The 60,660-nt window shown below is 53.0% G+C and overlaps 2 protein-coding genes across 3 annotated transcripts; one reads left to right on the top strand and one right to left on the bottom strand.

Moving 5' to 3' along the window:
- Positions 1-1,202: 1,202 nt before the first annotated feature.
- SLC43A1 (solute carrier family 43 member 1) lies at positions 1,203-30,182 on the top strand. Its single transcript, XM_057729139.1, has 15 exons — positions 1,203-1,507; positions 2,822-2,988; positions 15,704-15,881; positions 15,984-16,039; positions 16,166-16,242; positions 18,579-18,671; positions 20,343-20,476; positions 21,660-21,838; positions 23,079-23,225; positions 23,322-23,357; positions 23,604-23,721; positions 25,620-25,761; positions 26,020-26,093; positions 27,897-28,020; positions 29,100-30,182. Exons 2-15 carry the CDS (start codon positions 2,835-2,837, stop codon positions 29,244-29,246), a joined length of 1,659 nt encoding a protein of 552 aa, XP_057585122.1. The 5' UTR covers positions 1,203-1,507; positions 2,822-2,834; the 3' UTR covers positions 29,247-30,182.
- A 5,888-nt stretch (positions 30,183-36,070) lies between these two features.
- Positions 36,071-50,828, bottom strand: RTN4RL2 (reticulon 4 receptor like 2). 2 transcript variants are annotated; one of them, XM_057728637.1, is made up of 4 exons: positions 50,798-50,828; positions 44,720-45,201; positions 37,015-37,790; positions 36,071-36,160 (listed from the first exon to the last, which is right to left on the bottom strand). In XM_057728637.1, the coding sequence occupies exons 1-3, from the start codon at positions 50,826-50,828 to the stop codon at positions 37,041-37,043; spliced, it is 1,263 nt and encodes a 420-aa protein (XP_057584620.1). In that variant the 3' UTR covers positions 36,071-36,160; positions 37,015-37,040. The 2 variants fall into 2 exon arrangements, with proteins under 2 accessions (XP_057584620.1, XP_057584619.1); XM_057728636.1 differs by lacking the exon at positions 36,071-36,160 and having other exon boundaries at positions 36,505-37,790.
- Between the last annotated feature and the right edge of the window lie 9,832 nt (positions 50,829-60,660).

Below are 60,660 nucleotides of genomic sequence, written 5' to 3'. Positions count from 1 at the left end.
AAGTGAAACCATCAGAGCCTGACACTGTCTTCCTGCCAGAGAGAACTCCTTGTGCCTTTTCTGCTGCTAAGCATTTGCTCTTGCTGTTTCCTCCCCACCTGGAGGAATGGAAAGGACCACACTTTCAAAGCCAGACAGTCCTGAATCTGCATCCTGTTTCTACACCATTTTCCAGCTGCCAGCCCCTAGTCTTCTCCCTCTGTGAAAAGCTCTGAGGTTTAAACAAGCCTGTGATGTTTTGAGGACTTTAATAATAATTTTCGTTTGGAAAGTGCCCAGCATATAGTAGCTACTCAGCAAATGTGAGTTCCTCTTGTGGAACTCACAAGTGGGAGTTCAGCCGTTCAAAGAGTCACTCTTGTCTGGGTTCTGGAACTTCCTGGGCAGCTGCTCACATGCCCACGGAGCTTTGTGAGTATCACCAATATCACTCTCAACACACTGTAATAAACTCACATCTGTATTTGTTTGCCCTTGTTCTCATCCCATTAATCCACACCACAGTTCACCCTCTACTTTACAGATGCAGAAACTGAGGCTCTGGGAGGTTGAGAGGTTTACCAGGAATCAGTAAGTGTCTGGAAGCATCCCATCACCACATCTTCTACAATAATAATAACGACAGCAGGAACAATAACAGTGAATATTTATTATGCTTACTTTGTGCCAAGTGCTCTGATGAGCATGTTACCTGTCTCATAACCCCCAATTCCAGCCCCCACCTCTCCGCAGTACTATTGTAAGGTAGGTACTATTGCCATGAGAACTTACGGGAGGAAACCGAGGCTCAGAGAGGTTAAGCAACTTGCTCAAGGTAACCCAGGACAGTTTTCAAGTCCACTCTCAGACCTCTATCTGACTGACTCCATAAAGAAATCCGTGTCATTCTGCCTCTCAGAAAACTCTACTCCCAACTGCACAGTTCAAAACCCCACCCAAGCCTGCCCTGCATCGCGGTCAGTCGGCTCCAGCCAAGTTGTTCTTTGTTTTGACCAAGGATACAGAGGGCGCTGCCCTGATTCGTCTGGGGGGCCCAGGGAGAGGGTAGGGGGAGGGAGTAAGGGTGGACATTTTAGGTGCAGAGGGGCTTATGCCGGGGACAGTATCTGGGGACCGGAGGGCGAGTCACGTGGGCGTGACACTCGACCTAGGGGCAGGGTTAGGGAAGGGAGCCCCTGCCCCCACCTCGGGGCACAGCCCCGGACGGGTGTGAGTACAACTAGTAACTCTGGCGGTCCACTTCGTCCTAGCCTCATTTTGCGGATTGGTGGCGGCCGGCGAGTTCCCATTCCCGGACTTCTTCCAATGGGACCTAGGCGGTGAGAACACCAGGTGGTCTGGCAGAAACCTCCGAGGCTGCCCGGACCCGGCGCGCAGAGAAGCCCCGAGCGCCGGTGCGGTTCCGAGCTGGGCCTGCGGGACACCGGACACCGGACGCTGAGATTGTGCACGCGCCGCTCCCCGACGGGTCCGCGGCTACGGGAGGCGCTTTCGCCCGGGATCAGAGGTGAGCAGCGGGTGTGGCTGGGGTGGGGGTCTCCGGCTGCACGTCCTCTGAGAGCCACCCAGCTGGCTCCCACCGACACTTCCAGGCTCCCCAAGAAAAACCCATTACCTGCGACCGTGGGTCCCGCCTCTCCAAGCGCGTCCCTCCTTCCCCTTTGATCTGGCCCCTCCGCGCCCCCTTTTGCAGCTCTTCCCCTGTTTGGAGCTACACTCTGGCCGGAGTTCGAAGGGACCTTGCATTCGGGAGGTGCAAAGCCCCATTTCACAGATGAGAGTACTGAGGCCCTCGGGCGAAGGCATTCCTGCTTTCCTCCACTGCCTCTCGCCCTTTCTCTCTTGCCCTTCCTGTCCCTCTCCTCTCTGCTTTTCTCGGTCTCACCGCACCCCACCCCCCGCCGCTCTCAGCCCCCGCGCCGCCCGTGTCCAGTCTCCTCCCGCGGTGGCAGCCGTGGCCGAGGCGGGGCGGGGGCGGGGGCGGGGATGGGGCCGGGAGGAGAGCTGGGGCTCCTTCTCTCCCTTTGGTAAACACAGCCGCCCGCCAGGCCTCCGCCGCCACTGCCCTTATAAAGTCAGCGGCCACCGAACTTCCTGCGGGAGCCCGAGCCCGCTCCCCGGGCAAGAGAGGGCGGGCTGGCTCCCAGGCGCGCAGCTGGGCGCCCCGCGTGAGTGGGTGGCGCCGGGGGCGCTGGAGGGCCCGTCTGGGTCTCCTTCCACGTGGCAGCTGTCGGCTTGGACCGAGAGACTGTAGGGACTTGGGTCGCCTAGTGTGGAAAGGGGGAGGACTTGCCGAAGCCCGGCCCCAGAGGAGAGGAGTGGTCTTACTGGGGCAACAGGAAGGGGGGGATGGTGTCCCTGGGCTAACATCAGACTTCCCCTTCCTCCTCCTGCTTGCTTCAGGGGGTCCTTCCTGGAGCCGGAGGCCGGATACTGGCCCGCGGTGGCTTCAGAGCGCGCTCTGCCCCTTGCTGACCTTTGGGGACTTGGGGAAGTGCGGGTTTGGTCCCCGGGAGCCGGGATCTGCGTGCCTTGGCCTCGGTGAAAGAGCCCGGCAGCGCGCCAAGAAGCTGTTGCGCACAGACAGGACCTTCCTTGTCTCTGATAGTGACACGGCGGGAGCCCAGCGCCGCGTGCGCCCCTGGCGCTGCCAGTGCGCCCAGAGCCAGCTCGGTGGCACCCGCTGGGAAGCCCAGGGCTCTATGGGGCCTCCATGAAGGCCCCCTCGCGGGCAGGCTCGGGGGGTCTCAGGAACTACCATGTTACAGGATGCTTCCCTGGGTCCTGTGGGCCCTTCGCTCAGTGCTCTGCTCCTGTGCAGGCTTGCGACCAGTATGGCCCCCACGCTGGAGGAGGCGTACCGGAGGCGCTGGTGGATGGCGTGCACGGCGGTGCTGGAGAACCTCTTCTTTTCTGCCGTGCTCCTGGGCTGGAGCTCCCTGCTGATCATGCTCAAGAATGAGGGCTTCTATTCCAGCATGTGCCCAGGTATGCCCAAAAAGGAGCCAGTGGGGCTCGGAGGGGCAGCAGAGGGGGAAGGTGGACGCCGGCAGAAGACAGGGGGCCGAGTAGACAGAAAGCCGGGCAGCTCAGGACGAAGCACTCCGCAGGGGGTTGGGCAGCCTCACTTCTTGACCTCTTCAAACTTCCTCTAGAGAGTGGCCGCCTCTGCCTCACTCATGGAATTCAGTTTTCATTGAATGCCAGGTGTCCCTCGGGCATCCAGGTCTTGGGACTGAGCCTTTAGCAGCCTCGGGTCTAGAGCAAGGTGGAGACTCCCAGAAGCGCCGCTGCGACTAGCTGGGTGAGGGATTTCTTACTAGGGCTGTCATAAGGCTGAATGAGGCAGAGGAGAGCCTACAAGCTGGATTTGATTGTAAAGACGGGGAGGCAGTGTGCCTCTCCTTTTCCAGGCCATTTGTGCCCCCAGGGCTTCAAGTAACCGTTTGTACAAAGTTAATAGCCTCATTTCCTCTACGCCCCACCTTGTGGAGGGTCCCTGTTTTCCGCTTTGGTCACCTTGCCTTTGAATGAGGGACTCTGAATGCAGGAGTGAGAATTCTCACAATCCTTGGGGAGCAGTAACCTCATCCCTGCTGTCTTCAGGTGCCTGGAGGCAGGGAGTCGCCCCTCCTGGTGTCTGGGACTTGAGGCTCTCATGATCTGATAGGTAGCTTTCTTTCTCTGGGAAGGAGAGAGCTGTCCTGACAAGCTCAGCCTAAGGAGCTGGATGGATGTGGAGTATGGTCCCTCCCCTCCCTTCTTGTCCTCTTCTTTCAACCTCTTTGCTGTGAAACAGGAAGGCCAGCTTGGGTGAGAATCCCAGCTTCCACTACTTTTAGCAGCTGGGTGACATCGGTGAGTTCTCTAAAACACTGAACTTCAATCACCCGGTCTGCGAAATAGGAAGAAGAGTCATATCCATGCTGTGAGAGGTAACAATGCTTGATCAATGTTAGGGTCGTTCGTGGCTTCTGCTGGCTTCTCCCAGCTTCTCCCAGCTCTGCCACTCCACTCCCTGCAGGCATCTACCTTGGCCGTGGGAGGAAACCGTTGCCCTAGCGGGTGGAGCTGAGGCACTCTTGATCTCTGCTCTGGGCAGCACCGGCTCCGCTCCACCCGCCTGCCAGTCTTATCTGTAAGGAAGCAGCAGGTGGCATGGAGGAGGTGCACACATCTCCTGTCCCCAATTACAGGGTGATGGGGGCCCTGAGGAGGTGGAGATTAAAGTTGGCAGCTGGCTAGGGCAGGTGGAGTCAGGATGAGCTGGCCTGGCATGAAATGCCGGGTGTTCCAGGGTGGCTGAGAGAACCAGGCAGGGGGCTGGGAGATCCCTTGGCCAGTGGAGGCCAGGAGTCTAGGTCCCCTCTGAGTTGTTTACCCTGGAGCCTGGAGAGACCTGCTCTTTGCTGCCTACTGGCCTTGATGCCTGCCACTGCCCATCTGTGGCTTCTTCCTGCCTTCTCCACCTGTTCTTTTCTTAATCAACGTTATTGAAGGTTAATTTACATCACACATGTTGATGAGGTTTGATAAATTTATACACCTCAGGAACCATCACCACAATCAATATTTAGAATATTTCCATCACCCCCAAAACTCCTTCCCTTTTGCTGCCCATCCCACCACCTATTTATTTATTTATGGCTGCGTTGGGTCTTCTTTGCTGCACGAGGGCTTTCTCTAGTTGCGGTGAGCGGGGACTACTCTTGGTTGTGGTGCGTGGGCTTCTCATTGCGGTGGCTTCTCTTGTTGCAGAGCACGGGTTCTAGGCATGCAGGCTTCACTAGTTGTGGCACACAGGCTCAGTAGTTGTGGCTTGAGGGCTCTAGAGTGCAGGCTCAGTAGCTGTGGCACATGGGCTTAGTTGCTCCACAGCACGTGGGATCTTCCCGGCCCAGGGCTCGAACCCGTGTCCCCTGCATAGGCAGGCAGATTCTTAACCACCGTGCCATCAGGGAAGCCCCACCTTTTAAAAAACATGGATGAGAGCTTGATTAAGATGTCACATGCCTTATAATTCACCCGTTTAAAGTATACAGTGAATGGTTTTTAATTTACTCAGAGTTGCGCCACCATCACCACAACCAATTTTAAAACATTTTCTTTACCCTCAAAAGTCATCCTGGACTCACTACCAGTACCCACTCCCCCCACCTCTTCTTCTACCCCCAAGCACTAGGCAACCACTCACCTACTCTCTGTTACAGGATTGCCTACGTCAAAAACAGATTTGCCTATTCTGAACATTTCTTATAAATGGCATCTTATAATAGGTGATCTTTTGTGGCTGACTTTATTTATTTTGGCTTTGTTGGGTCTTCATTGCTGCACGTGGGTGTTCTCTAGTTGCGGCGAGTGGGGGCTACTCTTCGTTGCAGTGTGCAAGCTTCCCATTGCGGTGGCTTCTCTTGTTGTGGAGCACAGGCTCTAGGTACACGGGCTTCCGTAGTTGCAGCACACAGGTTCAGCAGTTGCAGGATGTGGGCCCTAGAGTGCAGGCTCAGTAGTTGTGGCGCACGGGCTTAGTTACTCTTTGGCATGTGGGATCTTCCTGGACCAGGGATCAGACCCGTGTCCTCTGCATTGGCAGGCAGATTCTTAATCACTGCACCACCAGGGAAGTCCCTACCACATTTTATTTATCCACTCAACAGCTGAGAGACATTTGGGTTGTTTCCACTTTTTGGCTAATATGAGCGATGCTTCTGTGGACACTCACGTTCAAGTTCTGGTGGACATATGCTTTCCTTCCATATGGAGTTGCGGGGCCATAGGGTATGTGTATGTTTAACATTTTGAAGAACTACTAGACCGTTTTCCAAAGTGGCTGCACCATTTTACATTCCCACCAACAGCGTGTGAGGGTTCCAATTTCTCCACATTCTAGACAACACTCGTTATTGTTTATCTTGTTTATTAGAGCCATTCTCGGGGACATAAAGTGTTATCTTTTTGTGGCTTTGATTTGCATTTCCCTAGTGGCTAATGGTGGTGAGCGTCTCTTTCATGTGCTTATTGACCATTCTTCTGTCTTCTTTGGAGAAATATCTATTCAGATCCTTTGCCCATTTTTTTTTCCTTAAGAACTTTTATTGAGATACAATTGACATATAATAAACTGCATATATTTAAAGTGTACAATTTGATATTTTTTTCTTATTAGTAATGTATATATGGCAATCCCAATCTCCCAATTCATTCCCCCCCAACCATCCCCCCACTTTCCCCACTTGGTGTCCATATGTTTGTTCTCTATATCTGTGTCTCTATTTCTGCCTTCTTTGCCCATTTTTAAATTGGGTTATTTTTATTCTTGAGTTTTAAGAGTTCTTTGTATTGTAGATACAAGTCCCTGATCAGATAAAGGATTTGCAAAATTTTTCTCTCATTGTGGGTTGCCTTTTCACATTCTTCATGGTGTCCTTTGGAGCACAAAAGTTTTTTGGTTTTTTTTTTTTATTGTTTTTTAAAAATTGAAGTATTTAAATTGAAGTTGATTTACAATGTTGTGTTAGTTTCTGGTGTACAGCAGAGTGAGTCAGATATATATATACACACACACACACACACATATGTACATATAGATTTTTTTTCATATTCTTTTCCATTATGGTTTATTATGGTATATTGAATATGGTTCCCTGTGCTATAGAGTAGGTCCTTGTTGTTTATTTTATATATACTAATTTGTATCTGTTAATCTTAAACTCCTAATTTATCCCTCCCCTGCTTTCCCCTTTGGTAACTGTAAGTTTGTTTTCTATGTCTGGAGCATAACAGTTTTTAATATTGATGAAGTCCAAGCTATCTTTTCTTTTGCCATTTGTGTTTTGGTGTCATGTTTAAGAAACCATTGCCTAATCTAAGGTCACAAAGATTTACGTCTATGTTTTCTTCTAAGAGTTTTAAAATTTAAGCCCTTACATTTAGACCTTTGGATCCATTAGGAGTTAATTTTTGTATGGCCAGGGATTAAACCTGCGCCTCCTGCAATGGAATTGTTGCATCTTAACCACTGGACCACCAGGGAAGTACCAAGTTCATCACTGAGGTATGCATTAGTGTCGGCTTTGGTCTTCCCTGGCCACACCCTCTATCTTCTCAGTTTTCTACTCTCCTTCTTTTGAGGTACATCCTGGGGTAGATGCTTGACCCACCTGTTGGGGCATCACAGCTAATGAGGACTCTGTTACTCAGCAGGTGCAGGGGAAATTCAGTGTATGCTACACAACTGCATAGCCAGCATTAGTGCCAAAATAATAAAATAGTAGCTAAAGTTCATCAAGCATTGACTATTTGCTAGTTAGATCTTTTTTTTTGGCTGCGTTGGGTCTTTGTTGCTGTGCGCAGGCTTTCTCTAGTTGTGGTGAGCAGGGGCTTCTCTTGTTGTGGAGCACGGGCTCTAGGCGCGTGGGCTTCAGTAGTTGCAGCATGCGGGCCCTAGAGTGCAGGCTCAGTAGTTGTGGCACATGGGCTTAGTTACTCCTTGGCATGTGGGATCTTCCTGGACCAGGAATCGGACCCGTGTCCTGTGCATTGGCAGGCAGATTCTTAACCACTGCACCACCAGGGAAGTCCTGCTATTTAGATCTTTAGTCCCCACAACAACTCTGTTTTTATAGAAGGGAAAGCTGAAATTCAGAGATGCTAAGTAATTTGCCCAAGGTCACAGAGCTAATAAATAAGGAGCAGAGTGAATATTCAGCCCCAGACTTGACCCAGAACCTTTCTCCAAGGCCTTCAGCTTAAGAGTTCTCCTGGGGATGTCCCGTCACAGACAAGACATCCAGCCAGAGCTCAGTTCTACGACTGTTTTGGAGAATGTGGCCATGTCAGCTGCAGGAAAATGAATCATGGGGCCAGGGTGGAGGATGTGAGGAAGGGCTCACAGACCTGGGATCATTTTGTGAGCATTGCGTGTGTGTGGCAGTCCTTAGAGCCCACCTCTCACGTGATGCCACCACTATCCCCTTTTCACAGGTGGGATAACAGAGCCTCCACGTTTCAGCAGCACAGCCAGTGGAGCCAGAATTTGGACACGAAGAACGCTTAACCATGATCCTCTTTCCCCGTGTTTCCCAGACCTAGTCATTTACAGTTCACCTTCATTCATGTTTTACCATTTCTGTGTGCCATAGGTACTATTATTTACGTAACACTTCCTTTTAAATCAAACCACTTGAAAAAAAAAGCCTCATTTTAAAGTGTAATATTCTTGGGAATTCCCTGGTGGTCCAGTGGTTAGGACTCTGCGCATCCACTGCAGGGGGCACAGGCTGGTTCCCTGGTTGGGGAACTAAGATCCTGCAAGCTGTGTGGAGTGGCCAAAAAGTACATAAATAAAATTAAATTAAACTAAAGATCTTGTTTAAAAAAAATGTGTAATACTCTTGGAATCTTGGGTTTGATGTTACTTGCACACACATACACCATACATGTATGTTTCTATTAAATATATATGTATATGTGCGTTTGTGCGTTTGATACACATTCAAATAACTAGTAACTGTGAAACATCAAAAAACATTCCCTGTACAGTTGACCCTTGAACAATACAGGTTTGAACTGCTCAGGATTTTTTTCAGTAGTAAATAGTACAGGACTACATGCTCTGTGGTTGGTTGAATCAGCAGCTGCAGAAACGCAGATATGGAGAGACCCCACATAGGCAGAGCTGACTAAATTACAGGCGGATTTTCCAGTGCATGGGGGAAAGGTTGAGGCCTCTAACCCCCTGAGGTTCAAGGGTCAACTGTACCTCTAAACCCATCCTGAGTGCACACGTGCTGTGCAAACCACACTTCGGGAAACACTGTTTTCTCTGGGTTCTAAGTCCAGCTCTATCACTAACTTACTGCATATGTTTTTCCTGTTGCACCCCATGCTTCACACGTCTATAAAATGGGAGAGGTTAGATGTCAAGGACCTCTCCTGTTGTAATGGACATGGACAGAGGTCTTTGCATACTGGGTTGGCTTCCTTCTTGGTTCAGAAGTCTGGCTTAATCTAAAAAAAATGATACAGGGCTTCCCTGGTGGCACAGTGGTTAAGAACCCACCTGCCAATGCAGGGGACACAGGTTCGATCCCTGGGCTGGGAAGATCCCACGTGCCGCGGAGCAACTAAGCCTGTGCGCCACAACTACTGAGCCTGCACTCTAGAGCCCGTGCCCCACAACAAGAGAGGCCACTGCAATGAGAAGCCTTCAATGCAACGAAGAGTAGCCCCTGCTCGCCACAACTAGAGAAAACCCTCGAGCAGCAATGAAGACTCAATGCAGCCAATAAATAAATAAATACATAAAATAAATAATAAAATAAATCTTAAAAAAATAAAAAAATTTTCAAAAATGGTACAAATGAACCCTTTTTCAAAACAGAAATAGAGTCATGGATGTAGAAAACAAACTTTTGGTTACCAAAGGGTAAAGAGGTGGGGGGAGGGATAAATTGGGAGCTTAGGATTAATATATACATACTACTACATGTAAAATGGATAAATAATAAGGATCTACTGTATAGCCCCGGGAACTCTACTCAATACTCTGTAATGACCTATATGGGAAAAGAATCTAAAAAAGAGTGGATATATGCATATGTATAACTGGTTCACTTTTCTGTACAGCAAAAACTAACACAACACTGTACATCAACTATATTGCAATAAAACAATGAAAAAATAAAAATAAAAAGTACATTGCAAAAAAAAAAGAAAGAAGTCTGGCTTTTTCCAACCACTCAGAGTGATCAGGCCTCAGGAACTAGCTCTTACTAGTCAAACTCACAAGAGGCTGATGGATTGAAACCAGAGAAGGGAATGCATTAACTGACCTTGAGTTATTTGCCATCCACTGGGCTGCAGTTATCCACCAATGGAAGAACACATTTCCTTGCCAGCACCAGCGTCAGCTTTGGAAACGTACTAAGCTGCCCTGTTCAGGGCAGAGAGGCCCAGTGGGGTAACAGGGAAGTGCTGGCTTTGGAGAAGGTTTTGAGTTGGAATCTAGGCCTTCCTGTAAGAAGCTGTGTAACTGTGACTTGCTTTGCTTTTCAGAGCTTCATCATCTATAAAATGGGGATCATTACACTCACCTCTGAGGGTTGTGAAGATTAAATGATATACTGTATGGAAAAGCCTGGCACAGAATAGGTGTTAATTAGTTGAGCATTAGTGAGAGAAAGTGTCATTTGATTGTGAAAGACTTAGGAGCAGGGACCATCTCAGGGGCTGCAAACTCAGATGCCAGCAGGCGCCAGGCAGTTAATAACAATTGGGCGGTAATGTACAACAAAGGAATACAGTCAGTAATAGTATATAAACTTTGTATGGTGACAGATGATAACTAGACTTAGTGTCGTGATCATTTCACAATGTATATAAATGTCAAATTGCTATGGTGTACACGTGAAACTAATATATTGCATGTCAGATATACTTCAGTATTTCTGTTTTTGTGCCAGTACCATACTGTCTTGATCACTGTAGCTTTATAGTATAGCCTGGAGTCAGAGAGCCTGATTCCTCCAGCTCCGTTTTTCTTTCTCAAGATTGCTTTGGCTATTCGGGGTCTTTTGTGTTTCCATACAAATTGTAAAATTTTTTGTTCTAATTCTGTGAAAAATGCCGTTGGTAATTTGATAGGGATTGCATTAAACCTGTAGATTGCTTTGGGTAGTGTAGTCATTTTCACAATATTGATTCTTCCAGTCCAGAAGCATGGTATATCTCTCCATCTATTTGTGTCATCTTTGATTTCTTTCATCAGTGTTTTATAGTTTTCTGAGTACAGGTCTTTTGCCTCCTTAGGTAGGTTTATTCCTAGGTATTTTATTCTTTTTGTTGCAGTGGTAAATGGGATTGTTTCCTTAATTTCTCTTTCTGATCTTTTGTTGTTAGTGTATAGGAATGCAGGAGATTTCTGTACATTAATTTTGTATCCTGCAACCCTACCAAATTCATTGATTAGTTCTAATAGTTTTTTGGTGACATCTTTAGGATTTTCTATGTATAGTATCATGTTATCTGCGAACAGTGACAGTTTTACTTCTTCTTTTCCAATTTGGATTCCTTTTATTTCTTTTTCTTCTCTGATTGCTGTGGCAAGGACTTCCAAAACTATGTTGAATAGTAGTGGTGAGAGTGGACATCCTTGTCTTGTTTCTGATCTCAGAGGAAGTGCTTTCAGTTTTTCACCATTGAGAATGATGTTTGCTGTGGGTTTGTCATATATGACCTTTATTATGTTGAGGTAGGTTCCCTCTATGCCCACCTTCTGGAGAGTTTTTATCATAAATGGGTGTTGAATTTTGTCAAAAGCTTTTTCTGCATCGATTGAAATGATTATATGATTTTTATGCTTTAATTTGTTAATATGGTGTATCACATTGATTAATTTGTGTATATTGAAGAATCCTTGCATCCTGGGGCAAACCCCACTTGATCATGGTGTATGATCTTTTTAATGTGTTGTTGGATTCTGTTTGCTAGTATTTTGTTGAGGATTTTTACGTCTATGTTCATCAGTGATATTGGCCTGTAATTTTCTTTTTTTGTGATATTTTAGTCTGGTTTTGGTAATCAGGGTGATGGTGGCCTCAAAGAACAATTTGAGAGTGTTCTTCCCTCTGCAGTTTTTTGGAATAGTTTCAGAAGGATAGGTGTTAATGCTTCTCTGAATGTTTGATAGAATTTGCTTGTGAAGCCATCTGGTCCTGGACTTTCATTTGTTGGAAGATATTTTTTAAAAAATAAATTTATTTATTTATTTATGTTCTTATTTTATTGGCTGTGTTGGGTCTTCATTGCTGCACACGGGCTTTCTCTAGTTGCGGCGAGCGGGGGCTACTCTTCATTGTGGTGCGCGGGCTGCTCGTTGCAGTGGTCTCTCTTGTTGCAGAGCATGGGCTCTAGGCGTGTGGGCTTCAGCAGTTGCGGCACATGGGCTCAATAGTTGTGGCGCATGGGCTTAGTTGCTCCGTGGCATGTGGAATCTTCCAGGAGCAGGGCTCGAACCCATGTCCCCTGCATTAAGCAGGTGGATTCTTACCCACTGCGCCACCTAGGAAGTCCCTGTTGGAAGATTTTTAATTATAGTTTCAATTTCAAAAACAGAAATATAGATCAGTGGTACAGGATAGAAAGTCCAGAGATAAACCCATGCACCTATGGTTACCTAATCTATGACAAAGGAGGCAAGAATATACAATGGAGAAAAGACAGCCTCTTCAAAAAATGGTGCTGGAAGAGTGGGCAACTACATGTGAAAGAATGGAATTAGAACACTACCTAACACATACACAAAAATAAACTCCAAATGGATTAAAGATCTAAGTGTAAGACTGGACACTATAAAACTCTTAGAGGAAAACATAGGAAAAACACCCTTTGACATAAATCACAGCAAGATCTTTTATGACCCACCTCCTAGAATAATGAAAATAAAAACAAAAATAAGCAAGTGGGACCTAATTAAACTTAAAAGTTTTGCACAGTAAAGGAAACCATAAATAAGACAGAAAGACAACCCACAGAATGGGAGAAAATATTTGCAAATGAAGCAATGGACAAAGGATTGATCTCCAAAATATACAAATAGCTCATGCAGCTTAATATCAAAAAAACAAAGAACCTAATCAAAAAATGGGCAGAAGACCTAAACAGACATTTCACTAAGGAAGACTCACAGATTGCCAAGAGGCACATGAAAAGATGCTCAACATCACTAATTATTAGAGAAATGCAAATCAAAACTACAATGAGATATCACCTCACACTGGTCAGAATGGCCATCATCAAAAAGTCTGCAAACAACAAATGCTGGAGATGGTGCAGAGAAAAAGGAACCCTCTTGCACTGTTGGTGGGAATGCAAATTGATACAGCCACTGTGGAGAACAGTATGGAAATTCCTTAAAAAACTAAAAATAGAGCTACCATATGACCCAGCAATCCCACTACTGGGCATATACCCTGAGAAAACCGTAATTCAAAAAGACATGCGTACCCCAGTGTTCATTGCAGCACCCTTTACAATCGCCAGGACATGGAAAGAACCTAAATGCCCATTGACAGATGAATGGATAAAGAAGATGTGGTACATATATATAATGGAATGTTACTCAGCTGTAGAAAGGAATGAAATTGGGACATTTGTAGAGACATGGATGGACCTAGAGACTGTCATACAGAGTGAAGTGAGTCAGAAAAAGAAAAACAAATATCGTATATTAACATATATGCAGAATATAGAAAAATGGTACAAATCAACCGGTTTGCAAGGCAGAAATAGACACACAGATGTAGAGAACAAACATATGGACACCAAGTGGGGAAAGCGGGGGGTGGCAGTGAGGGGGGAATGAATTGGGAGATTGGGATTGCCATATATACATTACTAATGAGAAAAAAATCAAATTGTACACTTTATATATATGCAGTTTATAGTATGTCAGTTGAATCTCAATAAAAGTTCTTAAAAGAAAAGAAACCAGACTTCTGTATTTTTAGGTGATAACTCCTGATTTTAAACTGGCACCCAGTTAAAATTTGCAAGCCAAGCAATATATGGGTGGGGTTCATTGCTGGTCACCTGTTTGCAGCCTCTGGTCTAAATTATTGTTGCATTTCTTCCTGCTTTACCCACTGTCCCAACACAATGCTTGTCGTACAGTAGATGTCGCTTAAGTGTGTGTAGATTGAATGAACAGGTATAGACAAACCTGGTGGACCACTAAATTGGGGGGTGGCTAGCCTGAATCCCAGAGACTGTGTGCTCAAAACCCCTAATCCATTCTTTCAGATACCTGAGCACGTGCCCCAGCTTCCCTGCAGCCCATTGCCCAAGGGGCTTCCTCCTCTGGTTGGCCAGCACTCACGCTCTGAAAATAATTCATTCTCTTCTTCCTTATATCAGCCTTCTGCCACCTGCACGCCCTTCGGATACCTGAAGTCAGGGGTCACTGTCACCACGGAGAGCAGATACTTCCCTTCCCAGCATTCAGCACTGTCACATCTTCCTGTTTTTTTCTCTTCATAGCACCTATGACTCTTTATGTCGGTGTCCATTTGCTTCCTTGTTTACTATCTAATACAAGCCCCAGGAGAGCTGAGAGCTTCCTGTCTTATGCCCAGTGGGGTCCCCAGCACCTAGAGAAGAGGCTCACCACATTGTGATGCCCCCAGAGGGCCATCATCTACCCCTTCATCAGCCGTTTCAGGAGCACCCTCTCTGGGCCAGGCCCTGTGCAAAGCTCTTCGTTCCCCTTTTGCAACTGAATCTCTTAAGGAGCCTGGGTTAGGCATTCTCTGCTCCCTTTTATAGGCAAGGAGCCTGAGCCTCAAAGAGAGGAATTTACTTGTCCAAGATTGCACAGCTAGTAGGGATGGTGGTAGGAATTCTGACCCTGGACTGTCTGCCTGGTCTGTGCACCGAAGTTAGGTGCTCCCTAACTTTGCCCTTGGCAGTGATGCCTAAGTAACAAATAGGAGGCAGGGGAGCCGCCACCTCATGACTCATTGAGCATTGGGTGACGTGAGACTCCCCTCCTTCCCACACCACCAGCCTTTTTCATTAACCTGTCACAACTCCAAGTTGGCATCTTACCTGGAGGGTGAATCTTCTTGGAGGTGAACTTGTAGAGGAGTACTGGAGGGCAGTGCCGTGGTCCTAATTCTGTGCCTCAGTTTCATTATATGGAGAGTGGGGATACTTTATTAGCTGACTCATGGGACTGTCGTGAGTTCATACAGTGACCGTTGAGAACATGCCTAGAACACAGTTAAACGCTCAATATATATTTGCTGTTGTTTTATCAGAATGTCATTTATGGGGAAGCGTCCTCTAAGGTTTTTTTTTTTTTAATCTTTATTGGAGTATAATTGCTTTACAGTATTGTTAGTTTCCACTGTACAACAAAGTGAATCAGCTATATGTGTACATATATCCCCATATGCCCCCCCTTTTGAGCCTCCCTTCCACTCTCCCTATCCCGCCCCTTTAGGTCTTCAGAAAGCACCAAGCTGATCTCCCTGTACTCTGCAGCAGCCTCCCACTAGCCATCTATTTTACATCTGGTAGTGTGTATCTGTCAATGCTACTCTCTCACTGTGTCCCAGCTTCCCCTCTCCCTCCCGCCGCCCCCCCTCCCGCCATCCTCAAGTCCCTTCTCTACATCTGCATCTTTATTCCTGCCCCGCCGCTAGGGTCATCAGTACCATTTTTCTAGATTCCACATGCATGCGCTAGCATACAGTGTTTGTTTCCTCTGAGTTTTAAGGGGATTCTTGTTACATCATTTAAGCATCACTCACTGATGTCCGAGATTCGAGGGTGCTTCCTTGTTGGGGATCCTCTGCCCCCTAAGCTTGGCCATTGAGTGAACGGACACTGACTGCTGCCATTTATGCAGCCCCTTGCCTACCAGAGCAGCTGTGATTCCAAAGTCACCTGGTCAGCAGCCGAGCAGAGGCATGAGATTTTTTGTTTTGGCCGCACCACGCAGCATGCAGCATGTGGGACCTTCGTTCCTCAACGAGGGATGGAACCCGCGCCCCCTGCAGTGGAAGCGCGGAGTCTTTAACCACTTGACCACCAGGAAAGTCCCAAGGCAGGAGATTTGAGTGCAGGACCCCTGATCCCAGGCCACTCTCCAGTGCCCGGCTGCTCCTGTGGTCGTGTGCAGCCTTTCCCTCCCCCTCCTCAGCTGAGAACACCACCAACGCCACCCAGGGTGAGCAGCACCAGTGGCTGAGCTGTAACCAGCAGGAAGAGATGCTCAACCTGGGCTTCACCATCGGCTCCTTTGTGCTCAGCGCCACCACGCTGCCACTGGGGATCTTCATGGACCGCTTCGGCCCCCGGCCCATGCGGCTGATTGGCAGGTGAGGTGGCTGGGCTGCGGGGAGCTGGAGGGCGGGACTGGTGCTGCAGGGGGAGGGGAGGCACAGAGTGCCTCCCCTCCTCCCTGCCCCGTGTCTCCACAGTGCCTGCTTCGCGGCATCCTGTACCCTCATGGCCCTGGCCTCTTGGGACACCAAAGGTGAGATGCCTGGCCTGTCGTGCCCCCACAGGAAAAGAGTGGGCGGGGGGAAGGTGTTACCCCAGCTTCTGCTTTTAGCCCCCACAGCTCCCCAAAGACCCTCATCCGTCCCTCTCCCCTTCCCAGGCCTGTCTCCGCTGATATTCCTGGCGCTGTCCCTGAACGGTTTTGGAGGCATCTGCCTAACGTTCTCTTCACTCACAGTGAGTATGACAGGCCCTGCACTTGGCAGCAGGGCGCCCAGAAGTGGGGCGGGGGGCAGGAGTGAGTGAGGGTGAGGGTGGGAGAGGGGCCTGTGGACGCAGATTAAATGCACGTGTCTGTGTGTGTGTGTGTGTGTGTGTGTGTGTGTGTGTGTGAGAGAGAGAGAGAGAGAGAGAGAGAAACCGAGCAGGCTGTAGTGAAGAGTGGGTGTGAGGCTGTGTGTGTGCAGATGAGAGATGAGAGTGTCAGTGCGGATGTTGGGGGACGTGTGTGTGTGTGTGTGTGTGTGTGTGTATGTGTCCCAAGCCCATATGTCTGTCGAGCTCTGTTCTAGGCACTGGGGCCACAGCACAGACAGAACTGACAACTTCTTCACCTCTCTGGAACTTACATTCAGAAGTTGAGGGAACAGACAACCCTAAAAACAAGCAAACTAATCAATGATGTCCCTAGTCATAGGTGCTGGAAAGAAGAAAACTGGGTAATGAGAAAGCCAGGGGGGTGGGCAGCTTAAGACAGTGGGTGTGTGTTTGCCACGCGTGTGTGTGTGACGCTCTCCATGGGTAGGTGAATGTACTTGTGAATGTGCTAGACTGAACCATGTAAAATTGCTGACACTTGACTGTGCTTGACCTACAAAAAAGGGCTTTTCCACTTGGCTCGACCTCTCACATGTGTGTTTGGTGTGTCTTAGTCAAAGTGTATATGTGAATGAGTGAGCCGAAGGGTTAAAAGCTTCTGAGTGTGCGGTGGAGGGAACGGGTTCCTGGCTGGGTCAGCCTCGGGCTGTTTACATCAGAGGAGGGCCTCCTGACCGCCAAACTGTGTGTTTTTGGCTGAATTTCACCTCACCCAGCAGCCGCCTTTAATTCCAGCCCGAGGCATTTCACAACTTTCTAAGGAAGAGGATCCCTTCCTCCCCGCCCTCCTCCGCCGCCCGTTCTCCACGCTGTGCAACTTGGCGCAAGGCCCTAAATCCTTTCTCTCCCCTGCCCTTCAGGGCCTAACCTCGAACCCTGCCCTGGGACTTAGAGGGCTCTCAGCCTGCAGCCCCCCGCCCCTGCCCCGCCGCCGTAATCTCCAGCCAATGGCAGGGCCCGGATCCGGTCCCGCCTCTCGGTCCCGGCACCGCCCCCGGGCCAACAGGCTAGCCGGCCGGGACCGATCCCGGCCAGGACAGATCCGGGCCGGGACACCCAGGGCTGTGCCGGTTTAACCAGGCCGACCTAGAACGTGCTGGGCGGAGACGGCGCTCTCGGACCCTGGCGGGGGTGGGGTGGGGAACGAGGGGCGCCAAGGCCCCAGCCGCTCTCCCGGCCCTGGCACCTTCCCTGGCGTCCTTGGCAGGGTGCCTTGCAGATACTTGGGTGCCCAAGGGTCAGCCTGGCCCCACCGGTTTTTCACAACCGCTTGGAGGTTGATGGGCAGTTCTCTGTGTTTGTTCACCTTCCTCTCCAGAGCTACTTGAGGTCCTCTTCTGGGCCTCGGTTTTCCCCTCAATGGGGAGGATTTCAGCTTTGCATGGCATCTGAGACTCTTCCAGCTATGGGATCTGTTGACTGGGGGGAGGGGGGAGAGGTGGGGGCACAGAAAGGGTTGTGTGACTTTGCTTTCCCCTCCCCTGAGGGCCCAGCTCAGGCCAGTGAGCGGAACACACAATCGGTTCTCTGCCGGTGGGAGTCCTGGGCCTGCTGTGCGTGTCGCAGCCTCCTCTTCTGGACACCTGGCCTGGCCCTGTCCCCTCCCTTACTCCCACCCTCACCTCCCTAGTCGTCCTGTTACTTGTCCTGGCTCAGTAGAAACCACGGACTGGAGGCCTTTGGGGCCACCAAGAAGGTTAAGGGGCGCCATCCTGTTCCAGAGCCAGCCGCAGTCATAGCCTGGGGGTCTGGGATAGAGCTGGGGTGGCCAGAACAGGGGAGAAGGTCACTGACGTGCTCTGTGCACGTGAGTACTTTTCTTTCCCTCTCCAGGCCTCAGTGTTCTCAGCTGTCCAAGGAGTTGCTCTAGATCAGTATTTCTCAAACACCTAACCTATGCGTTATCCAGAGGGGACTCATGATTAAGGAGCTCTGTAAATAACCAACTTGGGAAACCCCAGGGTTGGATAAAATTTCTCTGTACGGGCACTTCTTTGTGTGGGAGGGCATTACAGCACAGTTTCCGACATGGGTGCCTTAGAACTTTTCTGTTGGGACTCTGGGGCTAGTGTTCTTGGAGCTCACTTTGAGGAGTGCAGGGCTAGAAGCGTCCAAGCTTTCTCAGGTGGGGAGAGGGGAGCCCTGGGCGGGTGTCAGGGTCTCCCCTGCTCACTGGGGCCACTCTCCTCTCCCAGCTGCCCAACATGTTTGGGAACCTGCGCTCCACTTTCATGGCTCTCATGATCGGTTCCTACGTCTCTTCTGCCATCACGTACCCCGGAATCAAGGTATGGAGCTGCCTGGGGAGTGGGCAGGGAGTGGTCAGTGAGGTCGCTTGTCCTCCTTTCTGCCTTGACACAGGAACTGGGGCGGGGAGAGGGGGTGGCTGGGTACATAGCGGCTGGTATGTCTGGTGACCTGTTTCCTGCCGGTCGAGGTCAGTTCCCACCACTGCAGGGAAAAGCACTGCAGCATCGTGGGGAGAACCTAGGCACTGCTGCGGACCAGTGGGTCTGACTTCTCTGCTCTCCTCCTTTCCTTTTTCATCGTCCCAGTTCAGGCCTTCACCCCCTCTCCTGGACCAGTGCTTTGGGCAGGTGCTTTCTCAGCTGATCTCCCTGCCTCCAATCTTTTCTCTCTCTAAGCTGTCATCCACACGACTTCCAGAATGATTGATCTTAGGTGGAGGACTAGCTCACCCACCGGCTCTGCTTCGCCTACAGGATCAAGTCCAGCCCCTTCACAGGCCTTCAAGGCCCTCGACTCTTTGGCCTCACCCCACCTTTCAGGCCACATCTCCTTCCCCTGCCCTGGAGAGCCTGGATGTCTTGGGTCCAAGGTCACCAAGCTAGGCCAGGCCTGGCCAACTCCTAGACAGGTCAGCCTGGTGACCCTAGAGCCAGAACGCCTGAGTTCTAGCTCTGGGCAAGTTTGGGGCCTCTTTTCTCCCTCTGATATCAAAGCACCCTTTCAGCTGGGCTGTACCATGCTCCTCGGCTCCTGCCTTGGGCAGTTAGTTTCTTAGTTTAGAAGACACTTGCTCAACATCCATCACCAGGGGAGATGGAGAGCACCTTGATGGGGGTGGCCAAAAATTGTTCAGGTAGGAGCCGGCCTGGAGGATGGGGGGTCTCTCTTCCCTTGACGAAGGCAGTGGGATATGAGGAAGATCTGTCTTTGGGGGTGTGGCCCTTTGAAGCTCTGTCCTGCTCCGGGGGAAGAAAGAGCCCCAAAGCCTGAGGCCCAGGAGGAGCAGTTTTCCCAGGCAGCACTGGAGCTCAGAGCCTGAGTGGAGGGCAGACAGCAGTCATTCCAGGCAGAGGGGGGCAGGCAGGACATCTCTGCATACCTGGCTTCCTCACTAGAGGGGCAGATACATTGGCACAGAATCCAAATCAGTACAAAACCTGCTTGCCCTGGGGTTGGGAGGCTGTGGGCAGAGCGCTTGCACAACGCCCCTCCTCTTTCCGTTATCACACCTGTGAAAGGTGAGATACGGTTTCTCAGACTGGATTTGTCTTTCTCCAGGGAGGGTGCCCGGAAGGGGCAGGAGAAACACGGGTAGGCACTTTCATTCTCCTTTCTTGTACATAAAATGAAATGACTTTCGTGTGAAAACAAACATGTGTATGGAGTCAAAGGCAACATTGGTGTGTCTTAAGTTAATAATTGAGATTTCAAAGACATTTTGATCTTGTGGCCAGCCCTTTCAGCACCTTGTGGGAACTATTTCACACCTCTTGAGCGGGGGCTGGAGTGAAAAAGGAAGAGGATGGTGGGGCTTTTAGATCCAGCTCTTAACTTCCAGTCTTGGTTTCTTCATCTGCAAATTGGGTACAAGGAATGGGGTAGAAGAGACCTTTTCTGAGGCTTCTGGGGCCTGGGTTCTACCTCTGGCTGGAGGAGGCGGGCCTGGGGCCAGGCAGCCTCCTCCATGGGCCTGTCCCCTCCCCCCACAGCTGATCTACGATGCCGGCGTGTCCTTTATGGTTATCATGTTTACCTGGTCAGGCCTGGCCTGCCTCATCTTTCTGAACTGTGCTCTCAACTGGCCCAGTGAAGCCTTTCCCTCGCCAGAGGAAGTCAACTACAAGTGAGTGACCGTGGAAGGTGGGTGGGAGGGGTACTCCCCGGTGCAGACCTGGAGGCAGGGGTGTGGTGGTGTGATGGACAGAAACAGCTTTGGAGTCGGAGAAACCGAGATTTGCAAATCACCTGAGCTCTGCTTTCTCATCTGAACCAAGGGCCCGATCCCACCCACCTGCAGGTGTTCTGAGTAGATCGGCCATAAAACAGGCAGCCAAAGCATAGGAACTGTTGTTCTTCCTTCCGGGTTTGGAGGATGGGATCAGAGTAGGAGGGACCCTTGCAATAGTGCCACGTGCCATGGGGACCCAGAAAGGGAGGATACAAAGGAATGAAATCCTACCCTTTGTGGGGCACGCTGAATGCCAGCTTTCCCCACCTCCCCATCAGTTCCCCAGGGGACTAGGGTGATGCTCTACAACCAAGTCCCTGGGATGCCAGTCACATAGCTGATACTGATCAAGAGTCTCCTGTGTGCCAGACACTGTGCTCAGCCCTCGCTCTCAATCAGCCCTGTGATGTGGGTTCTGTTATTAACTCCATTCATAACAAAGGCACAGGGAACAAAGTGACTTTCCTAAGGTCATACCATTGAGGGGAGGGGGCTGAATCTAAGGTTGGAATCAGAACTCCAGAGTCTGAGTTTTTTTTTTTAACTTATTGAAGTATAGTTGATTTACAGTGTTGTGTTAGTTTCAGGTGTGCAGCAAAGTGATATATATATATATATATATATATATATATATATATATATTCTGTTTCCAATTCTTTTCCCTTATGGGTTATTATAAATATTGAGTATAGTTCCCTGTGCTATACAGTAGGTCCTTGTTGGTTATCTATTTTATATGTTGTAGTGTGTATATGTTAATCCCAAACTCCTAATTTATCCCTCCCTCCGCCCCCCCACCCCCACCCCAGAGTTTGGGTTCTTAATGCTGCCTCCATGGCAACAGCCCAAGTGGAAAATGGCTCATCCACCCTTCACTTAGTGGGTGCTGAGCTGGTCCCTGGGCCGGGCTCTGAGACACACAGACACAAGCCCTGCCCTTGGGAGCTGGTCAGGGGGCATGTCAGTGCTGGGTAAAGGGGGGCTTGGCACCCCCCGGGACAGTGCCCCCCAGAGGCAGGCTGTTGAGGGTGGGCTCTGCGTGGCTGGTTCCCACATGCTGGAGCCTGACTACTGGCAGGGAGAAGATCAAGCTCAGAGGGCTGGCCCTGGATCACAAGGTGACAGGTGACCGCTTCTACACCTATGTGACCACCGTGGGCCAGCGGCTGAGTCAGAAGGCCCCCAGTCTGGAGGAGGGGGCCGACATCTTCATCTCATCCCAGGACGTTCGTGGCAACTCAGAAAAAGCTGCTGAGAGTGAGTGTCTGGTCAAGGTGCCAGCTTTGGGGGATGGGGAGGATGGGTCCTCACGACGCGTGAGGACCCTAAGTGCTCCTTCTCCCCCCTTCCGTCCTCACAACACCCCCTCATAGAGGTGGGCATGCTCCCCATTTCTAGAATGGGGACAAAATCAAAAGCTCAGAGAACTCTGGGAAGCTCAGATTCAGCGGTACTCTGCGGGATTCCTGCGATGAGGGAGGGGGCAGCTTCCAGAAGGGGGCAGGATGTCCAGGCCTGTGGGAGAGCTGGTTTTCTCAGAGCTGCCTGCAACCTCCGAGCCTCTTGCATCAGATACTGCAGGTGAGCCAGCCTCCTGTCTGGGTCCTCTGACACCTGGTTTGTTGGCGCCTCCTGCCGGCTACAGGAGGAGCTGCACCTGCCTTCTGCCAGGGCGGCTTTGCAACGGGTCAGCTCGGTGATTAGTGGAAGGATGGACCTGGGAAATGGGGGTTTGAGTCCAGCTTCCCACTTACAGGCCATGTCACTTGGGTAGGTCACGTAACCCCGCTCTCTCTCTCCCCGTCTCTTAAACTGGCACTAAGAACACCCACCTCACAGGGAAGTTAGTTGGGAGGATTGAAAAGACAGGGATGTGGAAGCCCTTGTAGACTGTGGGATGCTGTGAAGCTCTGAGTCTGGTCCCCACTGACGACCCTCCCGTGGCAGAGCTGTTACGGGCATGAGCTGAGTCCGGGCGACCTGCAGCTTCCAGCTCCGTGAAGTCAGGCAAGTCGTTGTGCATTCTGAGCTGCAGTCTCCCCATCTGTAGAATGTGCTGAAGATAGGGTTGTTGTCCAGTGTGATTACATGGGATAATACATGTCAAGTGTGCAGCACGTAGCAGGTGCTTGATATCAATAAATAGTGGCTGGAGTTATTATTACCACGCCAAGCCTAGGGTACACACACTGGTGGTCCAGTGGTTAGGACTCCATGCTTTCACTGCAGAGAGCCTGGGTTCAGTCTCTGGTCGGGGAACGAAGATCCCACAAGCCACACAGAGTGCCCCCCTCCCCCCAAAGAAAAAGAGAGAAAATTTTCTAGTGAGATAGTTATAGAATCTGGAAGCCAGTAAGGCTGAACCCTCGTTTTTGAAGAAACCGATTCCTCTCCGAAGTCATAGCATCAGAGCCCCTGCTTAGAACTGCAACAGCTGGGACATGCAGAGGCAAATGGACGATCTGGGGCTCAGGGGCGCCCCCTGCTGTCTCCCCAGGGTTTGTGCCCTTGCGTAAGAGCCTCTGCTCCCCTATTTTCCTGTGGAGCCTGCTTACCATGGGCGTGACCCAGCTGCGGATCATCTTTTACATGGCCGCCATGAACAAGATGCTGGAGTACACCGTGACCGGTGGCCAGGAGCATGGTGAGGTGCTGTCGAGCCCACTGGGGGCTGGGGGGGGCAGGGGGTCACCCTGGTTGAGCGCCTCTCACCCTGGCTTTCCCCCTCCACCCACAACAGAGACGGAAGACCTGAAACAAAGGGCGACCGAGACAGGTAGGGGGACAAAAGCTCGGGCCCTGGCCTGTACCCACCCCGCCACTGCCTGCTGTGTGTGTAGGGGGAGCCTGAACCCACCCCTGTCACCCTGGGAGTTTTGGGGATCTGAAAATTTGGGGGGGGTCAAAGGAAGGCAATTTTGACATTCTCTCTCCTCTGCTGGAAGTAGGTGATACTGCCCACTGGGCTGTTGGCATCCCTCGTGCCAGTTCCTGACCCCGCTTCTCTTCCCGCCCTGCCCAGTTGAGTTCTACTCGTCTGTCTTTGGGGCCATGCAGCTGTCGTGCCTTCTCACCTGCCCTCTCATTGGCTATGTCATGGACTGGAGGATCAAGGACTGTGTGGACACCCCCACTGCCAGGTGACCTGCCCAGGAATGATGACAGTTCTGTGCTTTCCAGCATTTTATTTCATTCTGTCAAGAGTCCTGGGAGAGTAAGGGTACATCCCCATTTTACAGATGAGGAAACTGAGACTAAGAGGGGACTTGGCTGGCTTGATAATAAGTGTAGCTGACATTAAGCGCTGACTGTGCACTTGGCACTTGCATAGTCCTGTTTAGTCTTGCATCAGCTCCCTGAGGTGGGTATGTAGATTATTATCCTCATTTCACAGATGAGGAGCTGAGATAGAAAGGTTAAGTAACTTACCCAAGATCACACAGCTTTTAGTAGTAGGTTCCAGAGTACACTCTAAAGCCTTCTTACGGGTAGGAAGAGATAGAGTTGGTTTATTAGATATCTATTGCTGTATAACAAATTACCCCAAATCTTGGCATCTTTAAACAACAAACCTTTATTGTCTCATAGTTTCTGAGAGTCAAGCATCTGGGAATGACTTAGCTGGGTGGTTTTGGCTCCGAGTTTGTCTGAGTCTGTTTGGACTGGTATAACAAAATACCACAAACAGGGTAGCTTGCAATCAATGGAAATTTATTTCTCACAGTTCTGGAGGCTGGAAGTCTGAGATCAGGGTGCCAGCTTGGTTGGGTGTGGGCCCTTTTCTGGGTAGAAGATTTTTGCTGTGTCCTCACACAGAAGGACCTAGGGGCCTCTTTATAAGGGCACAAGTCACCTCCCAAAGGCCCTACTTCTTAATACCATCACATTGGGCATTAGGATTTCAACATAAAGGGGTTATACAAACTTTCAGACCATAGCAGGGTCTCTCCCAAGGTTGTGGTCAAGCTGTTGGCCAGGAGGGCCACAGTTATCTGAAGTGCTGACTGGGGTTGGGCAATCACTCCTAAGCTCACTTGTGTGGCCGTTGGAGAGGTTCGGTTCCTCCCCGCCTGGGCATTTCTGTAGACTGTTCAAGACACGGCAGCTGGCTGGCCCCCGAGCGAGACAGCTAAGGGAAGGAGAGCAGGACAGAAGCTGCAGCGTCTTTCATAACATAATCTCAGGAGTGACATACACGAGTGAGGTTGTCTTCTATGGGCACACAGGGTAACTCTGGAACCTTGTGGAAGGGGACTGTACCAGGGTGTGAAGACAGGACGTGGGGATCGTTGGGGCCATCTTGTTGGCTGGAGACCACCACTGGGTCTTGAACTGAGGTCTTCTGACTGGTTGTGCTCTTTTTCTGTGTTAACCCAAATGGTCCTGTTTGTCCTGAGAGGATGGGAGAGGGAGAATAGGAGAGAAAGCATCTAAGGATGTGGCTTCCCTCCCCACCAGTGGCACCCCAGCCCTGGTACCCAGTATTCCTCCTCTGTGCTCTTTTCTGATGGCCATGGTCCATCAGCAGGGCTCTTCTCTCAGACCAATGGGCTGCCTGTCTTCATCTATCTCAGCCTACTGATCTCTCTCTTTTGGGCCAGTATCAGAGCCCTTGATCATGCTAGAGGGAGGGGCTTGCTGGGCAGTCAGGGGCCACGTTACTATCCCCGGGCTGATGGGCAGAGACACTTTTGTGGGGGCTTCTGATGAGAGATGGTGTGAGAACTCCCCATTCTCCACCTTCCTTCCCATCCTTGATTCTCAGACTTCAGTGTACTTGTGAAATAGGAGATAGTTTTCCAAATGCAGATTCCAGGGCCCTGCTCCTGAGATTCTGATGTCTGGGGCGAGGCCCTAGAATCTGCATTTTAAAGGAAGGCTCCAGAGGATGATGGGGGAGCCATGCTTTGAGAAACACAGGGCTGGAGGAATGACTTTCTCCATTTTCTGCTACCTGAAAGGGGAGGGACCAGGCGGAGGACCTGGGGGGCTGCCGAGAAGGTAGGAGCAGCGGCCAGTGATGGCCCGTTCTCCTCAGGGATGGGATGGCCACCAAGTCCGTCAGACCGCGCTACCGCAAGATCCAGAAGCTCACCAATGCCATCAACGCCTTCACCCTGACCAACCTTCTGCTCGTGGGTTTTGGCATCACCTGCCTTATCAACAACTTACACCTCCAGGTACCGACTTCCATCCTCCCCGTTCTCCCTGATTCCCAGAGCTCCGCCACAGGCACGGTTCACCCGGCACCTGCCTTCCAGGAAGCAGGATTCCCGTCCTCTGGGTCTGTTTTCTGGGTTCTCCAGGAAGTGTTTCTAGGAGGTTGGGTTGGCCAGGGGGCAGGCGTGTGTAGGCTCTGTCCGCCTCCTCACCCTTACCCATCCTTCCCCCTGCCTCCACACCGCTCTTAACCTCTGCCCCTCTCTTTCTGGTTTCAGTTTTTGACCTTTGTCCTGCACACCGTGGTCCGAGGCTTCTACCACTCGGCCTGTGGAGGCCTCTACGCTGCAGTGTGAGTCAGCTGGGGCTGAAGGGCCTTCCTGGGGGCTCCCGGGCTCCCCTTAGCACACCCCTCCCTGGCCTCCCTGGAGTGCTGGTATCTCAGGGTTAGTGAGGATCTGAAGGTTGTCTGGTCCACTGCCTTTTCCCAGCCCCCTAGGGATGGGGAGGCCACTTCCTCAAAGGCAGCCCACCCCGCTGTTCAACGACTCCACCATCAGAACGTCTTCCCTTAGGGGCAGCTGAAACCCTGGGTCTAATGACACTTTGGTCCTCTGTCTGCTCTCGGGAATGGCCCCCAGGACGGCCTCTCTCCCCACGTCAGCCCTGTCGACATTTCCAGACCGCAGTCTCGTTTGTCTCATAACGTTCCTAATTCCTGTTGAACAACCCCCCATCCTGCCCCACCCCCCAGCCCTGTTCCCTTTCCCCTTCTTCTTCCGGTTTCCACGGCTGAGTGTCTGTCCGGTGGGTCTGTGTGATGGAGTAAGAGAGGTGACGGAATCGTAACCATTGTGGAGCACTGGCTCCACGGCGATCACAGGGTGAGACGTTGACCCCACCCCCTCATGCAGACCTCAGAGGGCAGCCCCAGCCAGATCCTGGGGTCATCTTGATACCACCTCCTCATTCCTCACACTCCACATCCAGCCCGTCAGCGTGCCCGCCCGCTCCACATTCCACAGACTCCAAACCCAGCCCTTCTCAGCCTCTCCAGCAATGCCACCCCCTCCACCCCCCACCCCTGCCCTAGATTCATGCCACCACCTCCTGATGGCCTGCCCCGCCCCCATCTGCCTTTGCCTCCCTCAGTATTTTTAACACAGGAGCTGGAGACACCTGTTGGGACATAAGTCTCTTCGCGTCACTCTATGACTGCCCGCCTCGTCTCACGTAGAGAGTAGAGAAAAAGCCAAAGGCTTTATTACGCCTTAAAAGGCTCTACAGGTCTGGCCCCTGAGGGACCCCTTCCTTCCCTTCCCCACCTTGCTCACCCCCTTTTTCCACTACGGCTGCCTCGTGCCACGGAAACCCCACGTGTGTTCCTTCCTCAGGGCGCTTGGACTTGCTGTCCCCTCTTCCTGGCATGTTTTTCCTCCAGATATCCACAAGGCTCCCAGCCGTCTCACCTCTTCCAGGTCTTTCCCCAGACGTCCTCCTAGGGAAGCCTCCCTGGCCATCCTGTCTATAATCGCAGCCCCCTAGACACCCTCAGTGCCTTTCTCTGCTTAACTTCTCTTTGTAACACACTGTGCGTTTTTGTTTTTGTTTGGCCATGCCCAGCATGAAGGATCTTAGTTCCCTGACCAGGGATCAAACCCATGCCCCCTGGGAAGTGCAGAGCCCTAACCACTGGACCGTCAGGGAAGTCCCAACTATGCATTTATTTTGCTTGTTGTGTGACTGCCACCCGCCCCAGAATGCCACCTCTATGTCTGTTTGGTCCACTGCTGTATCTCCACGCACCTAGAACAGTACCTGGCACGTAGTAGGAACTCTAAACAAATATGTGTTAAAAGAACAAACAAACAGTCCAGTGAGGTTAGTGCTATCCCCGTTTTCAAGGAAGGAAGTGAGGCTCAGAGAGGTTGAATTACTTGCTATTATCACACAGCCAGTAGGTGTCAGAAAGCAGCTCAGTAGCCCTGAAGTCACAGCATACACCCTTGACGCCAGGGCATGTGCAGAGAGCCTGAACTCTTAAGCTCTGCGCTACCTGGCTAACGTAGAGTGATACCCAGTGAAGGATGGGACGGGGGCGGGGCTGGAGAGGACCGTGCCCCTCCCACTGGGCCCTCCCACTTCTCATCGACAGGTACCCATCCAACCACTTTGGGACGCTGACGGGCCTGCAGTCCCTCATCAGTGCCGTGTTTGCCCTGCTCCAGCAGCCACTCTTCATGGCCATGGTGGGACCCTTGAAAGGAGAGCCCTTCTGGGTGAGAAGTGGGGGTGGCCTGGGGGCAACAGGATCCCCCTTCCTGGGTGCAACCGAGGAGTTAGGGGTGGGGGGCTCTTGCATGTGACGGAATCGCTCTCTCTCATCTCAGCCAGGAGGCCCCTTGAAGGTCTCTAGTCAGGGGGTTCCCAAGCTGGCTGGGACCCACCCACAGATTCCCCAGCCTATTGAATCAGCATCTCATGTCCTGGGCCCAGGACTCTGTTTGTAACAAGCTCCCAGGTGATTTGTGAAGTGGCCCAGTCCTGATCCAACCCAGTTCCACCCAATGTGGGGATCTTTTCTCCAGTGCCCCTAGAAAGGGACTCCTCCAAACCCTCTTACTTAGCCCAACACCCCCAGCTACGGGGCACCAGTCCTGCACAAGGCGGCAGCCGTTGGTCTTGTTGGAAAGGCTTTTCCTTACATGCAACTGGCCTCCCCTCCTTAAAGCTGATGTCTGCCCCGAGGAGCCACCCACTCCCGTAAACCATCCTGCCAGAAGGATGACGAAATGACAACTGCCATTTCCCGAGCGCTCACCAGGCGCTAAGCACACGGTGTACTTTGTCCTGAATGTTGCCACAGTGGCCTAGAAGAAGGAGGCCAGAGCCACACTGAGAGTAACGCAGGGCAGGATGTGAGCTGGGTCCGAGCCCCCTGGAGGGCCCCTGTGCTGGGCCTCCTGGGCCTTCGATCCCAGACTGCACCCCGTTGCTTTCAACTGCCTGGGAGCTTCTTCTCACCACCCCAAATGGGATCCCATTGCTGATGTCCTCAAAGGTCGAGGTTCCCAGCCCAGGCTGTCCAGACAGTGCCAGATCATTTGGGCACCGGCGTTAGCTGGGGTTCAAACCAGGCTCGGACAATTTACAAGGCTGCTGCACGTTCAGTGAGATGCTGGAGGAGAGTGACTGCACACAGCAAGTACCAGCTCTAGTTATCATTCTGGCCCAGGACCTGCACTAAAAATGACTGCCTTCTCCTCCATGTGGGAGGCTAAGGAGGGTCCCTGGGGGTGATGAGGGTGAACAGGTACCTACCTGACTCTCTTTTTTTCTCTCTCTCCTTGCCCTAAAGGTGAATCTGGGCCTCCTGCTATTCTCACTCCTGGGATTCCTGCTACCTTGCTACCTCTTCTACTACCGTGCCCGGCTCCAGAGGGAGTACATCACCCCCTGGGAGGGCTCCCTGAAGGTGCTTCGCAGCCCCGAGGCGACTGCCTAGGCCTCTGAGCCCAGGGACCTGGATGACAGGCCGCCAAGGCCTGAGCAGCCAAAGGGAATGCCTCGTGGCTTTCCTACCTGTGACCTCCACACAGAGCCAGTGGATGGGGATTTATAAATACCAAGAGAAGTTCTATTTTTGTAGGGACTTGTTAAAAAGAAAAAAAAGAAAAAACAAACAAATCCCCAAAGCAGTGCTGCATTGACTGAAGATGTCTCCTGTGCTAAGATTGGATCTTCTTGATCCTGGGATTGGAGGAGACTAGGGTGTGGCCCTGCCCTTTCTCTGGGCCTAGGGGCCTGCCTGCTGGGGCATCCTGGGGGTTAAGATCTCAGCTGTGCAGTGCCCAGTGTGCATGCATGCGTGTGTGTACGTGTGTATAAAACCACCTTCCCCTCAGAGGAGAGGGGTCTGAGGTGCTGGCTGTGTCCTGGATGCTGCCGTGTGGGAGGTGAGCCCTTTCCTGGGGCTGGAGGGCAAGTTCCCTCCCGGGTGCTGCTGCTTGCAGATCTTAGAGGAAATAAAAAGGGAAGTGAGAGACTGGCTGGTATGTGCCTGCCTGTGTCTTGGTTGGCAGGGGGGGATATGTCTTCCCACACCCGCATCCCTCTTCCTCACCCAGGCTCAGCTGGGCATTAAGTAGGGCAGCTGAAGTGCCAGCCTGTCCACCTCTGGCTGTCTGTGTCACCTCCCTGTTCTCAACCATGCCCTGCCCTTCATGTCTGGTGGGAGTCCAGATCCTGACCTCTGTTCCTGCCCCCCACTTCTCGGGGTTTGGGGTACATCTGGAGGTTGGCCTTTTTCCCTACAGGCGATCAGGGCAGGATGCTTTGGAAAGAATGCTAATACCTCTCAAATTTTGCTATCCAGGCATCCCTGGAGGTCTGTTGAAAGTAATATTTTTTTATAGTGTTTTATCTTAAAACTTCATGCAAATTTTGAGCTTCATTTTGTGCTATATTTATATTTACTTTTAGCAATAAAGTGAGGCTTTAAAGTTACCTGCATCAAGGGAAGACACCATCTTTGAGGACAAGGGACCTTCCAGGAAGCTATACCTTGTTTATCCCACTCCTACATCACTTTCTGTCCTGGGACATAAAACTTAAAGTCACAGAATGGAGGGATGGGGCAGGGAGGGGCCACTAACATTTGTTGAGGATCTGCCTGTCCTAGCTACACAGGTATCTCATTTCATCCTAACCACAGAGGCCAGTGTCTTCAGGTTGTTTTGTGGATTGAGGAAAGCTCAGACAGGTTAAGGTACAAGACCCAAGGGCACACAGCTCTAGGTGGTGGAGCTGAGCTTGGAACCTGGGCATTGTAACCGCTGAGTCCTGACCACAGGTAGCCAAGGCAGTCCGCACATTAAAGAGGTTCCAAGATTCTCAGCCCAGCTCTCTGCTGCCCAGTCAGTGCTGAGAGTAACCGCAAAGGCCTTATTCACAGCCACCCACCCCCCTCCAAAAAAAAAAAAAACCCACCCTTGGAGACAGTATTACAAATAAGCCCTCCCTTTGTCTTAAACTCTCTTCAGGAGTTGACAAAACAGACTGACCCATCCATTTCACAGATGTCGGGAGAAGTCTGGAGACTTGGCAAAGTTACATAGCATATCCCTGCCTGCTCTGGGCCCAGACTCCTGGCTTCCAACACTGTGCCCTTTTAGCAAAATACAAAACCAGAACCGGACAGCACCCGCCAACGGGTCGGACGGTTCCCGGAGGCCTTGCCTGGGTCTCGCTACACTCTCTCTTCCGGACCTTGACTGTGACTGTCCGTACAGCCTGGTGGAAGTTGATCACAAGCGATGAACCGAAGTGAGAGGGGTGGAGGACGCCAGGCGTGTGCGGCGGGTACTCGGTGTGCCCAGCAGGCGGCGCTGCGTGGCTGAGGCTGGGACCAGGTGGGAGGGAGCGAGCGGAGGGGGGGACCCGAAGGGACACCCCACATCCCTCCACATACACCCCTGACCCACTAGTCTGCCTTTCCTGGGTCTCTATTTCCAGACCCCTACCCTGGCTTGCCCTGTCCTCCTATGAGATGTCCCCGCGCCTTTCCCCAACCACCCTTTCGAGGGTTATCTCCTGCCCCACCGGCCCTCGAGGCTGCAGGAGAGGGTCTCGAGCCTGCCCCTGCCCAGCTTGGGGCGTGGGACCAGGTGGGAGATGCGGGCAGAGATCTCGGCCTCCTGGGGGAGGGGTGTCTCCGCACTCCCCTTTCCCGGGGCGGGGAGCTTGGGGAGGGGGCTGGGCAGGGGCGGAAGCGAGCTGGAGCCGTGTTTGTCGCGGCGCTGCCGAGCGGAACAGATGGCTGGGGAGGGGAGGGGGTACGTGGCGGGGAGGAGGAGGGGTGCGGGGGCCGCAGGACGAGGGAAGAGGAATTTCGACGCCCCGAGTCTCCCGGGAGAAGCCCCCCTCCCCATCTCTTCCCAGAAAGAGGGGCGGGCAAGCGCCTGCCTCTTTTCCGGAGAGCCCCGGCCTCTGACCCGCGGCAGACTCTGCGGTCCTCCCGGGGCGCGCCCCTCATCCCCTGGACTCCCCGCGCGGGCGGAGCCGGCGGGGTCCAGGCCGACGGGCGTGACCCGAGTCGCAAGGGTTAATGAGGCCACACTCCGAGGGGCGAGGGGGCGGCGGGAAGCGGGCTCGCGAGCTGGGAGCGAGTTCCGGGATCGTAAATAGCTGAGGGAAAACGTGTTAATGGGAACTTTATGCAGATGAGCTGGGACGGGGGCTGGGGAAGGCAGAAGGAGGGAGAAGGTCAGACGGATGCTGGACCCGAGGGAAGGGGCTGGAGGGCTCCGGCCGGGGAAGTGACGGGTGGATGTGTATCCGTGTACCTGAGCGTGGACCCTGCGGGGAGGGCCGCTGGTCTCTGGAGAAGAGACCTGCTCCCTGACCCCCTACGCCCCAGAAACAGGGGACTCTAACAGAGTCTCCACATCCCAGGACCAGAAGTTCAGGGTCTCAGATAGCCAAGACGGGTGGGGGGCAACGTGCAGCTGCCTGTTCCCGCTTGTGGCTGCTTACCTTGGGTGTCACATTCACTGCGTTCCCGCCCCCCCCCCCCCCATCTGTCTCCTCCATCCTTTTTTCCCCATCCCTGGCATCACCCTCGCCATGCAAGAGTATTGTCTGTATCTTCCGCCAAGAATGTGTGTGAGTGTGGTGTGTGTGGTGGGGGGGGCTAACTTTTCTCCCTTTGCTTTCTCCTGTCTGGCCCCACCCCTCCCCGCTGTGGACCACCCCACCTTTGAGGAGCTATTTCTCAGCCTTTAGAGAGCTATATAACCCACCCCCACGTGTTAAAATGTAGATTCCAGGGCTCCCTTAGAGGTCTGGTTCAGTAGGTCTGAGGGGCTCAGGAATCTGCATCTTAGCAGTTTCCTACCTAAATCAGATGTAAAAGACCTTCATTTTCAGAACCGCTGTGCAGGGGGTTGGTGGGTTGGAAAGACTGGACAAGCCTTGGTCAACAGCCACTCCCAACCCCTCTTCCATGCTCCTGACCTCACCTCTGCTCTGTGTGGCCATCTCTGCTTCTGGTGTGAGAGGTGTGAAGTAGCAGGGCATGGAGAAGGTGCTAGGAAGAAGGGAAGGAGGGGAGGATGGAGGAAGGAAAAAGAAAGGTAAAGAGTGAGTCTGCACCTGGCTGTTCTCTCTCTGAGCAGGGTCTTACCCTTCCTCTCTCTGCTGCCTGCTTCCCTCCCCTGGGCCTCAGCTGCTCCATCTTCCTCTCTCAAGCTACCAGCCAGCCTCAATTTCTCACTTCCCTTCCCCCACCTCATCTGAAGTTTCTAAGAAGGCCAAAGAATTTGGGGGTAGGCAGTTTGAATCTTAGTGGGTAATGGCAGAGCCAAAGTCCCCACCTCCAAAAGAAGGAGGAAAAGGCACCTCTGGGCTTGGAAGAAAACCGGAGGAGGGAAGCAGGGCTTGAGGAAAGATAAGGATAACAGCAAACATATAGGTCACCTTTCCACGGGCTACTGCACTTACTCCCCACAACAACTCAATTTCGGCGGGCGCTGCTGCCCCCAGGTTATAAATGCAAAACCAAACAAGGGATGTTCAGAGAGGTTAAGTGACTTGCTCAAGGTCACACAGTAAATGGGAAAATAACTAGGTCATTCACCCATCTGTGTCCCCCAGATCATTTCTCAAGAGGCTGCTGGGTAGCTGACCCAGGCCTCGCCTCCTTGGCCTACTCCCAGGGGTAGTGGGGGTGGGGAAGGGCATCATGTACAGAGATGAAAGAAGATGCTCGTATTTCGGAACATCTGACAAGTCTGGCTGGAAGCATTAAGAATTCATATAGAAACCTGACCCCACCTGGACCTTGGGCCTGCCACCTGGACTGTCCCTGGCCTGGTGGCCTCTCAGAGCCAGGTGGGCAAATTTCCCTTCAGCAGTGTTCTGGGAGCCCCCAAGTTTGTATTTCATAGAAGAGGGGTTCTCTCCTGGATTAGGGAGCTAAAGTAAGGAGCCAGCAGCTCAGAAAGCAGGGCTGAGAACCCTCCCCCCACTCTGAGTGTAAGAACTTTAGAGGTTTAAGGGCTTATGAACCTTGTCATCTGGCGTACTCCTATTTCTCTCCCCAGGCAGATAGATGCTCTCTCTCAGTTTAGAACTGAGCCTGGCTGTGATACCCAAGGTGGCCAGTAGGGGACAGCCATCTCCTAGGAGGGAACCCCAGCCTGAGCCTCTACCAGCAGCTTTGAAGGACAGGAAAAGAACCCCATGGATAAGGTCTGCAAGATGCAGTTTTGGTCTTGGGGAAGGGCTCTGGAGTCTGTCATCTGAGGACAGCAGGAGAGGGTTCCTAGTTTGGGGGAGATTGAGGAACTTTGGGGAGGGCTCAAAGTAGGTTTGTGGGTTTCAAGTACATGGTAACTGATGGCCAGCATGATACGATCTTTCTAGCTGGAGAGAAGGTTTGGGTTGAGGGCACGAGAGAAAAAACTAGAAAGGCCGTTGGGACCAGACTCTGAAGGATCTTTGAGGCTTTGCTAAGGTGTTTTATCTTTAACCCATAGGCAACAGAGAGCCATTGTAACATTCCCGAGTAACAGAATGACATAATGCAAATTTTGGTGAGATGAATCTGGCCAACATGGGCCGGCTGAGTGGGAGGGAGAGAGATTGAATGGAGGAAAACCAGAGAGGAGGTTATTGCTATTTTCTTCTATATTCTAGGCATGAGGTAATGAGGAGATGAAACAGGGAGTAGCAGGGGGAATGGAAAGGAAGGGCTGGATGGGGGCCGAGAGGGGGACTGGGTGAGCGAGTAGACACAGGAGATTAAAGAAAGGGAGGAGTTGACTACAACTGGTGTGAGGCAGACAAAGAGAACACAGCATGTGGGTACACACTCAGGATGCAGGAAGTGAATGAAGTCTTGTTCCTTTCAGGGCTGGGGAGTCTTGGACAAAATCCCTTCCCCTCCCTGGGCCTCTGCTGCCCTCTCAGAACATCAGTAGGGGTTGGACTGGATGGCCCTGAAAGTCCATCCTATTTCAGGATGTGTGGCTCAGGGTCATCAGTCTGGGTTGTCTGCAGAGGCTGGGGTCTCCGGGGGTGGTCTCTGTGCGGGGACCCATCTGAGTGGCTGCACACGCGTGTCAGTGTTTGGGGTGCATCTGCCTGTTTGTGGGACCCGTGGGTGTTGGCGTGCCTGCACGTGCTCCCCGGCTCCGCTCTGTGTGAGTGTGTGTGAGAGAGCGTGTGAACGTGGGTGTGCACGTGATGCGCGTCCGTGGGTCTGTCTGGGCGGGTGGGGGCGGGAGTGGGGGAAAGTGGCATCGCTGCAGGCCTCTTCCTGAGGCTCACACACTCCTCTTGCTTTCACTGTTCTGAAATAGCATCTGGACCAAAGGCCCATGAATATTTCACAACGATAATTCTGTGACCTGGACAGCCTGCTTCTGATTTACCAGCAAGTTCCCTCCTCCCCCTGCCCAGGCCCAAGCAGCCCCTCCCCCTTCAGAGCTCTTGCCTGCCCACCCCCCTCCCCGCCCCCAGTCCCACTCATTAGCCTCCTCAAAGCCAGTCTGACACAGGTCCCTGTGAGACCCCAGGCTTGGCCACTGGGGTCTCACAGGGACCCCAACCTCACACCTTTATCCAAAATCCACCTACCTCAGGTCTTAAGTGTTCACTCGTTCCTGTTTCTGTCTCCTCTTCCCACCATCCTTCTGACTTGTCTGGCCAAGGCAACAAAATCTCAACATCCTTGAACCCTGGCACCCAGGTACCCTCTGTTTCCATCCCCAGCTCCCAAGTTAGAGTCTTAACCCTACATTTGAACCATCAAACATCTCCCCAATTGCTTCTGTCAGATGGGACTCACCCAAGTCCATCTTATCCAGGACTCTTCCCTTTCCCTAGCCTCTGCTCCATACATTGGAAAGACGAAGCTTCTGGTGATACCTCAAGCCAGCAAGACAGCACAACCTGGGATTCTTGTCCCTCTGATCACCCTAGGCCTTGGTTTCTCCACTAACTTGCTTGGAGAACTGCTTCTCTGACCTGTTTCCTCGCTGATGGCTTCTATCTCACAGGTAGAAGGGAAAGAGACCATTTGCCTACAGGGTTGCTGTGTACAGCTGTGCAGGCTGTACACTGCACAAGGGGCAAGTGTGAGCTGAAATCCAGCCTTACGCTGTTTGCTAAAGTGTTTGCTGTGGTTTGGGGCTGGGTTCCTCTGAGGAAGAGGTGCCCTTTTCAGATTTACCCGAAGCCATGTTTGGGCTGGCGGTGACCATGGCTGTCCACATTACTCCTCCTTGCAGGGGAAAGTGGGAACTGCTTTTCTGTAAGGAACAGGGTTAGGGAGAGATGGGTTAGCCAGGCTGGAGGCCTTCCCCAGGCTCAGCTCCTCAGGCACAGACAACTCGGGGTCAGCTGTAGCTGCTTCTCCTGGACAAATGAGAAGGTGAGGTACCATCAGCACCCACTCCTGGCTGTCAGATTTCACCTGGCCTGGGTCCCACCCTGCCTCCCCGGGCTTCAGCTTCTTGTCATAGGCGGAACAGCAAGAAGAACTTTGATGGCACAGAATGGCTCTCCTTTTTCTAACCCTCCTGGCCCTGAAAGCCTGATGGTTCTAAGCCCTCCTCCCACTTCTGAGGTCCTGAACCAACAAATCTTACAGAAGATAAAATAATAGAATTTTTTAATAAATTTTTTTTTTTTCCCAAACAACTTCTGTTGATCTTCACCACACAGGGGCCATGGTGGAGAGGAAAGTTCTCTCCAGGCTCCCTAAAAAGTGTCCAGGGTAGACTTAGGAGAAGAGTATTTCTCCAGTGTCGGGAGGTTGAGGGGGGACTAAGATACGCAGGGGCCTAGGGCTGGCCTGGCCCGGACTGAAGCATCCCTCCAAAGGGCTCCTGGGCGGGGCTCCCTCCCCGGGAGCTTCCAAAGGCTCTGCTGGTGGAAGATGCCCTGCAGACAAAGCCCCTCCCCAGTCCACTGTGGGCACTGGGAGAATGGGTCACCGGCTGCCAGGGGTGCCCACCCCAGCCTCAGGATGGGAACGGGGTTAATGGCCAGAGTTGGGGAGAAGAGGTCTGAGCCACCAGATATGTCCTCCTGGGGCTGCCTTAAGCCAGCAGCCCGGGAGGCAGGGAGAGGTGGCCTGGTCCCAGGGGAAGAGAGGAGCTGGGAAGGAAAAGAAGGCAGCAAGGCCGCTCGGCCGGGGGGCAGTGACCGGGCCAGAGCCGCAGCTGGGGATGGGGGGAGGGGCAGGGAGAGGGGGAGGGGGGACACACCGGCCTCTTCAGTCTCAGCACCGCAGTCAGAGGTGGTGGGGCGCCAGCAGCAAGAGGCAAAGCAGAGGGGCGGGGAGCCCGGCCGAGAGCGCGGGGCCGCGGGAGTCCGGGGGCGCCTGGCAGGCCGCCCCGGGGCACGTCTGCTCGCCCCGCTGGTCCTCGCCCCCGTAACCCCCCCAGTAGTCGTCCTCGGTGGGCGCGTCCCCGCCCGGACGCCCCCGCGGGTCTTCGGCGGGCAGGTCTCGGTAGAGGGTGGAGGGGTCGGCGGGGGGCGCCCCGGCCTCGGCCACCCCGTAAAGGTGGTTGGACGAGCTGTTGCCGCGGGCGCGGCTGCCGGGCCGCGTGGGCGCGGCGGGCGGGCAGGCCTGGAAGTCGGCCTCGCGGAGGGCGCGCAGGTCGCGGCCCTGGCGCTCCGGGGGGGTGGCGCAGGTCACGTCGGAGCTGGACACGCGCGCGCGCTGGAACCAGGCCCAGAGCGGCCGCGCGCGGCAGTCGCACGCCCAGGGGTTGGCGTTGAGCCGCAGGAACTCGAGCGCCGGCAGGTCGGCGAGCGCCTCGCCCGGCAGCGAGGCCAGGCTGTTGTTGAACAGGTAGAGGATGGTGAGGCGGCTGAGGCCGCGGAAGGCCGCGCGGTGCACGCCCTGCAGCCGGTTCCCGTGCAGCAGCAGCCGGTCCAGGCTGCCCAGGCCGCGGAACACGTGCTCCGTGAGCAGCCGCAGGCGGTTCCCGTGGAGGAAGAGGTGGCTCAGGTTGGCCAGGTCCGCGAACAGGTCATCCTGGGGTGGGGGTGGGGGGAGGGGGGAGAAGAAGAGCGGTGAGTGGTCCTGAGACTGTACCGAAGAAATCTGGGAAAGACGGCGAGCATTGTGGTAGAATAGAAAGGGCTCGATCTTCTGATTCATAGAGTCTTGGGTTCTAATTCTGCCTCCCCTAACCTATGTAGAGGTTAATGTGAGAAAAGCAATATAGTTCTTAAAACTTTGGGGGTGCCTCGGAATCCCCTGTAGACCCCTGAGCCCTGCCCCCAGGGTTTCTGATTCAGCAGGTCTTGGAGCGGGGGTGGGGGGAGGAGTGGGGGTGGGGGGGTGGGGGGTGGGGGTGAGAGTCTTCGTGTCTTTACAAGTCCCCGGTGATGCTGCTGCTGGTGGTGGGAGGACCACACTTGGAGAATGAGAACCTCTGATTTGGTTAAGCCTGCAGACTTCCAGCCTCCCTGACTTCAAATCCTGACCTCGTTATTAACTGACACTCGAGCAAGTCACTCAGTATCCTTATGAGTCAGTTTCTTCCTCTGTAAGATGTGGAGATTAAATACAACAACATGTATTAATGCATGTGGTGGACTTGCTATGAGTTAGCCATTATTGTGAACTTGGCCAAGCCAGCAATCTGTTTCCTCATCTTTCAAGTGGGGGTGAGTGTACCTCCTCCTGCGTTTGTTCTGAGGATTAAAGAAGGCAACTCACATACAGATCAGATGGGCACAGGGCCTGGCACATTGGGATCCAGTCCAAAGATGAAGCCCACAGGCTCAGGAGTCAGCAGAGCCCTGGTTCAACTCCAGCTTGCCGTCTTCCCGGCTGCGTTACTTTGGGCAAGTTATTTAGCCTCATTGAGCCTCAGTTTCGTCAGTTTATATAACTCAGAGAACAACTCTTTCAGCAGGCTGAGGGAGGCTTAGATGACATCCTGTAAGGATGCAGTACCCGGTGGGCAAACAGACCACCATCGATAAACAGTGGTTATTATGACAATAGGGTCTTAGTTAGAATTAGGCCCCAACCATTTTCCTCTAACAGAGGAGATTTCTGGGGCCCCAAAGTTCTGCTGCTGGACTGGGACATTAAGGGGACTGTGTCAACTCCAGCCCCCAGAGGCAGCGGGGGAGGGGAAGGAAGCCTGCTGTCCCCCATGCCCCATGCATCACTGCCCCTTCAGAGGGGCTGTCCCACCTGCCCAAGGCTGGGGAGTCTCTGATTGAGGCTGTATTAAGGGCTGGAAGGACCTTGAACTGTGGTTCAGGGGAGTGGAGGAGTGGGTATGCTCCGTGGAGGGGAGAGAGCAGGGGGCTGGCTCTGCATTTTAACCAGTTCACCAAAGTCCTGGTGATGGTCAACCAGACTTGGGAGTTAGTGCTTCTGGATGTACCAGCCCAGCCTACTTTTTTACAGAGGACTGCACTGAGGCCCAGAGAGATGAAGGGCTTGCCAGAGAGGGGACCAGGGCCCCAGTACCGAGGTCCTCCCCTCTTGTGGAGGACATGTCAGCAGACCCAGGAGGTCTGGTTCTGGGGGACAAGGGCATCCTCTATGCTCAAGCCAGCTCCCCAGGGATTCCTGCTTCCTGGCAGTGGCTCTTCCACCCTTCCCTGCCTGGGGCGATGATCCCCCCCACCCCACCCAGGAGCCTGGTCTCAGGCTCTCAGGTTGGGGGAGGGCGTTGACTCCCAGCCCACACCCACAGCCTCCACCTTCCTGTGCTCCTGCGTTTTCTCGCCCCCTCCCATCTGGCTTCCGCCCTCTCCACTACAGGAACTGAGCCTGCCAAGAGCCCTCCTCTTGGCCACATTGAGATCCGTCCCCCTCAACCTTCTCAGCTGCCTGTGACACCAGCGTTCTCTACCCCCTGCTGCCACCGCCCCATGCCCAGCTCAGGTCTCCAGCAGGCTTCCTGCACCTCCGTGGCCTCAGCCTGGCCCAACGTGGCCTGGTGTCCTTGTTCTTTTCTTCTTGGCCCACCAAGGGAGGGGCTGAATCCCTTCCCCTCAAACACCTAACTAGGGTTTCTCTTTTTAACGGAGTGTCAGCAAGAGTAGGACACACCTAGGGACACATGGTCAAAGGATCAATGTGGGGAACAGGGGTAGTTGGCACTTTGGGGACTTCCAGAGGTCAGGAAGGGAAGACAGAAAGTTCAGAGACCCTAGGGAATTCAGGCACCTTTGGCCCACAGCCCCAGATTTTGAGCTGCAGAATTCCTTGATTCCAATCCCCTTCTCCTTCCCTTGGCAAAAGTCCTGCCCCTCCCCTCTCTGAGGGTCAGCCTGGGGTTCCATACCCGCCTCCCCCCATCCAAGCTGTTGCCAAATCCCGCTGCCACTTGCTAGGCTGCAGCTCTCAGATCCGGTCCTTCCTCTCTTCACTGTTAAAACTGTTCTCTGTGCATTAATAAGCTCTTGACTTTCACAGCCCTCGCCCTCCCCCACCACCCTCCCTATCACCCCCTCCCACTGGGCAGAGAGCCTCTGCTAAAGTCATCCTCTTCCATTTCGAAAACCACATTTCCCTTGCCTCCCCCTGGCCCGTTCACGGCTCTCTGCATCCATTTGGAATCTCAAGGCAGCATCCCAGCCCCCTTCCCTGGACAGCATCCTGTTCTTAACCTTGCCTCCCTGCAACCTCCCAGCTCCAGTCTCTGGCACTAATCAAATCAGCTGCTGGACTGTGTGACCTTGGGCAGCTCCCAGCACCTCTCTGAACCTCAGTTTTGTTTTTTTAGTTTTTTTTTCATCCATGAAACAAGGGACTTGAGATTGTTGATCATTAAGATCCAACCTCATCTGATATTAATGAGTGAGTTCTGGAATGTACCTCATTCATTCAACAAGGCTGTATTGAGTATCTACTCTGTGCCAGGCGCCCCCACTCACAGCACCCGCCCATCTACACTGGGTATCATCGCCATCACTTGCGTCAGCAGCTGACTAACCGAGCGCTTACCATGTGCCAGGCTCTGTGTTACACAGATCCCATGTAGTAACCGAATCATCACAACGCTATGAAGCAGATAATGGTATTCTCCCCCATTCACAGATTAGGAGAGGGAGGCCCAGAGAAGGCAAGTGACTGGCCTAGGGTTCAACAGCTAATATGTAGTGGAATGCAGACGTGAGCTCTGCAGACAGGGCTCTGAACAGCTGCACTCTGGAGTCAGACAGACCTGGGCTAATTCTAGGCTATGCCCCTTAAAAGTTGGGTGACCTTGGATGGGTGCCTTCACTTCTCTGAGCCTCAGTGTCCTCAGCTGTTGAATGGGGGAAATGATGCTTCCTCTGGACTGGACATGCCGAGCCCTTTTCAAGTAGCATCTCTTTAATCCTCACAACAAACCCCTGAGTTACAGGTCATTTTCTACATTTCACCGATGGGTCTACTGAAGCTCAGAGTGGTTAAGTAACTTGCCCAAAGCCACAGAGCAAATCAGATCTGCCTGAATGTAAAGACTGCTTTTTTACGCCATGAGGGCTGCTCTAATGATTAAAAGAGAGATAGGTGTCTCTATCATCTGGTTCTACTCCAGTAGGAAATATGCTCCAGGAGAGCAAGGACACTGTTTTTGTTTGCTTCTGAATCCTTGGCACCCAGAACACTGCCTGGCATGTAGTAGGTGCTCAGTAAGTATCTGTGATGAGCGCACCTGGCACGCTGCCTGGCCTACAGCAGACAGTCCATGAGAACCTCCGCCCCACCCCCATTTCCATTTCCACCTTCCTCTGCCTGAAAAGCTGTGGTCCTGTTGCCTGCTCTAGAGCTCCCCTCTCGGGGCAGGCCCGGCTCCCTCTTGGGTCACACCTGCGCTCTGCAGATCTCACCCCGCTCTGCAGATCTCACCCCGGCTCGCATGCTTCCTCACCTGCCTGTGGCATCTCCCAGCCTAGTTTCTCCAGGCAGTTCACAGGCAGAGGCAGTCTCTTCCCTTCTCTTCTATAAAGGGCCAGGTGTGAAGATGTTTCCTTCCCATGATGCCCTGTACCATTCAGGCCAGGAGTGTGCAGAACGAACCCTGCCCATTTCAGAGGACCCCAGCCTCCACTCAGGGTCCCCCTTCCCCAGATCGTTCCTGACCGCAGGCCCTGGCTGCCATTTGTGATGGAGGATCAGGTCATGACGACAAAAGTTATTCAGCACTGAACGATGTGCTTGGTATATACGAACTCATTTACTCTTTATAGCCATTCTTTATGGAAGGTATTATTTGTATTAATCCCATCTTATTTATTGATTTTTTTTTGGCTGTGCTGTGAAGCATGTGGATCTTAGCTCCCTGACCAGGGATCAAACCTGTACCCCCTGCAGTGGAAGCCCAGAGTCTTAACCTTAATAGGGAGCACCAGGGAAGTCCCTATTATTCCCATCTTAAAGATGAGAAAACAGGTTCATGGGGGGGAGGGGGTGCAACTTGTCTAAAGTTAAATAAGTCAGAAAATAGCAGAGCAGGGATTCCTCACTCTGAGCAACTAATATATGTTGATAAGGAGGTCAGGTTTTCTGTCGTAGTGGCAGGCGCACTACTAGTAATAATTAACAGTAATAATAATGATAACCCCATATACTGATGTGGCCCTGTGCTAAATTTGAATCCTTACAAAGCTTCTTAGATGAGGGTTATTGTTAAGTATTATCATGATTGTCATCTTACACATGAGGAAATGGAGATGGAGAGGGGTGGAGTACTTCCAGAGTCACAAGGGAGATAGGATCTGAACTTAGGTCTGGCAGACTCCAAAGCACGTGCTTCCCTGGCAGTGCCGTGGTTAAGACTCCGCGCTCCATTGCAGGGGACGCGGGTTTGATCCCTGGTCAGAGAACTAAGATCCCACATGCTGCACAGCTTGGCCAAGAACAAAACAAAACAAAACAAAGCACGTGCTTTCGAAAATGAACCTGCTCTGCTGTATTCTGAGTACTGTTCGCCCTGCACCCGGTCAGCCCCCAGTGGAGAGTTCTGAGTGATGAAAATGGCCTGAAGTGTCCTCAGACCATGAAAGCTCAAGTACCACCAGCTCTTCCTGGTTGTGTGTCCTCAGAAACTTCATTTTATGTCCCTACTGCCCCTAACCATCCCTACTGCCCGTCTGTTGTGAGGTTTGATGTGATACCATGAATACGTAAGCCACCAGGCACATGGACAATGGTTTGGGAGATCTTGATCTCAGCTTCCGCATACTTTCTATAAGGAGGTATAAACAATCTCCCAACAGGGCTGTAGAAATGAGATGAGGTGACTGAGCACACTTTGGAAACCATGATATGCAAAGTGAGGAAGGAAAAAAAAGGAGGGAGTATTCTGGGACCCACCCATGGTCTCAGTATAATCCTTGAAGTTGACCCATATCTTCAGGAGAGGGTCCAAGATGGGCCATTTCACTGAGACCAGCATTAAATGAGGCTTGTTTCTCTTTTTAAAATAGTATGTTAACAAGCATTTATAGAGTGCTTACCATATGCCAAGCACTATTCCAAGTGCTTTACAAGTTATTCATGCACTTAACACTTACAAAATCCCTAGGAGATGGGTGCTATGGCCACCCCCATTTTACAGATGGAAAAACTGAGGCACAGGGAGGTTAAAAAAAATGCCACACACTTGTAAGTGGCAGAGTTGATACCCATAAAGTCTTTAGCACAGTGCCTGACGCATGGTGTGCCCGCCAAGTGCTCGTGGGCTATTATTATCATTACTTATGCAACAATAATAACACGCAATATAATTTCCCAACATACTGTGTATTTTACTTCTTGTCTCTCCCCACCACTAGAATGCTCTCTGCGAAGGCAGGAGTTTCATCTGTTTGGTTCCCTGCCCTTTTCTCAGCACCAAGCACGTACTGGGTGCTTGATAAATGTTAAATTATTATTGCTGTTGTTATTACAATTCATGGCATCAAACCCACCGGGCAGGCCTCAACCCGGGATGGGGGGGAGGAAGTGCCTTCCAGGCTGGTGTGGGGAGAGGGCAGAGTTTGGATATCCAGAGGCTGTATAGCTGAGGGAGAATTTTCTCCCAGAGTGGTTTAGAGGGTGTGTTATTGCTTCCTGGGGAAATAGAATGGGAGGATTCGACTGTCAGACAGTCAGCATAACAACAACAATAAACGATATTTAGATCAATAATAATAACAATAAATAGCAATTACTGTTATTCCTTCCATTTTCAGAGCATTGGTTTTCCAGCTACTTAACAGCTCTTTACCCTTTTTTTTTTCCTACTCCCATTGCACTGATACAGCAGATTTGGGGGATAGGTTTGGGGGACGGAATTGAGGAAGGGTAGGGTTTCCCCTTGTCCCACGACCCAGTGAGGTGGAGAGAGCTGGAACCTTCTATGGGATACCAGTTGCAGTGACTGCCCTTTTGCCCACCTCCCTATGATGTGGGAGGGCATGGGGGTGGGTGAGAAAAGCCACCACCAAGGCCTTCAGGCTGGGGTGCATGGCGAAAGGCAGAGTCCCCCGGAGGCAAACAAGGGGGAAAGAAGAGATCACAGAAAGAGACACACATACACACCCAGACAGACATGGGGGTGTGTGTGGAGTGGGCGTGTGAAGGGAGACAGACAGAAGAGGCAGAGGAAGACAGATGGGGGGAGGCAAGTCAGTGAGCGAGACAGAGAGGGACAGAAAGGGAGACACAGACAGGCAGAGGGAGTCAGGTGGGGGGTGGGGAGTTAGTGACAAATAAAGATAGAGACAAAATAAAGAAAAGCCCCTGGAGAAAGTGGGAGGGATAGAAACCTAGAAAAGGGACAGAGAAATAGAGTGCTGAGACCCAGGCCGGAAGGGTGCACAAGGACAGAGGAGCCAAGAGGTCCCAGGAGGAGAGAGGAAAGCAGAAGAGGACTGCGTGCGTGCGTGCGTGCGTGTGTGTGTGTGTGTGTGTGTGTGTGTATGCGCGTGTGCGCGCGCGCCCGGGCGGGGCCGGCTCACCTGTAGGTGTAGCAGGCTGTTCTCCTGGAGGTAGAGGTACTGCAGGCTGACCAGGCCGCGGAAGATGTTGCCAGGCAGGCTGCTGAGCTGACAGCGGTACAGATGCAGCGACTGCAGCCGCTCCAGGCCCTGGAAGGTGTCGGGCTCCAGAGAGCGCAGGTGCCGGTTGTCGCCGAGGTCCAGCTCCTCGAGCGCCTGCAGGTGGCGGAAGGTGCCCGGATAGATGGTGGAGAGGTTGTTGGAGAAGAGCCACAGGGTGAGCAGGTTGGGCCCGAAGGTGCCGGGCCGCAGCGTGCGGATGAGGTTGTTCTGCAGGAAGAGGCGCTGCGTGCTGAGCGGCAGGGACAGCGGCACCGACGAGAAGTTGTTGGCCTGGCAGCTCACGGTGGGCGGGGACGAGTAGCAGGTGCAGAGCATGGGGCAGCTGGGGGCAGCTGGGGGCAGGGCCAGGAGCATCAGCAGGAGGCAGGCCGGGGCGGGACCTGTGGAGAGAAGGGGGGCGGTCTCTCTTGGCTGGCTGCGAGGGTGGGAGAGTCGGCGGAGGGGGGGAAAGCTCCACCCACCCAACCCTAGCGGGACCCTTGCTGGGGGCCTTGCGTTCCCAGGTTGGGTGGGTGGTTCTGGATGCAAGAGTTGCAGGAGGCCCTGGTCACGTCTGCTTTTGGAGACTCTGGTATATTCAAAAATAGAGAAACGCCAAGAGGACACTTTGATAGGTTGAAAGTTGTTTGATGAGTGATCGTCTACTTTCATTCCTGTTTTCACTATGGTGGGTTCGACCATGACTTTGGTCTTGAGACTTGGGCCAGACCGTGCTTTGCTGTGGGGGGCAGTCCTATACAACGTCCTCTATAGGGTGTTTAGCAGCATCCCTGTCCTCTACCCATTAGATGTATACCCCCCCCCCACCACCATGATAACCAAAATGTCTCCAGATATTGCCAAATATCACCTGGGGAGCAAAAGTGACCCCATCTGAGAACAGGTGGAACTAAATTGAGACCCTCTGTGAATCTAAGGCCCATGTAAAATGTCTCTCTGGTTACCCTGGGTCTTGCTGGCCCACTGGTGACCACAGCCCTCCTCCCTCACCTCTCCACACAGGAGTGGCTCTTAGGGATCAAGGGGCAGTGGGTCTCTAACTGGTGCCACCAGCCACCAGCAACAGAATCAGTGCTGGGTGAGGAGTGGGGCGGGGGGAGGGGTGTCCTGGAAAGAATGCAGCATCCCTGGTGGGGGGGGGGGGGGCGGAGATAGCCCAAGACTGCATTTTACACCCCAGGCTCCTCTCATTCAACATCACTTAAAAAAATTTTGTTTTCAAAGTAACTTTTGAAGGTTGACTATGATCCAGCCTTCTTATGATACAGATGGAGAGGCAGGTCCAGGGAGGGCCAAGGGCCTGGGGGCTAAAGAGTCGTGTCTAGGCCCCAGTACCCCGAGCTATATATATAGCAGGGCTGTGGGGCCCCTTATCCATCCCTGTGCCCTGCCCTTCTGACCCTCACTGCCGCTGATGACGTTCTGGGCTGGAACTACATTGACCTCTCCCCTTTATCACGACTTCCAGATGAGTCTGGGGATTTTCTTGCGGCAGGTTTTGCACCCCAAAAGACAGGCGGTCATTCTCTGGGTATGTATGGAATGACCACCTTCTGATCCAAGCAGTGTGCTACCCCTGCGAGGGCAGAGGAAGACCTTTGCCCTTGGACCCAAGTACCTGAGATCCTGGGCCCTCAGGGGGAGAGACTGAGGGGTCCGTGACTTTCAGCGACGCCTGGTGTCAGAGGTTGCTGTATGATGCCCGTGTGAGCCCGCCACTCTCTACATGACGTGCTGCTGAGCCCGGGGTGGGCACATGGCACCGACGGCCCCGCGTGTGGCGCGGACATCACGGAAGCTGGGCTGGGCCTCCTCCCGTGGAGGAACGCAAAGACGGAGGGTGGGGGACCACGGCCCACCAAGAGCATCCCGGGCCCTCCCCGTGCGCCGCACCGATGCGTGCAAGTGTGTGCCGGTGGTGCTCCGCGTGTGTGTGAGTGCCGGGCCCCGTGCGTGTGTAGGCTGGGTGTGATGTAATACTCAGTGACACAGCGGCTGCTGTTCTATTCGTTCACACCACCTCCGCGTTTCTCGGCCCTTCTCACCCCTCCCCCGTGCGGCGTTTCACGATTACTTTCTCCTCCCGAGTTTTTCAGAGCCACGTGGGGTGGAGGAGTGCGTCTCTCACCCCTCAACCCAACCAGGCAGGGGTGGGGTGCAGGAACCCTGTAGGGAGCCCTGAGTGGGTTTCAGGAGGGCTGAGGTTTGGGGGGCTTAGAACAGGAGATCTCAGAGCTGGAAAAGCCTCCAGGTTCATCTGGTTCAAGCGTTGGTTCTCCTGACGTGATGGCTGGGGCTCAGAGAGGGCAAGTGACTTGCCCAAGGTCACACAGCAACGTGGTTGCCAGGGCAAGGACTAGAAAGGAGTCTCCTGATGACGGGCCAGGGCACTTCCCTTCCTGGTGGAGTCACCCTCTAAGCTCGCTTCCCCAAGGACTTGACACCAGGGAAAGCCAAATCCCTCTCTGATCCCTTAATCCCACCCCTTATCCACAAGCTCACAGAGTGTGCATTCAGAAAGCCGCCAGCCCGCCCGGAGGATTATGGAGCTTTTTCCTCAGCCTCGAGGGCTGACTGTTACCCCAGGAGAGACAGAGGAAAGGACAGAGTGATCCCAGAGTGCTCCAGAGTCGGGAGCAGTCCCCTGGCACCAGGGTCTCTTCCAGCCCCGAGGCCGAGCTCAGCAGGGGCTGGCAGGGGCCCCACTCACTCTAACCCACAATTCCCTGGCCCCCTGCTTGCCCGCACAGGGGGCTCCTCTCTTCGTTTCCCACGCCCCCTCCCTCTTGCCCCTCTGTCTTCCCCCATCACGGCCCACCTCCCCAAGGCCGAGATGGTGCTCCCTGCAGGCTCTTTGAGGAGGGGCCCTGAGCAGGGGGCCCCTCCATGACAGCTGCTGCGTAACAGGGACTCTGTTGCCATTTCTGGCCCTCCCTGCCACCGCCGCCGTGCAAAGCAGCTGTAACTCAAGGAACCTCATCTATAATTCAGGCTGCGGCTCTCACTGGAAGCGAGGAGGAGGGGACGGTGGGGGGCTCTGGATTTCTCTGCCCCCGGGCCTGGCTGGAGTGCTCCTGGGCAGAGGCAGCAGGGCCTGGTGAGCTGTGCCTTTTTCTCCCTCCTCCGCCCTCAGCTCCTGCCCAGTGTGTGTGCCCTTTTCCTTCTTGCCACCATCGCCTCCCCGCCCCCTGTTCTCCCCGCTCTTCACCATCACGCCTTCCTTCCAGGCCCGTGTCTTCTCTCTCTCCCCGAGGACCACAGTTCCACTCCTGGCCCCCCATTTTGTGCATCCCTGGCAAAGACTGGGGCAAGATGCACAGAGTGTCAGAGCAGGAAGCAGGGGACACCTCCTCAGCCATCAGAAGCAAACCCCTTAGTTCACAGGCCACACCATCAAGGGCTGGGCAGAGGCAGAGTCCATTTTTGAGTGAGCAGCCCAGGCCCTGACCCGAATCTCTGTCCATCTGCCTTCAATATCTTTCTTGAAGGCTTCATTTTAACTCCCTCCTACTACTATCTGGGCCAAGGAAAGCCCATTCCAACAGCCTCCCCCACCCTCTCTGTTCATCCCATCCTATCTCCCCCTTTTTTTCCCCCTAAAGTCAGAAGGTGATGGCTAGAGTTGCAGGGGAGTGCAGAGCAGGGATGGGCAGAAACCATCTGTTATTAAACACCTATTCTGTGCCAGCCTCTGTATTTGCACGTGTCTTTACGCATGGAACACAGCATAACATAGCCCCTCTGAGATCAATATTATGACCCTCAATTTGTAGATGAGGGGAGGGAGGCTCTTCAACATGAAATGAGTTGCCCCAGGTCATGCAGCTAGTACAAGGTGGAACCCAGATTGGACAAGTCCATGTCAAAAGGGACCCTCTGACCTTTCTTTGGGAGATCCCACATCATCCACAGAAACCACCCCTGAGTGTGAGAGTTTGCTGCACTTGAGGTAAAGGGAGGAGAGAAATTGCACCCAGGTGCACAGGGCTGGGCCAGCAATGACATCGGGTCTGTTTGGCTATTCAGGGTCAAGGTCAGGAAGGGACCCAGGCTCTCTGCCACTTTCCCCTCCTGGGCTCCAGGCTGTGGTTGTTCTAGGAAGTCAGGAAGAGATGACCAGTGTCCAGAAGATGTGGCCAGAACTGACCAGGGGAGGGAAGGGAGAGAGGTCAGGACATGGTATTGATCCTGGAAGGCCTAGGTGCCCAGAGCCAAAAAAGTATCCATTCACCAAGAACCCATTGTCGAGGACACTGGGCTCTCATCCTGGAGCCCCAAGGCTCACAAACAAAGTGCTCAGCCCGGGAGCCACCATTAAGTCCAGAGATCCCTGTGAAAGAAGAAACTTGAGGAGGAAGCAGATGGACCCAGTGTAGAGGCAGGAGCTAGGGTGCCAACCCACAGGGCAGAGTGGCTCCAGGAAAAGTGCTCCCTGGAAAGGGAGTCAAGGCCTCTGGTTCTGAAGGAGGGGCACAGGGTCCCAGACAAGAAGCAACAGCTCCACACCCCAAAGGGCTGGGCTGCCGGGCAGATGCTGAGGGAGCAGGGGCCGAGGAGGTGGGGGCCGAGAAGCAGAACGGAGGTGGTGGCGATGCCAGTGACGCAGGGGCCTGGGGAGGCACTGACGCGGGCGACGGAGGTTTAGAGCTGCTGCAAACAGCTTCTCACTCTGCCAGAATGTAACACCCCAAAATAAGCAGGATCCGTCGACGGGGGCCCAGAGATATAAATAGCAGCACGGAGCCAGCCGGGGTGCCCACCCTCAGAGGCTGCCACCCCACTCGAATGTCCTTCCCCTCTCCCCCTCACAGCCACCCCCAAGACCCTGAGCTCAGAGCCCAAGGGCTGGCCCACTGGCCACTCCCTGAGAGAAGGGATGTGACAGGCAGGCGCTTTGGAAATGGAGGGCTTCCCACGTGGAAGTGGTTACCAGAAGTCTCTTTGTCTCATCCTTTGGCAGCCCCCCTGGTCTCTCTCTCTCTCTTCCCTTTCTCCTCCTTCTTCCTTTCCTCCCTTTCCAGCCCTCATCCCCATCCTGATCCACCCCAGCCCCTCTCCCATCTCTGGTTTCCCATCCCCGGTTTCCCATCCCCAACCCTAGAGCTCATCCAGACCCTGTTCCCCTGTTCCTGACAACCCATCTCTGTCCACCATCCCCATCCTCCTCTGGTTTCTGGCTTTCTGATCTTCTCACTCCTCTTTTCTTCCCGATCCCTAGGGTCCCAGCCCTCATTCTCTTTCCTGTTTCTCCCACCCCCAGGTTCTGGGTCCCTGTCCCTAGTCTTCTCCCTAGTCCTCCCCTAATCTGTTCTCCCCTCTCCTTCCCTCTTCCACTGTCCTCACCGGGGGCTCACTTCCCTCCAAGCTTTTCCCGTCTAACCTTTATTCCTCCTCCTCCTCTTCCTCCTTCCTATCCCTCTCCCTCTGACCCCTTCCCCAACCCACCCCCAATCTCTGGCCCACACCCTTGTCTGTCACTCAATACGTGGCACTATCCCCTGTCTAGCGCCCTCCATCTGTTCTACAGGGGAAGGCCATTTGGATTTCCCTCTGCGCCCCGGATCCTCCCAGACAGCCCCCTAACCTCATCCCTCGTCCTCCCAGGTGACTGGAAAGTGCTGAGGCACGGGGCACGAGAAGTTGCTGAGTCGGCGCTTCCCCAGCCTGCCCGAGTCCTCAGCGTCCCCCGGAGCAGGTGGAGCCGGGACAGCGGAACCTGAGCCTCCCTCCCCACCCCACCCCCGGGCCCAGTCCTTCTGCCCGCTGCGTCCCCCCTCGGTCACGAGCTCCCCCGCACAGCCCAGCAGGCTCCGAGTCGGGAGCGCAGCTCCTGCCGGCAGCTCTGGGGGCGGGGGCGGGGCCCCGGGCTAAGCCTTTTTCGCTCCCAGGCTACCCCCACCCCCACGACTGCCCCACCCTCGCGCCCCGCTCCCCGCCAGAGGATGCTCTCTGCCCTCTCGCAGGCTGGGGTCCTACCTTGCAGCAGGCTCCTGAGCCCGGGCAGCATCTTGTCTCGACGCTCGGGGAGGGGGCGGCGGGGGGAGGGTGCTCCCACTCGCTCCCTGAGCCCGCCAGACGGACGGCGGGGACCCCGCGGGGCTCCGGGAGGGCCCGGAAGTCCCCGGGCTGTGTGGCCGGGCCGCGGCGCTCTACCCTGCGCCCCCCGGGCTGCGAACCTCGGGAGGAGCCATCGGCCCCGACGGGACGAGGCGGGGCGCGACGGGACGGGGAGGGCTCGGGCTGGCCGTCGACGCCCGGTGCCCGCGCCCCCTAGCAGCGCAGGCAGCGCGCGGGTCCGTCAGTCCGTCGGTCCGTGCGCCCCGGCTGCTCGCCGAGGGAGAGTGGGGACAGCGAGGATGCTCTTCCCAACCACCCCCCTTCTTCCCGCACTCGTTGGCTCCTCCCTCGCTTCCTAGCTTGCCGACTTAACCCTTTCCTGGCCACTAGGAGGCGGGAGCGCCTTTCTAGCCCCCTCCATTCCGGCCCCCTCCCTTTCTTGGGGGACCCGGAGGACTGTGTTCGATCGCCTGCGCGGCGCCACGCTTCTAGAGAAATCCCTTCCTGATGGGGTGCGGTGGTGTAAGGGAATCCCGTGGACTTGCCCAGTTCCCCACTCCCAACTTTCCCGGAGGAGCCGGGCTCCTGGGTCACCTCCCCCTCCTTGCCGGCCCCCAGGGACCTAAGCCCAGGTCTCCTGTGTTCCTCTCCTCTGGGGAAGCTCCGAGATTCCACTTTCCCTTCCGTTCCCAGACCCCGAGCCCTGAGCGTGTGCGACTATAAGAATAGTATATGCTTGCTAGAGTTTGTGGGTGCAAGATCGAGTGCATATGAACGTGCCCGCGAGCGCAAGGATGCTTGTGCAGGTGTGACTGAGTGCTTGCAACGTTATCTTTTATACGGGCCGGGGAAGCAGGGGCACCTGAGTGTGCGAACGGATGAGCCGCTGAGTGTCCGCCAGCGCGCGTGTCTGCGCGGATGGGAAACAGGCGGCAGTGTGAGAGTTTGGCGCAAGCGAGTTTGCGGATGGGTGGCCAGGGTGTGTGTACCTTGGCGTGTGTATGCCCCTTAATGCGTTTGCGAGCGGGTGCAAGTTTGGGTGCGCGTGTGTCTCCTCGCCCGCGAGGGGCATAGAAGACTCAAAGGTGGGAGGAGAGCGCTGGCTTCACGGGAGCTTCTTCTACTTCCTTTTAAAGAGGGGTGCATTCTGATCTCTTCCGGACCCCGTGCGCCCCCCGTGGCCTCGTTCAGGGCGATACCTGCAGGCCCGCGACCTTAAGCGTCTCCTTATAAAGGGGACGATGCGGATCACCCTGGCCTTGACCTGGTCCAGGGCGTCGGGCATCCGGACCTTGGGAGCCACCCCGGCGCGGGACAAAGTCGCGGGGCCCTCGGGGTAGCCGATTCGGGGACAGTGGGCAACCGGCTCAGGCCGGGTTGGGGCTGCTGGAGCGGCGCGTACGACCAGTGCCCGGGAAATCTGCGCGAAGTCGGCCGGAGGAAAGCGCGGGAGGCTCGGGCGGCCGCTCCCGCGAGCAAAGAAAAAGAAACCCCTCGCCCCTCCGCCTGGCTCTCTGGCTCCTCCTCTCCCGTCTGCGCCAGAGCCCAACGCAGCGCCTGGCATACAGTCGGCGCTTTATAAATGCTGATCTCATTTTCCCATTCATTCTCTGTTCCATCCATCATCTCATTCTTCCCTCGTTCTCGTTCGATTTCTCTCATTTTCTCCCCCCACTCTTATTCATATGTTATGTCCTCCGTCTCTCTGTTCCCTCCCTCCCTTCCTCCCCTCCTTACTCTCTCCCTGCCATTTCTTTCCTTCATGCGTCTGTCTCTTTCTGTCACTGTCTTCTCTGTCTCTCTCACTTTCTGTCCGTGTCTCTGTCGCTTCCCTTCTGTCCTTGTGGCTCCCTGCCTCTCCTGCCTCTCTCTCCCTTTCCACCCGGTTTCAGCAGCCGGCTCCCAGCCCTCTTGCACCTCGACTCAAGGGCGCCCCCTGCTGGTTCCATCCTCTGCCCTTCCCCGGCTCCCAGGCCCTCCCAGCGCCTAAATTTCCTCTTCCCGCCCGTCTTCTGTTCGAGGCGGAGGTGAGACTGGAAAGGGGCGTGTCTGGGGCTCCTGTCCCCCTCCCATCTGCAGAAAGCAGCGTTCCTGCGTTTCCGGGACCCACCCTACCGAGGGCCCGCGCCTGGGAGGAGGGCCTGGAGGGGGCGGCGGAGAGGGAGTGTTGGGGGTAGTAGGGTGGGATTTGGCGTCCTTCCCCGGAATGAGCCGCGGCACAATCTGTCGCTGGGTTTGTTTGCCGAGCTGCCTCCGGAGCGCAGTGGGGCTGGCTCCCGGGGAGCGAAATATCACAAGATGCAGAGACAGACGCTGAGGGGCGGGTGGGCGGCGGGCTGACTCAGGTGTATGCTGTCATCGGCTCCCTGGGCTGGCGCTCTTCTGGGTGGGGGGGGGGGGGGAAGCACCCCGGGCCCCCAACACAGGCGGGGACCCGAAGCTGGGAGGGAAGCCCCCATTCCGGGGTGAGCTGCAGGAAAAGGGGCGCCCCTGCCCAGCCCTGGGAGCCCCAAGAGACACCCCGAACTTGGGTGTGGCCCAGACGGTCCAAAAATCCCTCTGCTCATACCCCACTATATGGGAGGTTTCCTATAATTATCTGCTGACTCACCACTTTCCCCTACTAGACTGCCAGCTTTTTGAGGGCAGGAAATTCCTCTCATCCATCCTTTTGTCCCCAGCAGGTGCTCAGTGAACACTGTTGGATGGGTGAATGGTGCATGGGTGAATGGCCCAGGGTCTTAGTTTACAGGAAATACCACAATGCATTTGATCTTCCCAGGAGAGCATTCTGACCCCTGTTCTTCCTCTCCCTATCCACGTTTGCAGTCCCCCAACCCCCAACCCCTCCTTCAGACAGGCAGGGAATTGGAAACAGCTCTCTCTGAAGACCAGAGTCTTCTAGGTGACCCGAAGGGAGTTACTTCCTTTCCTGGTGCCTCAGTTTCCTCATCTGTACAATGGAATATACCACTCATGCATAAGCTTCAGCATACCCAGTAAATCTCCAGCCAGTCAAGGTATCAGAAAATGCTCAGTAAAATGAGGTTCTGTCCAGTGTCTTTGGTGGTAGCTGTTTTCATTACTGTTTTGGTGGTGATTATTAAGTTCTTTATCTTAGTAGAATCAGACACCATGTCTGATCGAACTGAACTTCTGCAGTTAGACATTTTGAGATCTAAGGGAGTAAACTGATGTACCTGAGGCAAAATATAACGAGGGTCTGTGCCATAAGGCATCTAGGAGGTCCCTTCCTGGCTGGACCCTTGGGGAAGAGGGGTGGTGGGCAGTTTACTGTGTTTTCAGGACTTGCCACAGAGCTGGCCCGCCCTCTGGTGGCTCTAGGTGGATCTGCAGCCCCAAGGGAAGCCAAGGATATCTCAGGGCAATGAGCTGATGGATGGATTTTCCCTGAGGAGGATTCATTGTGGGAAGAACTGTGAGCTTTGGAAAGGAGGTCATGTGGAAGAAGCAGGACATTGACACAAACTAGATGAGTCTTGACTTCATCTCCGAGTTCCCACTTATTAACAGCACCCCTACTCTCAGTGTGACACCTGGGGCCCCTCTTCCTTCTTGGGGACCCCTCTAGTGAGTCCACAGAACTTCCTTGGTTCTTTTCTCCACCTATTTGGCAACTCCACTGTAGGACACTTGGCAGTCGGCATACTAGGTGGGGTTGCTCAATGGTCAAGAGCAGAGGCTTTTCTGGGTTCATGCCCAGGTACTGCTGCTCTCATAGCTAGATGATCTTGGGCAAAGTGTTCAAGTTTTCTAAGCTTCAGTTTTCTCATCCAGAAAATGGGGGGCCGGGGGATTTCCTAGGTGGTGCAGTGGTTAAGAATCTGCCTGCCAATGCAGGGGACATGGGTTTGAGTCCTGCCCCAGGAAGATCCCACATGCTACAGAGCAACTAAGCCTGTGCACCACAACTATTGAGCCCATGTGCCACAACTACTGAAGCCCATGCACCTAGAGCCCCTGCTCCGCAACAAGACAAGCCACCACAATGAGGAGCCCACACACCACAGTTAAGAGTAGCCCCCGCTCTCTGCAACTAGAGAAAGCCCGTGTGCAGCAACGAGGATCCAACACAGCCAAGAAAAACAATAAATCCAATAAATAAATTAATTAATTAAAAAAAAACAGAAAATGGGAGGGGGCAATAGTAGTTCCCAGCTCCTCAGGTTGTTTAAGGATGAAATGAGGTAAAGCATGAAAGAACCTGACAGAGAGTCTGACTCTGTGCTCAATAAACACTAATAATATTCATATTAATTTTCTTGTTTAGCCTAACAGCAACCTGAGGAAAATAGATGTTGCAGTTTAGGGGCAGCAAGTAAAGTTATGGCCTGAGGTCTCAGAGGTTGTAAGTGGCAGAGCTGGGTCGGGGAGCCAGTTCTTAATCAGAACTTCCCACCCAATGTGTGTGTCTGACCTCTGCATCTCTACCTTCCCCTGCCACAGACCAGGGCTGTCTGCCCTGTGTGATGAAAGCAAATCCAGACCTGAAAATAAGAAGTCTCGAGTTCTAACTCCGAATGAGCTCTCCCTCCGAGTGGCTGTGTAACGTGGGACAGACCTCTCTCCTATCCAGGCTTCAGGTCGCCTACTATTACTATTTTTTAAAAAAATATATCCTTGTTTCTTATATTTATTTATTTATTTATTTATTTATTTATTTATTTATTTATTATTTCATGGCTGCATTGGGTCTTCGTTGCTGGGCTCAGGCTTTCTCTAGTTGCAGCAGGCGGGGGCTACTCTTCGTTGCGGTGCGCAGGCTTTCTCAGTGTGGTGGCTTCTCTTGTTGTGGAGCGTGGGCTCTAGGCATGTGGGCTCTAGAGCGCAGGCTCAGTAGTTGTGGCGCACAGGCTTAGTTGCTCTGTGGCATGTGGGATCTTCCCAGACCAGGGGTCGAATCTGTGTCCCCTGCATTGACAGGTGGATTCTTAACCACTGCACCACCAGGGAAGTCTCTTCCTCATTATTGAAAGGTACATTTTAGACTCAACACCCTTGACAAGTTTCACAAAGCCATGACTTGGTAACATCCTCCTTTCTCTGTGATTCTGGAATCAGAAGCTACTGAAAATGAAGCCTCGCAACCAGAACCATGCTGCCCCCACCTTCCCAGCTCTGGGCTTGTGATGTGGGCCCCAGAGGAAGGTCAGAATTTCTAGGGATTCCCCCAGACCCCACTCGGGCCCTCAGCACTCCCACTGGCCAGCAGGGCTGCTTCTGAGCCTGTCAGGTGATTGGGTGATCCTATACTCTGGAGGGAGGGGAAGGAGCTGGGCGCTTGCCACCCAGAACCCTTGCCAGTGAGTTCCACGACCTACTCTGCCTGGCCTGATGGAAACAGGGCCCTTTCCAGGTCCTTTCTAAAACCGGGGAGAAAACCTAAACTAGATTTGTTTAAAGGGTAAGAGTGTCAGAATGTGCTTTCTTCTTCCCTGCTTGGTTTCTAGAGTCTCTGCCCATCTACATTATTTATAATAATAACTGGCCTTTGTTAACTACTTACTTCATGTCATGAATTTATGTGTAGTGGCTCATTTAACATTCAGAGCAGCTCTATGGGGGCGGGGTCTATTAATATTCCCTTTTTACAGATGAAGATACAAACTGAGAGGTAGTATTACTTTTCGATCTGGGCAAGAAGTGTCTTGCGCTGGGTCCCATGCTTTAGAGGGTTTTGCTCTGGCCCTCCTCCTCAGCATCCCTCAGTGGAGGAAAAGTCCCTGAGACCAAGGGGACGTGCTCTCTGAGACCCAGCATTTCCCTTTTAGACCACACTTTGGTATCCAGGACCCTGGAATCTCTTGCTCAAATGGCCCAAGTCTACTTTCAGCACCTGTGTGGGTGACTTCTCCCATCTACCTTTGTGCCAGTGTGTGACCCCTAAGGTGGCTAGAGGCAGTGTTAGGAGGGAGTGTGGGTGGGATATTCCCTGTGCACGTACATGAGGCCCCTGGTTTGGGATGGAGCTGTGTATGGGAAGAGAAGAGGAGATGGCTGGATTTCTGTGTAGAACTCCTGGGAGTCGGATCATTCTAAATTTGAACCTAGCCTTCCGATGTCAGGTTCCTTTGAAGAACACAAAACAGCAATGTTGGCGTGGTAGGAAGCGAGGGGTACCTTGTGGGCAGGGGCTGCCCAGTATGCACTGGTGGGGTGAAGAGGAACCTCTCAGCCTGTGGAACCAGAGCCTCTGTTTCCACTCAGCCCCAGCCCTGCGAACATTAAGGGCAGCTGGACCGAGACGTCACATGGCTTCATCAAAGGTGACATGACTAGGCAGCTGTGGAGCCAGGCTCTGAGTCCAGGTCTGTGTGACTGTTTCCTTCTTTCATGAAGCTCCATGCCAGTTTTAACCAAAAGTCAGAGTTTTGGCTCCCTGGACGCCTCTTGGTTAGAAAGTTGGGTCCCGTTGTGTCTGCTGGAGTGCCCTTCCTGGTGTAGAGAGCCTCCCTTTCTCACGAGACTGAGAACTCCCTGAGGACAGGGTCCATGTCTTCTTTGGTTACTTTGTGCACCTGGCCCAGCCTGGCCCAGAGTAGGCAGTCAGCACAGATGGGGCTGCCGTATTGGACCCGCCGACTGGTACGAGGATGCTAATCAAACAATCACGGTGCACACAGATGTAGAGAACAAATGTATGGACACCAAGCGGGGAAAGCGGGAGGCTGGGGGCTGGGGTGGGATGAATTGGGAGATTGGGATTACCATATATACATTACTAATAAGAAAAAAATATCAAATTGTGCACTTAAAAAAAAAATCTTGGTGCAAGGTGCTGCTGATCTCCAGCAGCGGGGGGAAAACTCTGGGGTGGGGAAGTCTTGGGAAGCCCCGTCTGCGGGTGGCTATGGGATGAGCTGTCTTAGACTCCGTTAGCCTAGGAACCCATATTTCAGGGGGAAAGACTCCGATGATGCCCCCTCCCCTGTTGTACTAATTCTCCAACCCCTTCCCCACCTCCTTGGAAACAGCAGATGAGGAAGGTGCTTGTGGCTTCCCCTCACTGTGTGGTCCTCCTCGGACAACCCTTTGCTTATCTGCACAGTGAAGGAATAGGACACAGCAATCCCTTTCCCCTCCAATTCTGTGGGCTGAAGCCACTGAGTTTGCAAGGGAGCATGAGAGACATTGTTGGAGGCAATGCAAGAATCACGGACTCCAGTGGGGGGGACACGGACCCTCCTGCCCACCCGCACTCCTGCTGTGCTGTTCAGGCCCCCCCCCACGATGGGATCGAGCCTGGCAGCCTACTGACAGATTTCTCTGTCTCCTGCCCACTTTCCTCAATTAATCTAAAAATTAATCTTTCCAAGTTATAGCTTGATCATGTACCCTCCTGCTCAAGAAGCCTCCAACGGCCAACTCTGGCTGGCAAATGATTAATATTTATTGACTCTAAAGTGCACATTCGAATGGATAAGAAAGGCCTCAAGACTCCAACAGATAAACAGGTGAAGGATGTAGACTACTACTTTCCCCCAAGGGGATAAGCAGAGAGTAAACAAAGGCTTGGAAAGTAGTTCAACTGGTTAGTGATCAAATAGATGCAAATGAGAGCAGTATAGAGATAGCATTTCTTACTTATTAAATTAGCAGAATTTACAGACACCATCACCTGGTGCCGACAAGGTTGGATGAAGTCTGTGCTCCTCCATCTCTGGAAGTGGTGTGTGCAAAACTCTGGAAAACAATCTAGTACCATGTAACCAGAGCCTTGAAAATATTATTGCCTTTTGACTCATTAATCTTACTCCTGGGAATTGATCTTAACACCATAATTCAACAGAAGAAAAAAGCTCCAGGCATGCCATGGGTGTTATTCTCCAGTACTTCTCTCTCCAGGCAGTGAGATGGTTAAGAAAACCATGCCTAATCTAGTCAATGCAATATTATGCTGCCACAAAAATAATCATAAAGGATACGCAGAAGCATGGAAACTGTTTATAACATCATGTTTGTTGAGGAAAAGCAGGATACACAACTTGTATGAACACTGTGATTGCAACCACGAATAGTAAGTCTTCATGTTGACGAAGTCTGCAGGAGAATATGCAAAAATGAAAATTATTTAAGGTTGGGGAATTGGTGAGTGGTTTTCCTTTTTGTTTAAGAATCTTTGTTAATGTTGTTGAAATATTTTCACAACAGAATGAACGCTATAAAAACAAAACCCCTTTTATTGCTTATAAAGTCAAAACTCATTAGCCTATGCTCACTGTAATGATTCCTTAAATATTAATAATTCTCGTAAAAATTTAAATTAGTAATTAAATAATTTAAAAAATAATGATCACATTTGTTAGTTATTTGGTACATTCCAGGCAGTGAGGTGAGTCATCTGTGTGATTTCGTTGGATCTTCATGACAACCCCGTGAATAAAAACTAGTGGGACTTCCCTGGTGGCGCAGTGCCAAGGCAGGGGACACGGGTGCGAGCTCTGGTCCAGGAAGATCCCACATGCCGCAGAGCAACTAAGCCTGTGTGCCACAACTGCTGAGCCTGTGCTCTAGAGCCCGTGAGCCACAGCTATTGAGCCTGTGTGCCACAGCTACTGAAGCCCACACACCTAGAGCTTGTGCTCTGCAACAAGAGAAGCCACCGCAGTGAGGAACCCAAGCACTGCAACGAAGAGTAGCCCCTGGTTGCTGCAACTTAGAGAAAGCCTGCAAGCAGAAACAAAGACACAACGCAGCCAATAAAAAATAAAAAAAAAGAATACACCTGCTAGTGCAGGAGACCCGTGTTCAGTCCCTGGTCCAGGAAGATCCCACATGCTGAGGAGCAACTAAGCCCATGCACCACAACTACTGAAGCCCACACTGTAGGGCCCATGTGCTGCCACAAGCAAAGAAGACCCAACTCACCCAATAAATAAACAAATAAACAAAAAAACAAACTAGGATTATCCCTATTTTACAGATTAGGAACCTAACATGCTGCGAGGTTAGCCCGCTTTCTTCACATTACACCCAGGCTGTATGATTCTACAGCCTGTACTGAATTCCACTGATTGGCTTTGTATGTCAGTGTTTAAGGAACTCCAGTCATCAGTGTATCACCATCATGATTTGGGGGATAACTGTGGCTCACACATCATGTACTGTGATTTACTTAATTTTAAAATTTAGGGGAATTCCCTACAGGTCCAAAGGTTAAGACTTCCATTGCAGGGGGCACAGGTTCAGATCCCTGGTCAGGGATCTAAGATCCCACATGCCCAGTGGCTCGGCCAAAAAATAAAATAAAACTTAAATCAACTCAATTTTTAAACATTTGAGTGCCTGCCTACTCATATTATCCTAAGCAAGAATGCTCTTGGAATTATCTGTTAAATGTGTTGGTTGTATTTTTCAATGTACAATAAAACAAAAAATATTAATAGTATTTTCTAAAAATCACCTAAGATCAGGCTTCCCTGGTGGTGTGGTGGTTAAGAATCCGCCTGCCAATGCAGGGAACACGGGTTTGAACCCTGGGCTGGGAAGATCCCACATGGCACGGAGCAACTAAGCCCAGGTGCCACAACTACTGAGCCCAGGAGCCGCAACTACTGAAGCCCGTGTGCCTAGAGCCTGTGCTTTGCAACAAGAGAAGCCACCTCAATAAGAAGCCTGCACACTGAAATGAAGCCTGAGTGCCTAGAGCCCTGCTCTCTGCAACTACAGAAAGCCCACCCAGCAAAGAAGACCCAGTGCAGCCAATAAATAAAAATTAATTAATCGATTTAAAAAAATCACCTAAGATCATCTTGTCCACC

This window comes from Hippopotamus amphibius, chromosome 3 (assembly GCF_030028045.1).
Source record: "Hippopotamus amphibius kiboko isolate mHipAmp2 chromosome 3, mHipAmp2.hap2, whole genome shotgun sequence".
In the NCBI taxonomy this organism is placed as follows: domain Eukaryota; kingdom Metazoa; phylum Chordata; class Mammalia; order Artiodactyla; family Hippopotamidae; genus Hippopotamus; species Hippopotamus amphibius.
This window is presented reverse-complemented; position numbering and strand designations above follow the sequence as displayed.

What these genes read in the sequence shown, in the direction of transcription:
- SLC43A1 (XM_057729139.1), top strand. Translation starts at nt 2,835, where the DNA reads ATGGCCCCCACGCTGGAGGAGGCGTACCGGAGGCGCTGGTGGATGGCG. An exon ending in CCCATGCGGCTGATTGGCAG is followed by an intron (nt 15,882 to 15,983) that starts GTGAGGTGGCTG and finishes GTGTCTCCACAG; the next exon opens with TGCCTGCTTCGCGGCATCCT. An exon ending in TCACGTACCCCGGAATCAAG is followed by an intron (nt 18,672 to 20,342) that starts GTATGGAGCTGC and finishes CTCCCCCCACAG; the next exon opens with CTGATCTACGATGCCGGCGT.
- RTN4RL2 (XM_057728637.1), bottom strand. Translation starts at nt 50,828, where the DNA reads ATGCTGCCCGGGCTCAGGAGCCTGCTGCAAG. An exon ending in GCTCAGGAGCCTGCTGCAAG is followed by an intron (nt 45,202 to 50,797) that starts GTAGGACCCCAG and finishes TTCTCTCCACAG; the next exon opens with GTCCCGCCCCGGCCTGCCTC. An exon ending in ACAGCCTGCTACACCTACAG is followed by an intron (nt 37,791 to 44,719) that starts GTGAGCCGGCCC and finishes CCCCCACCCCAG; the next exon opens with GATGACCTGTTCGCGGACCT.